General features: G+C 44.0%; 1 protein-coding gene across 4 annotated transcripts; it reads right to left on the bottom strand.

Annotated features, from left to right (window-relative positions):
- Positions 1–15,305: 15,305 nt before the first annotated feature.
- On the bottom strand, positions 15,306–36,406 carry TMBIM6 (transmembrane BAX inhibitor motif containing 6). Of its 4 annotated transcripts, none has more exons than XM_080811079.1 (10): positions 36,285–36,406; positions 25,225–25,312; positions 24,729–24,837; positions 21,460–21,580; positions 20,213–20,261; positions 20,007–20,104; positions 19,719–19,798; positions 19,317–19,417; positions 18,629–18,704; positions 15,306–17,298 (listed from the first exon to the last, which is right to left on the bottom strand). In XM_080811079.1, the coding sequence occupies exons 2-10, from the start codon at positions 25,278–25,280 to the stop codon at positions 17,275–17,277; spliced, it is 714 nt and encodes a 237-aa protein (XP_080667205.1). In that variant the 5' UTR covers positions 25,281–25,312; positions 36,285–36,406; the 3' UTR covers positions 15,306–17,274. The 4 variants fall into 4 exon arrangements, with proteins under 4 accessions (XP_080667205.1, XP_080667206.1, XP_080667207.1 ...); XM_080811080.1 differs by having other exon boundaries at positions 36,277–36,377; XM_080811081.1 differs by having other exon boundaries at positions 36,255–36,353.
- Between the last annotated feature and the right edge of the window lie 15,783 nt (positions 36,407–52,189).

Below are 52,189 nucleotides of genomic sequence, written 5' to 3'. Positions count from 1 at the left end.
TGTGTGCCCTCCATCTGAAGCAGTCCTGTGGAGGGGGTCACACAAGCGAGTTAAAGACACTCCTGGGAAACCAGTTTCTCTTTGTACATTGAGGAAGGGTTTGCCTAAAAGACTCCTTGGTCTTCACTATGACATGATACTGCCTATCTCGGTTGGCAACATCTGCTGGCAGGATTCAGGTGACCTCCCTGTTTTCTCCACGAACAATGGGTGTGATGTTTGTCTTACTGTTGTGTGTGACCCCTTGTGTGTGACCCCTTCTGCCGAATTTCCAAACAGAGGAAGCCAAAACTGCCAGGCGCCCCTCCTCCCCCTTCAAATGGCATCAAGGCATCAGCAAAAGACTGAAACGGTTTCAGGTTTCACATCACTGGGCACCCTGCCTTTTAAAGGAAATGCCCTAAAATGTTAACAGGTTTTCTCTGGGTTGCCAAGAGCTTTTATTACTAAATTTTCTACAAACAGTATGGTTTGTTTTCTTTATCAAAAAAGGTTTTAAAAAAGAAACAGTCATGCTCAGCAGCAAACTCTAGATATACACACCCATTCTTTAATTCTGTGTGAGTTAATTCAAACATGTAATTTTAAAAAAAAAAAACTTGTGAGGGGCGCCTGGGTGGCTCGGTGGGTTAAGCATCAGCTTAGGTCATGATCCCAGGTCCTGGGATCAAGCAGGGAGCCTGCTTCCCTTCCTCTCTCTCTCTGCCTGCCCTTCTGCCTACTTGTGATCTGTCAAATAAATAAATAAAATCTTTAAAAAATAAATAAATAAATAAATAAAATCTTAAAAAAAAAAACTTGTGAATGTCAAGTAAATACAGGTGAGCATTTCTATGATCTTGGGATGAAGATGAACTTTTAAAGATCTTTTTGGTAATTATTAAAGACATAGACATTATAAAAATGCATGTTTCTTTAAAAACTTTTTTTAAAAGTGCATTTGTTTCTTTTTTAAAAAAGTAATTGAAATTGAATAGAATGTTATAGAAGGAAGAAGCATCTCTTTCATACTCCAACTCCCAATCTCGCTCCCCAGATATAACCCAAGTTGATGGGTAACCTTTTCAAATCATGTTTTATTTTTTTAATTAATTAATTGATTTTTTAAAAGATTTTATTTATTTATTTGACAGAGACATAGCGAGAGAAGGAACATAAGCAGGGGGAGTGGTAGAGGGAGAAGCAGGTTCTCCGTTGAGCAAGGAACACGATGCGGGGCTCAATCCCAGGACCCTGGGATCATGACCTGAGCCAAAGGCAGACACTTAACGACTAAGCCACCCAGGCGCCCCTCAAATCATGTTTAAATGCACAAGTGTAGGGGCACCTGGGTGGCTCAGTGGGTAAAGCCTCTGCCTTCCGCTCAGGTCATAATCCCAGGGTCCTGGGATCGAGCCCTGCATCAGGCTCTCTGCTTGGCAGGGAGCCTGCTTCCCCCTCTCTCTCCGCCTGCCTCTCTGCCTACTTGTGGCCTCTGTCTGTCAAATAAATAAATAAAATCTTTAAAAAAATAAAAAAATAAATGCACGAGTGTACATACACACACACACACACACACACACACACAGAACATGTTTATGTTGACCTTTTATTAAACAATGAAGTTATTCTATAGTTACTGATCTGCTTCTTTTAGCATTTAATAATATATCTTGGGGATTTTTCCCAAGTCCATGAATCTCCATAACCGTACACGGTCTTCTATTGTATGGCTGTGCCACGCTCATTGTGCTGCCGTGGCAAGCTGTGCTGCAGTGAATATCGCATGTGTGTCTTTGGCCACTTGTGTATTTTCGCAAGATTTTTTTTACCAATGGAATTGCGAGGTCAGGGGGCCTGGGTGGCTCAGTCGGTTAAGCGTCTGCCTTTGGCTGTGGTCATGATCCTAGAGTCCCAGGATCAGCGCCGCATCAGGCTCCCTGCTTGGCGGGGTGTCTGCTTCTCCCTCTGCCCCTCCCCTGCTCATGCGCTCTCTCTCTCTCAAATAAATAAACAAAATCTTAAAAAAAAAAAAAAAAAAGGAATTGCTAGGTCATAGCATATGCTTAACTTAAATTTTTTGCAGATATTAACAAATTGCATTTCCCTAACAATGTATAAGTGAGACTATCTTCTACATCATTCAGTATTATTAAACTTTTTATTCTCAACTAATGTGGTCAGAGTAAGTTACCATGTAGAGTCTTGTGGCCTAATGTTAGGGACTTTGACTTATACTCAGAGTGAAATGGGAAGCCGTTAGAGAGGGATAAAGAATGAACTAGAGAGGGCAAGTATGGCAGCAGACCAGGAAGGGGGCCCCTTGGGTAACTCTGATGACAGATGGTGGCGACCTATTCCAGGTTGGGGACACTGTAGACACTAAAATTCGCTAATGTAATTGATGTGAAGAAAGGAGAAGAGCCAAGGGTAACTCCAAGGGTTTTAGACCAATTGGTAGGAAGAAGTTGCCATTAACCATTAAGGGGGAGAGTAAATAGAGCAGACTTGGGGGAGGGAAGATTAGGAGTTAAGTGTTGGCCACGTTAAATTTGAGATGTCTCTTGGACACCATCCAATGGAAAATGTGGAGTAAGCATTTGGTTATAGAAGTCCACAGTTTAGAAAAGAAGCCGGGGCTAGAGATATAAATTAGTAAGTCATCAACATATGGATGTTATTTAAAGCCAGGGGCTGGATGAGATCAACAAAGGAGTAAGAGGAGGAAAGGTCTGAGTCCTAAATCCTGGGATCCTTCGTGTCTTCAGAGGTCAGAGGAAATGAGGAGAGATCACAGAGGACACTGAAAAGACAGGACCAAGAGAATATGGGGTCCTGGGATATAAAAAAAAGAAAACGTTTCAAGAAAGATGAATCGGTAAGTTTTGCTGATGCATCTGTCAAGATGAGGATTGAAAATTGTTCCTTCAATTTAGTAATACAGAAGTCACTGGTGACCTTAGCGAGGGCCCTGGTGGAAATGAGAGCTGTCTGGAGTGGTTCAAGAAGAAAACGTGCAAGGATGGATCGGAGGGAGTATAGACGACTCCTCTAAGTAGTGGAGAGAGAGGGGGAGAGGAGAGTGGGGTCAAGAAATGCAATATTTACTATTTTTTTAGTCTTATTTTCAAACTATTTCAAACTTACATAAATGTTTCAAGGACAGCACAAAAACTTTCTTCTAACCCTCTTGAAAGCTGCCAGCTTGATGATCCCTCTCCCATACTTGACTGTAGATTTCCTACAAACAAGGGCATTCTCTTCTATACCCTCATACCATCGTCAAAATCAGGAATTAATTTATAATGACACCTCAGACCACATCCAAGTTTCACCAGTTGTCCAGAAAACGTCATTTATAGCCAGTTCAAAAGTCACACATTGCTTTTAGACATTTTTTAGTGTCCTTCAAACTGGAGCAATTTTTCAATCTGTCCTTGACTTTTTTTTTTTTTTTTTTTTTTTAAGAAAAGGAGGTGGTGGGACGCCTGGGTGGCTCAGTTGGTTAAGCAGCTGCCTTCGGCTCAGGTCATGATCCCAGCGTCCTGGGATCGAGTCCCACATCGGGCTCTCTGCTCAGTGGGAAGCCTGCTTCCTCCTCTCTCTCTGCCTGCCTCTCTGCCTACTTGTGATCTCTGTCTGTCAAATAAATACATAAAATCTCCTTAAAAAAAAAAAAAAAGAAAAGGAGGTGGTGTCGGGCAGAGGGCAGAGGGAGAGAGAGAATCCAAAGCAGGCTCTACACACAGCCTGACTTGGGGTTCAATCTCACAACCCTGAGATCATGCCCTGAGCAGAAATCAAGAGTCAGACACTTAACTGACTGAGCCACCCAGGTGCCCCCAAACTGTCCTTGACTTTTGAGACCTTGACATTTTAAAAAAATTTTTTATTTATGTATTTATTTGAGAGAGAAAGAGCATGAACAAGGAGAGGGGCAGAGGGAGAAGCAAACTCCCTGCTGAGTAGAGAGCCCAATGTGGGGCTCAATCCCAGCACCCTGGGATCATGACCTGAGCCAAAGGCAGAGGCTTAATGGACTGAGCCACCCAGACACCCTGAGAACTTGACATTTTTTAACTTTGCAGGCCATAATTTCCATTTATCTCATTATTAAGGTTGTTCATTTTCATTACTTAAGTTGGTGTATGCCAGATTTCTCCATTGTAGTTTTACTATTTTTCCCTGTATAATTAATAACATAATCGGAAAGTACTTTGACACTGTAAATGTTTCATTTTCATCAAACTTTCTATTTATGCATTTGTTTATGTCAGTATGAACTCATGACTTCCTATGTTATTCAACGGTTTGTAATCCATTACTATCATTATTTACTTTGGTGTCAAATTGTCCATGATTTGGCCAGTAGGAGCCCCTTCAATATGGCTTCCATCTCTTTGACAAACTCCCTTCATTCTTTGAGAATATACTTTCTGGCATAACTTGCTCAAGATTCATCTTGGACTTTCCCCCAACCCAACCCTGGAATCTGCTATTTCTCAAAGAGCCCTGGATCTTCTGGTGGAGAGTGATATTTAGAAACCAAGATCTGGAAGCTGGGTATGCTTATTGCTACTGGGGATTTGTTCCTTAGGATTCCTAGGCCATAAGAGAGGATTTCTTTTTTTTTTTTTTTCAAGATTTTATTTATTCATTTGAGAGAGAGAACACAAGCAGGAAGAGGAGCAGAGGCCGAGGGAGATGCAGACTCCCCACTGAGTGGAGAGTCCAAAGCAGGACTCGTTCTCACAACCCTGAGATCCTGACCTGAGCCAAAGTCAGATACTTAACCGACTGAACCGCCCAGGATTTCTTAAAGATAGAAGAAATTAAGGTATTTTCTTGTACTTACGGGAAAGAAAAAAATAGAGAAAATTTGATGATTCCAGGAGAGAGAAAAGGGAATTGTTGGGCCCTAGGGCATGTGGTGGCCCTAAATAGTTTCTACAGGTACAGGAGGGAGGAAGGCACGGAAGCAGCTGAGTATACAAGTGTCTGCTTAGAGAAGGACACTTGTGATTGCTTTCATTTTCTCAAGGAAATAATCAAGGTCATCAGCTAAGAGGGAAGGATGGGAAAGGGAAGTGTTGTAGATTTGAGAAGAGAGGAGCTAGTATGAGGAGTCATTTAGAAGGTCAAGGGTGAACACACTAGGGAATAGAGTGGGGGTATGAAGCAACATGAAGGGTTCACATGAGATGCGTAGGAATTTAAAGTGAGACTTACTTAAAAAAAAAAAAAAAGATTTTATTTATTTATTTTAGAGAGAGAGAGAATGGGGGTGGAGGGGCAGAGGAAGAGAAAGTCCCAAGCTGACTCCATGCTGAGCACAGAGCCCAACATGGGCCCAATCCCATGACCCCGAGATCACAATCTGAGTGGACGCGACTCTTGGATCCACCAAGAGTCGGATGCTCAACCAACTGTGCCACCCAGGCATCCCTTAAAGTGAGACTTATTAACACAAACGTGTTAGAGATTTTCTCCTGCCGTGGTAGGTGCAGAATAGACAGGTTTAGTCAGGGTTGGCCATTCACCAAATGACTACAGCATCAGGGAGAGAGAGAGGGAGGCCAGGGGATTGAAGGTACAGGCAAGGGAATGATTCTATCAGTTGGCCGTGGGCTTTACACTGATTAACGAGGGAAGAGAGAATGATAAAGGACAGGCATGACAGAGGTACGACCAGTAGATGGCAAGTGTGGCGGGACCAGAGGGCTTTTGCAGATAAGATACTGGAAGGAATGAGTTGGGAAGAGGTGAAGTGGGGATCAGAAGGTGGGGTGCATGAGACTGAGATGATGGGAGGTGTAGTGGGTTAAATTATGCCCCCCTAAGAAAAAAAAAAAGATGTTGAGGTCCTAACCCCCAATACCTCAGAATGTGACCTTACTTGGAAATTGAGACTCTACAGAGGTAATCCAGCTAAAACCAAGGCCCTACTTCCCGTATGACTGGGGTCTTATAAAAAGCGGAAAATTAGACATAAGGACAGACAGGCACATGGGGAGAGGCCACGTAACACAGGCAGAGATCATGGTGATGCATTTACAGGGCAAGGAATGCCAGTCTGTGATTGTCAGCAAACCATCAGAAGTCAGGGGAGAGGTCGGAAGCAAACGGACGCTCCCTCACGGTCCTCAAGAAGGAGCCAACCCTGGACTTCTAGCCTCCAGAACTGTGAGGCAGTCACCTTCTGTTGATCCAGCTGCCCGGTCAGTGGGAGTTGGTTCCAGAGGCCCTGGGACACTAACACAGAGAGGCTGCAGTTATCCAGTAATGACAAGAACCAGGGAATGGCCATGGGAGTGAGTAGTTCAGACAGCGTGAAGGGCAAGGTCATTGGAGAAGAGATCCTGGAACTATCTCTGTGGATGTTGACATTTCTTTTTTTTTTTTTTTTTTTTTTTTTTTTTTTTTTAAGATTTTATTTATTTATTTGACAGAGAGAGATCAGAAGTAGGCAGAGAGGCAGAGAGAGAGAGAGAGGAGGAAGCAGGCTCCCTGCTGAGCAGAGAGCCCGATGCGGGACTCGATCCCAGGATCCTGAGATCATGACCTGAGCCGAAGGCAGAGGCTTAACCCACTGAGCCACCCAGGCGCCCGGATGTTGACATTTCTAAGAACTAGGACAGGATTAGCATCAGAGGGAATGACCAAGAGGCAGGAGCCAAAAGCCTTCAAGAAATGAGAGGAAGTAACCCAGGGCTCGGTAGGTGAACGGGAAAGGGAGGTAGAGTGAGCAGTATAGTCTGTGAACAGGAGATTCAAAGCTGAGTGATTAGTGCAAGGGTGGGTTTTGCTGATGAGGGGGTTGAGGTGGCTGGTGAGGTCATCCACCACAGGCTCCGTCTTGAGCAAGAATAGTAAGAAATCAGAGCAAATGTCATGTGTGTCGTGTGCCAGGCACTGTTCTGAGTGCTTATCCATAGTAACTCAGTTTCCCTCACCACAATCTTTTATCCCCACTTTAATATGAGAGCGCGAGGCTCTGAGAGCTCAGGGAAGCTGTCTGAGCTCCAAGCCTATCTGCGGAGGAGCTGTGAGCTGAACAAGGCAGTGTGGCTCCAGAGGGTGCTTTCAGCAGCACAAACAAGAGGGAGGGGCCCCCAGGAGGGCACCGCAAGGAGCAGGATACAGTGGAGGGGTGAAGGGGCAGGGCTGGGGTTTCGGTGCAACCACAGGGCAGGGGAGAAGCAGAGAGTGGTAGTAAGAGTTGGAACCATGTGTGGTTGTGGTCTGAGAGCAGAAGAGGAGACTTTTACATCTGGGGCAGTTGGCTGAAATGAGGCAGAGGGAAAAGTCACTGGAGGGGACCGGAAGAGTGCTGAAGCGGGGAGGCGGGTGGTAGAAGGACATCCATGGGACACTGAAGTATCCCAAAGTGACATAGACATGGAGGGAGAGGACAACTGGAGGCAGATCTCTGATAACTACAGAGAAAGGTTCCTGAAGGAGAGTGGGTGGGCAGGGAAGAGTCTGGGCAGAGAGCCATTGGGGTCCATGGTGGCAGAAGCCATCAGGAAAGCGGGTTTCTGTCATTGACTCATGGGGAATCCAACAGGGTAGCCCTGGGCACCTTCTGTCAGTCAGGAGCACTCCAAGGAGTGAGTTTAAAATCCCTAATTTAAGTTTGCCACATATTTTCTTTGTTTGAGATTCTTTATCCTGGAAAAAAAAAAAAATCATTTCCTGCAAAACGGCTGGGAAATATATTGCCACCAAGTGGCGCCTCCATGGCTGTGCCTGTCAGAGAGGTTCGCAGGCCTGAACTGCCGCCTAGTGGAGAGAAGAGGATATGCAGGGTGCCCTCCCTCATTTGTCACCAATGCCCCAAATCAGTTGCTGGTCTCCCCACGCCCTCAGAGTTGCGCAAAGGACAGAGAATGTACTTGGACCTCCCCTCTCCTTCCTTCATTTCCTCACCTACCCGCGCTGTTGTTTACATAACGAACATTGGTTGGGCTCCTCGTGGGTGTGCAGCTCTGAGCTAGGCACCAGGGACCCAGAGGGACTGTGACATGCCCCTTCCCCCAGGACTCACAGTTCTAGTGGCTGATGCCAAACAGTCACTGGGTGATCACAGGAGGGTGTGGGGGGTGCTGTAATGTTGGGCACCCATGTGCTATGGAGGCCGTGGATGGGGCTCTAACCCAGTCTCCCTAGATGAGCTGATATCAGGACCCAGACCTGCAGGGTCGGTGTGACTGAGTCATGCCCAGAGACTGGGGATGAGAGTTCTGGGCAGAAAAATGTCCATGCCAAAGCCTAGCAGTGAGGGACCAAATGGAACATTCTAGCATACGGATGATTTATTATGGTTGGAGCACTGAAAGATGAGAGGATTTTTGAGTATACAATGAAGTGTGAACTTTTACCTGACAGCAAAGAGGTGCCATTGAAAAGTTCAGTGCTTGCTATCAGGAAGATCCATCTAGAAACAGTGTGTGGACACCCACGGCTAGGGGGGTGAGGCCAAGGAGGAGGCAGAAGCAATAACCCAGGAAAGATTCAGTAGGGCCTGAACCCAGACAGCATTTGTTGTGTTGGATCACCGTGGACTAGATTTCCATATGTTCCTTAAGTATGAGGTTCCCGGGGTTCTGTTGGGTTTGGTCATTCTTCCTAAAATGATGCCTTTGAGATCCATCCAGCTTGTTGCCTTTATCTATGGTTTATCCTGTTTTACTGCGGAGTAGTATTCTGCTGTATGGACGTACCACAGTTAGTTTATCCATTCACTGGGTGAAGGAGGTTTGGATTGTTCCAGATTTGGGTCATTACAAATGAAGCTTCTGTGAACGCTCAGGTACAGGTTTTTGTGTGAACACATATTTTTGTTTTTCTAGGATAAACATCCAGTAGTGCAGTTGTTGGGTTGTGTGGTTAATGGGTATTTCATTTTATGAGAAAGTGCCAGATGATTTTCCAGATGTATGAGGCCTCTACCACTACTTGGTCTTATCACCATTTCTTTAACATTTTAGTCATTCTAGTAGGTGTAGAGCAGCATTTCATCATTGCTTGAGTTTGCTTTTGCCTAATATCTAATTACATCTAATTATATTTAATGTCTTTTCATGTGTTTATTTAATTTATTTTTTAAAAGATTTTATTTATTTATTTGACAGAGAGAGATCACAAGTAGGCAGAGAGGCAGGCAGAGAGAGAGGAGGGGAAGCAGGCTCCTTGCTGAGCAGAGAGCCCGATGCGGGGCTCCATCCCAGGACCTTGAGATCATGACCTGAGCCGAAAACAGAGACTTCACCCACTGAGCCACCCAGGTGCCCCTTTTTATGTGTTTATTTGCCATTTGTATATTTTGTATCTTCTTGGATAAAGTGTCTGTTCAAAGAGCTGACTCACTTTTATGGTTTTAAAATGTGCCAAATCATCCACATCTCTATCTCTAACTTCCCTGCTGGACTTCAGATGGGGAAGCAAACGCTGCAAATGCCTCCCGCGTCTTCTCGGAAGTCCCCCACTGCTGCGATCTCAACATGTCCAAAGCCCAAACCACCATCCCATGGCAGGGGTCCTGGGCCTCCCCAGGGGAAGAGCTATCACTTCTAGTTCTTTACCTTGTGCTAAACACTGTTCCAGGTGCTCTCCATATTTTAATTAACTTAATCTTCACAATAATCCTCTGAGTAGTACTGAGTATTTTTTGTTTTGTTTTGTGTTTTTTTTTTAAGATTTTATTTATTTATCTGACACAGAGAGAGAGAGATCACAAGTAGGAAGAGAGGCAGGCAGAAAAAGGGGGAAGCAGGCTCTCTGCTGAGCAGGGAGCCCCATGTGGGGCTCTATCCCAGGACCCTGAGATCATGACCTGAGCCGACGGCAGAGGCTTAGCCCACTGAGCCATCCAGGCACCCCTAGTTTGTTTTAAGATTTTATTTATTTTGGGGCACCAGGGTGGCTCAGTCAGTTAAGTGTCTGATCCCAGGGTCTGATCTCAGGGTATGATCCCAGGGTCCTGGAATGGAGCCCTACATCAGTCTCTCTCTCCCTCTGCCACTCCCCCTGGTTGTGCTCTCTTGCTTGTTCTCTCCATCTCTCTCACAAATAAATAAATAAATATTTTATTTATTTATTGGAGTCGGGGAGGACCAAAGGGAGAGGGAAAGGAGGTACAGAGATGTTGAGTAACTCACCCAAGCTTGCATAGCTGGCATCTGGTGGTCGGTCTATCCAGATCCCAGAATCACCCTTGATTCTCCTGTCTTTCTCACTTCCCAGTGTCTGTTCCATCATCAAAACCCACACATTTGCCTTCTGAATATTTTACTTTCATCATCTTTCCTCCAATCCTTTTTTTTTAAAGATTTTATTTATTTATTGGACAGACAGAGATCACAAGTAAGCAGAGAGACAGGCAGAGAGAGAGAGAGAGGAGGAAGCAGGCTCCCCGCCGAGCAGAGAGCCCTATGCAGGGCTCGATTCCAGAACCCTGGGATCATGACCTGAGCCGAAGGCAGAGGCTTTAACCCACTGAGCCACCCAGGTGCCCCATCTTTCCTCCAATCCTTATAACTACTGCTCTGGTACCTCCATCTTTTCTCTTGTCTAGACCATCGTAAGTACCTTTAAAAAAAAAAACTTTTTATTGTATTTATTATAGAAGATTTCAACAATACAAAAAGTAGAGCCTAGTACAATGACTATGCCCATCACTACAACCACTCTAAACTCCTGACCATTCACTCCATCTGAACCACACACTTCCTGCTGCTGCTTAACATCATTATTTTTTTGTTGAGGATTTTATTTATTTATTTGACAGAGAGAGACACACCAAGAGAGAGAACACAAGCAGGGGGAGTGGGAGAGGGAGAGGCAGGCTTCCTGCTGAGTAGGGAGCCTGATGTGACCCTTGATCCCAGTGCCCTGGGATCATGACCTGAGCTGAAGGCAGTCGCTTAACGACTGAGCCACCCAGGCACCCATAACTGCATTATTTTGAAGCAGATCTCAGCATATTAATGTACCTATAAATATTTCAGTATTCGTCTCTAAAACAACTTTCAAATGACAAGCACAATAAGCAGAGGCATCAGGGTGGCTCAGTTGGTTGGGCGTCTGCCTTCGGCTCAGGTAGTGATCCCAGGGTCCCAGAATCGAGTCCTGCGTCAGGCTCCCAGCTCAACGGGGAGTCTGCTTCTCCCTCACCCTCTGCCTGCCACTCTCCCTTCTCATGCTCTCACTCTAATTAAAAAAAAAAAAATCACGTAACATTCTTCACATTATGCATTAGGTATTTCTTTCAATCATTAGCTAATCAGTAATTGTATTAGTTATCCACTGCTGTGTAACTGAGTGGTTTAAAACAATAATAAACACTTATTTTTATTAGCTGCTCACAGTTTCTGTGGGTTGGAAACCTGAGAGCAGATGAGGTAGCCGGTTCTGGATCAGTGTCTCCTGAGATGCCAGTCACCTGGAATTCCCGACGGGTCCGGGAGGATCTGTGTTCCATGCAGCTCATCGACACAGGCTGGGGAGTGGGTGCTGGCAGTTAGCAAGGGGCTCTGGTCCTCAGCACGACGGCTCTCCCAGGGCTTGAGTGGCCTCAGTACCTTGCCCGGTTTCCCCCAGAGCAAGCAAACCTGCAAGATCTTTCATGACCCAGCCTCATAAGTCACACATATCTACAACATTCCCTGGGTCACATATGCCAGCCGGCTTCATTGTGAGAGGGTAGGAATACCAGGAGGCTAGGATTTTAGGGGGTCGTCCTAGAGAACGGTAACCACAGGTTCAAATTGCCCCAGTTGTCTCTCTTTCTTATAGTTGGGTTTGTTTGACCCAGGATCCACATTTTGTTGATCTGTCTCATAAGTCTTAATCTCCAGATTCCTTTTCCTCTTGTTTTTTTCATTTTGTCTTTTGCCCTCCCCGCCCCTTTTTTTTTAAAGAAGCCAGGTTGTTTGTCCTTAGTTTTACGTTTACTGGATTTTGCTGCTTACATCCCCATGATGTCATTTAACACGGTCCTTTGATTCATGTCTTTCCTGTAAACTAGAACTTAGATCTAGAACTTAGTACGATTCTGATTCTTTTTTCTTTTCTTTCTTTCTTTCTTTTTTTTTTTTTTTTTGCAAGAAAGCTTCAAAGGTAATGTTGTTGAGCTTCAGCACGGAGCACATGACGTCCGGTTGTCTCTCTTAATATGATGTGGCTGTTGGCATGGCCTAGCTTCATTATTTCATTAGAGGTTTACAAAATAGTGATAAATTAACCCTATAATTCCATCATCTATTAGCTGGAATATTGCTGCAGATAAAAACTTTCACTTTTTGATTACCTTGAAGCACAGTTAGTACAGAAAAGATACATGCTTGTTGCTTTCCCTTTATTAACAAGTACCAGCAACCTTCAAAGTCGACCAATAAGATATTTTTTAAAAATCATCATGAACTTACAGATTTAAAACACTTAATTTCAGGGGCACCTGGGTGGCTCAGTGGGTTAAAGCCTCAGCCTTTGGCTCAGGACATGGTCTCAGGGTCCTGGGATCAAGCCCTGCCTGCCTCTCTGCCTACTTGTGATCTGTCTGTCAAATAAATAAATAAAATCTTTAAAAAAAAACATTTAATCTCAATCCATCGCACTTGTAATTCGTACTGATGCTCAGATGATCGCATGTCAGCCAGGAGGCGCCTCTTCAAATCAGCCCCTCCGTCCCTGAGTTCATCAGCCTCCTCTGACTTGTTCACTCTCTGCCATCGTCTGGGCAGAGTGTCTTTACCTTCCAGCGGCACCCCGCCCTGTCCATGCTCTAGTCACCTGAGATGTAAAGCTGCAAATCCCACCACTCCCTTCCTCAAAGTCCTAACACCCTGACTCTATTGCCCCCAGGACAAAGTCCATTCCTAAGCACAGAATAGCCGATCCTAGGGAGCCTGGGTGGCTGGGACGGGTGACTGTCTGCCTTCGGCGCAGGTCCTCATCTCCAGGTCCGAAGGTCATGGTCTCCAGGTCCAGAGGAGCCTGCTTCTCCCTCTGCCTCTGCCTCTCCCCCTGCTTGTGCTCTCAAATGAATAAAATCTTAAAAAAAAAAAATAGCCAGCTCTTTTACTGTCTCCCCATTTCCCCCTCTTTCCCACTTCCTCCCAGTCTCCTTAAACTTTAAAACCCAGCAGAACCTAGTTTTGTTGCTCCGGCATCTGCCTTCACCTCATCGCCTGTCTCACTTTAACGCAGTTTCAGAGATTTGGCCTTCTCGGTTGTCATCCCTGAAACGCTTTTTTTTTTTTTTTTTTTATATTTTATTTATTTACTCAGGAGAGAGGGAGAGAGAAAGGCAGAGGCAGAGGGGGAAGCAGGCTCCCCGCGGAGCAGGGAGCCTGATGCAGGACTCAAACTCAGGAAGCTGGGACCATGACCTGAGTGGAAGACAGACGCTTCATTGACTCAGCCACACAGGCGCCCTCTCCGAAATACTTTCCCCTGAACCGCCAGGCAAGGGTGTCTCCCACGTCTCATGGCCACTGTGCCTAGACCCGTACAAGCACCGAACATCTCCACACAGCTCTCCTGCGCTGCTCAGCTGTTAAAGACTAGAAAGCAGTCATGCCTTATCCATCTTTACCCTCAATGTGGAGTACGTCGTCTGGTGCCTAGTGGATGCCCCCATCTGATCACCTGCTTAGGCAGCTAGATCCCCAGCCAGGATGATAGTCGGGATGGAAAGGATGACACCGGTCAGGAGGCACTAACACGATGTAGCATCATCTACACAGAACAACAGTGAACAGGAGCTTTGGCCAGTGTGCCAGGGTTTTTTGGACACAGATTTGCTGCCACCTGCTGGCATGACTTGGGAAGTTATTGATCATGTGTAGTAAATACCCCCCCTTTTTAAAAAAAATTAACACATAATGTATTATTAGCCCCAGGGGTACAGGTCTGTGAATCGCCAGGTTTACACACTTCACAGCACTCACCATAGCACATACCTTCCCCAATGTCCATAACCCCACCACCCTCTCCCTACCCACCCCCCCAACCAGGCAACCCTGTTTGTTTTCTGAAATTGTCTCTTATGGTTTGTCTCTCCTGATCCCATCTTGTTTCATTTATTCCTTTCCTACCCTCCAAACCCCCTACGTTGCCTCTCAACTTCCTCATACCAGGGAGATCATATAGTAATTGTCTTTCTCTGATTGACATTTCTCTAATCACAATACCCTCTAGTTCCATCCACGTCATCCCCAATGGCAAGATTTCATTTCTTTTGATGGCTGCATAGTATTCCATTGTGTATATATACCACATCTTCTTTATCCATTCATCTGTTGATGGACATCTAGGCTCTTTCCGTAGTTTGGCTATCATGGACATTGCTGCTATAAACATTCAGGTACACGTGCCCCTTTGGATCACTACATTTGTATCTTTAGGGTAAATACCCAATAGTGCAATTGCTGGGTCGTAGGGTGACTCTATTTTTCAACTTTTTGAGGAACCTCCATGCTGTTTTCCAGAGCAATACCCCACCTTCTTAAGCTATCGGGAGTATTAACACAGAAAGCACCTTGCCGGGCCTGATTTATTGTAAGCACTACCTTGTGCCTGGTAGGTGAAGGCAACTTCCCCCAAACAAAAGGGCTTTAGTCTGAGAGACTGGACTTTTTCAGTCAGGAAGAGAAAAAAGGTTGAGAGGAGAGCGTAAGGTATGCTTTCTCAGTTGGGGAGAGTGGCTAACATTAGCTGGGATGGAGGTATGTGGAATCCAAGAGGTCAACTGGGAGCAACCTGAACCAGTCAGGGTAACAGTCAAACCCTAAGAGGAAGCTCTGCGTCTGCAAGAACACAGCAACTGGGGGGCAAGCAAGCCAGAACGTAGTAACCTGATTGTAATAGTGGTTTATGATCTCATAAGCTGTGAAGACAAGGATTTCTGTATTTTTCACTGATGATTCCTACCACCTAGACTAGAGCCTGGCCCCAGCAGGTGACCAAAAAGACTTGCAGAACCAGTAGATCACCATGCCTTTCCTATTATACACCCCAAATTCCAGAGCCTGGCTATCCACCGGAACAATGGCACACGCCACTACCACAAAGCGCCTGAAGGCTGGGGACAGAGTAAGGCCCACTGGGCTCTACAGTGACTGCACAGAGGAAATTCTCAACATTTATGGCAAGCTGGAGTGGGAGGCCTTCTGTGGTCCCTGTTTCTTTCTAGTCACCAGTCTGCTAAGTCTAGATCAGAAACTCAATCCTGTTCCACTCCCAGGCCCTACTTAAAAGGCAAGTCAGAATGTCCCCATGCCCTGTTCAGCTGTGGCCTTGAACACACACACACACACACCAGGAAAGGTTAAGGAATTTTCTTTATTTTTTACAAATTAAGACTATGTAGATTTCATATATTTCTGAATCAAAAACACCTTTGTCTTCACAGTATGAGTTAGAGAATGCAGCCTGAGCTGAAAACCAAGGAACTAGAAAAGAAAGTGATAATTACAGTGATTACTGTATTAAAAACCTGTTAGGCATTTTCTTTAAAAGTCATTTTTTAGATCTGGTCATTCTTGGCACTGTTTCTAAAGAAAAACTCCTTTATCCCAAGCAAAAAAGCACAAGAGGTGGAGTCTGGCTTCAAGAGATGCAACTCAGATTCTCAGGCCTTGCAGAGAATCAACAAATGTATGGAGAGTGCTACTGGGCATTTAATGGGAAGTCCCTTTATTAAAAGTTCTCAAGTCAGAGGCTGGAGGCAGCAGCTAGGTCAGAGGGCAGCATCCTCTGCAGATGCCAGCCATTCCTGGCAGCACGGCTCCCCAGAAATACACACACCCTGGGGACAAACTGCTTCACAGGACAGCACGATGACATGGTGCACTGCGAACCAGTAGCCACTCAACCTGCGTGCTGCTTGTGAACGGGGAGAAACAAAAATGGTATCCTACTGGCAATGAGCTTTTGATGGCTCAGTCCCGTTCCACAGACGCCCTGTGAACAGCCAGAAACATAAACTGCTCTCCAGGCTACCTAACCTTCTGTGCCAGGGGCCTGTGGCAGCTCCCTGGGAAAGCTCCAGGGATCCCCATTAGTACTGGCCTCCCACACAATGACCAAGCTGTAGGGAATCATTCGTTTTGCAGGTTTGGTCACCCGTCCCTGGATGGAAGGCTATGGATTCTGGGAACAGGTGCAAACACCAAAAACTAAAGTGCATCTGTAAAAGGAACTTTTATCTACTGCCCAGTATCTCTGGCCTGACACTACTGGCGTCCAGGCAGAAGACAGAAATGCGCCGGACTGCTCTGAATGCAGCCTCCCAAGTCATCACAACCCAGTTCTGCAGCTCTCAACAAAGAACCATTCAGCTAGCAGCATCTCCTCCTACTTCCCCCACTGCCCCAAACAGGTCAACTAGGTTTGTCAGGCAGAATTAGTTTAAATTACCCCCAGGCTCAACCATTCCCCTTCCCTATCCTTCCTGTCCTGGGATCTTCAATCAAGGCCAGGTGGGAGAGGCTGCGCAACAACTCAGGTGATAAAAAATAAAGACGGGAAGTTCAGGAATTTTATGCTCTGTCTTGCCATACACAGCCAGCCTTTTCGTAAATACCTGACAACAATCAGTCTTTCCTTTGTGCTGAAATCCTCCCGCCCCGGGGATGGAAAAACCTACAGATTCCCTGAGGGTCAGACCAGGGACAGGGAAAGGGAACACATCAATCCACATTCCTTTTGGGACAGCAAGACAGAAAGGTGTGTTTGCCAGACCCGCCGCGGCTTGGGCAGCTCAGACGAAGCAAAGCATCCGCCAGAAGAGGCTCTTCATTTTCTTCACGGGGGTCAACAGCAGCTCAGATGTAATGAGCCTGAGGAACAAGGTCTCCAACAGGACCGCCCAGTCCCACAGGAACTGTGCACAAACCAAACGATGCTGAGGAAAGAGCCAAAGCGGCTCGACCAAAAGTTCAGGTGCACCTGGTGAAGCTTGGGTAGAAAGCGAACTCCTGGAGTTTACTCTGCTGTGGGTCCCACTCCTCATCACGGTGACCGGCTGCCCAAGCAGAGGGAGAAGGGAGAAGGGATGGGCTGGACAGACAAGGGAGTGGGGAAGAACCCCAGGAATATGAAGCCAAACTCCAAACTATATTTTGCTAATCAGTTTTTTGATCAAAAAATTCAAAATAGAGAAAACCACAAAGTACAAAAGCTTTTCTGATGCTTTTCATTATCACAGAACACACCACCTGCAATGTGTGCGAAGAGGAAATGAGGGGTGGAGGGAGAGGAGGTCAAAATGGGAAAGGCTGCATGGTCATTTCACTTCTTCTCTTTCTTCTTGTCCTAGAAATGGAGAAAAGTTACCCAATTAATTTTTGGCATCTGACATTCAACCTAGAACACTTTGAGTGAGCCAACACCTGGCTGCCTTTGGTTAGGGAAAGGAAGGGAACAGGACAATAAAAAGGAAGGAGAAATACTCCCTCGGTGTGGTAGGAACTGAATCTTAACCACCTTCCACTGATGGTCCCTCAAGTTGTTGACAGACCTGATGGGAATAAAAATTAAGCAGGTGCTTCCACTTCCACCCCAAGAGCACTCTTGGTTTACTCATAACCACCACAGCTCCAATCCCAACCCATGAAGGCTCTAGACTGGCAGTCCACCCTAGAATAACTACATAAGAGGCCGAGACCAACTTTCCATTAGCCCGGGAAGTGTAAATCCCGAGCACAAACCAAACCCAGAAATAATCCAGCCCAGTGAACTCTTCATCCCATCCTAGCAGACGCCAAGTTGATTGCTTTGGCTGAAACCTGCTTGGAGCCCCGTCTAGTCGTGGTACAGGTGAGACCGAGAGCCACCAATCGCACCTCCTCACCGGCTTCCACTGCCACCACACTATCTCCTGTTCCCTAAGGTCTGTGAAAAACCCTCATGGTTTCATTTGTTGACCTACTGCTGGAGTAGACTATGTGTGACACTCACTAACCATACACAGAATATTCTCTGGAAACAAGACCAACAAACGGATAAAACCAATCTACTTCTGACACATATTTATAAAAGCCAGTATTAAACAAATCCCCTAGAATATCTTTTCCTGAATCATAACTATCTTCACAGCCTTTAAATTCTTCATATACTAGATTGTTCCTTGCTGCCACTTAAGCCCCTTTCCCTTTTGATACTAATCTTAGGATTTTTTTTTTTTAAATACATTATTTGACAGACAGAGATCAGACAGAGAGCAGAGAGCCCAATGTGGGGCTTGATCCCAGGACCGTGAGATCATGACCCGAGCCGAAGGCAGAGGCTTAGCCCACTGAGCCACCCAGGCACCCGTTTTTTGTTTTTTGTTTTTTTTTTTTTTAAGTAATCTCTACACCCAACGTGGGGCTTGAATTTACAACCCTGAGATTAAAAGTCACATGGTCCACCAACTGACCCAGCCAGGCAGCCCTTGTTGTTTGTTTTTTTTTTTAAAGATTTTTTTTCTTTTACTTGTTCCCTTCTCATCACGGACTAACAGACTTCTGGTTCACCTCTTACTTGGCAGCCTACCTTACGGTTAACCTAGACCTACACACTATGTCAGTTTTCAAACCTGAAGTCTACACAGATGCTAAGTTCAGGTGCCATTCTCTCATCCTCAGGGAGCAGGTGGACTAACCTTCTCATTCATAGCCAGGATCATCATGAGTTTTCTGAAGAGAGTAATGAAATCTAAGAAGAGGTCAACGCAGTGCCTGAAATAGAAGAACCAGATTACCAACCAGCTCATCCCACCTTCCTTTTCCACAGTCCACGGAGCAGCAGAGCATAAAAACTCCCCTTCCCACCCTATGAAAGAGCTTCGCCAATACTCCAACACCCACTAAGTAAAACTCTGAGGTCCAAGATCCTTTTGAAATCAATAAAGCCATCAGCCCAGGTAAAAGCAAAGCTGAGCTTTAGACTCTGCAGGAGCCCGGACTACCATTAACTAGTTAGGAGACTCCGAGAAGATTGCATTTTTTAAAAGTTACATATGAAAAAGAATGTGTATCTTTCATTATTAAAGGTTTAAAGAACATACAAATATAGAGTAAAAAGGGAAAGATCCTTTCCCTCTCTCATGCCTAGAGATAACCACTATTAAAAATAAGGATAATTAAATGCGTCTTCAATTTTAAAAAGAGCTGATGTCTTTCAAGAATTGAGGGGACTACGCTATTTGGTGCACACTTCCAAAACCATGGGCATCTTACCATATACGCTCCCGAAGGCTGGCCATGAAGTTCAGCCAGCGCCACCCAGTCCACTCTTACCCCTCCCGATAGCCACAGAAAGGGAGGCAGTAAAGACCAGTTTTCACTCACCAGATATAATCCTTATCTCCATTTTCAGCCTTTTCAATAATGAGTTGAGTATCAAAAAGGACAAAGCCACACATGACCACCAGCCCCACATACAGGTTTGCCTAACAAGAGAAGAATGAGATGAGGTTACCATGTGGAAGACACCACAGAGGGGAAAAACCCAGCTGTGCCTCTTTTTGGCTCTTAGTTGTCTGAAAGTATGACAAATGCTAACCCTACTGGCATTAACGTTCTTGGAAACAGAAGCCTATGGTAAAGACCACATTGCTTCCCTAGGCAAAACTCTGCACTGCCAACAAAAGTGAGCATTCTGGAAGATTCTTAGCCACCCTGCTTTAGGGTGAAGCAAGTATAAGATGTGCCAGGCAAACGGCTGCTAGAACGTTATATGCCAAGTCTCACCTGGAAAAGCCAAATGGATCCAAAGAAAAGGTTCCCCAGGGAAGACAAGAGCATCAGGCTCATGGCTGACATCAAGACACCTGTAAGAGATGACAAAAAGCCATCCTGAGAAAAACAAAAGTGAGGGAAGACAATCCCATTAAAGCCTTTCCTTACTTACCAACCCTCCTCCGACAAATTAAAGCTTTCAATTTCAAACCAACAATCACAAGAAGGTGGAAGGTAGGGAAAGAGTCTTACCGAGAATTCTGGCTAAAGCAGAGACTCTGATTTCCAATCCACACTTACCTCCCAGAAAGAGGTAGCTCCGGCGCCTGGCATAGAGGGCGCTCAGGGTGAAGCAGGTGAAGATCATTGCTGTGCCCATGAAGGCGGTGGGAAGAATGCTGTGAGAGGAAAACACCATTAGACTGAGGGCTACAGGTCTGCAAACCTATATGGAAGAGGCATATTTGCAACGATAAAGAGACATAAGATGCTACTAGAACAATTACCTGGGGTTGATGGCAATGCATAGCTCCAGAGCAGGGCCCAGACCAACTCCTAGAAAACAAAAGCCCCAGAACACGGTATTACTGTCAACTCCTGAAAAGGACCCTCGTCCAAAAGCTGACCATCAAATGCACAGGCATGCCCACGCTCCTAAAAAACCAAAACATGTACACTGAAATAACTAAATCTCCACTCCTCTATCTGCCTTGTTTTCCAGGAACATACACTTGACTGAGTTATTTGTTTACAGACAGAGCTACAAAACTGTTCTCTGAACTGAAAATTATGCATGGCCCAGGATGAAAACACATTAGGGAAAAGGAAGCAGGCATGTCAAACATTTTTGAGCAAAGCTGTAAGGCTGCATACTCCGAAGAGGAATGATGTGAGACCATAATGTGGGCCAGATCAGGAATTAGAACAGAAGGATCAACAGCAAACCAGTGCCTTGTGGCCAGCAACCAACAGTCATGCAGGACTGACTCCCTTTGTAGAAAAGGCCCGACTGGTTTTGCAGGTGGACGCTTGCCAAGAGGAGGGTGCAGTGGCAACCTGTTCCAGCCCCGACATTTCCTCTACTCTTGCTACTCTCTCCTTCTGCTAATTCCACCCCTTAAAGCCTTCAAAAACTAGCTTTCCCTATTTAAAAAATCTTAATCTCCAAATCCCTTCCTTTCTATTTCAACACTACATAGATGAGACACACTCAAAACAAGTTGTACTAAGTGAAATGCTGCTCTGCAAGTATTTTCACTCTATAGCTTGAGTCCTGTTTTCCTTAACGATAATTCTTTTCCTGAGAATCAGCAAAGTGCTCTGCTGGATGGATCTCAATGTATGGCTTTAATTAACTGCCCGCAAAGTTGAGAATAAATGGTCACAGGGTGATAGCTGCAGTGTGAGTCCAACTAAGTTAAGAGTTTCAGGCCTAGTCCCACATCGACCATTAACAAGTTATGCTACCTAAGCTCTTGAACCTCATTCATTCAAGAACATAAATGCTTATTTTTGGATACAAACGGAGAAGTCACAGTCACTAGTCCTAAAGAGCAAATACTCTGGGTGGGAAAGATGCACCTCTATGAAGTGAGAAAGCAATACCAGGCAAAATACACTCAAATACAAGACTGATTAGCACGGTGTGCCAGCTGGGGTGAATCAGAATACATACAAATCTGGGGCCCTAGGCTAAAGAGATGCTAGATACAGTACCCCCTCCCACCCCAAGTTAGCCCAATTTCTAACATACCTGTAAGGAAAGCAAATCCAGCAAGAAGTCCCAGTCTTTTTTGCTCGGTTTCATGGCTATGAGGCGTTGTCATCAGCCAGATCATCAACCCCAGAGAGCCCAAGGCAGAGAGCAGGCCAGCCTGTCAAATCCAGAGTTAATAATGAAGTACTTGAAAATACCAAATTTATTCTGCAGATCTTACTGGGATCAAATATTCATCTGAACTTCCTAATATTTCCTTCTAACCTGGAGGTAGTGGAAAGGCAGAGGGGGCTAAGGAGAAACTAGAAGCCATGTAGGACAGGGCTGGGACGACCGTGGTGGATGCTAGAGGCTTTTTTTTTTTTTAAAGATTTTATTTATTTATTTATCTGACAGAGATCACAAGTAGGCAGAGAGGCAGGCAGAGAGAGAGAGGGAAGCAGGATCCCTGCTGAGCAGAGAGCTTGATGCAGGACTCGAACCCAGGACCCTGAAATCATGACCTGAGCCAAAGGCAGCGGCTTAACCCACTGAGCCACCCAGGCACCCCTAGAGGCTCTTCCGACCCAGTTAGTCCATCAGCCACAACTTCCCAAGTCGAACTACAAGTCCTGCCCAAGAAAAAGATCAATCAAAGTGACAAGTGTTTGAAGCACTTTCTAATCTGTAGGACAAGTAGAAATGATCCCTTTTTGACCACTTTAAAACACACACTCAAATATATATACCCATACTGAGAAAAATGACTGAGAGGGTGCTAGAGACTGAATGCTTATGTTCCCCCCAAATTCATGGTTAAATTTTAACCCCCAATGTGCTGGTATTTCGAGGTGTGTGTGGGGCGGAGGGGAGGATCTTTGGAAGGTGATAGGTCATGAGAGTGCAGCCTTTATTAGTGTCCTTAACAACAGAGATCCCAGAGCTCCCCTGCCCCTTCTGTGAAGACACAGTGAGAAGACAGTCATTTACACGAGAAGCAGGACCTCCCCACACAACGTATCTGCTGGTGCCATGACCTTGGACATCCAGCCTCCCAAACTGTGATAAACATTTGCTGTTTAAGCTACTCAGCCTAGGTGTTCTGTTAAAGCAGCCTCAATGGACTGAGGCAGAGTAAGAATCAAAATGTTAAGTTATGTCCGTGTGTTTTTCTTTCTTTCTCATCACTAGTCTGTTTTCTAAATGCTCTACAATGAACGTGCATTAGTTTTCTAAGAGAAAAAAACTTTTTTTTTTTTTATGATTTTGTTTGTTTATTTGTCAGAATGCAAGACAGAGCACAAGCCGAGGGAATGGCAGAGGGAGAGGGAGAAGCAGGCTCCCTGCCGAGCAGGAAGCCTGATGCAGGGCTTGATCCCAGGACTCTGGGATCACAACCCGAGCTGAAGGCAGACACTCAATGACTGAGTCACCCAGGTGCCCCAGGAAAAATATTCTTTAAAAAAAAAAAAAAGAAGAAGAAGAAGAAGGAGGAGGAAGTGGGAAAAGCTATAGGCAATTAGAAAGAGAAGAAAATCATGAAGGAGGTATGTACACACTGAAGTTCCTTCCTTCCTTTAAAAGCACAGCTGGTCCTCATTTCTCACAGTTATGATCTATAAAGTTACTGTGAATAATGAATTAATAATACTGAACAACTGCTCCTGAGAAAAATAAAGGGTTAGATTCTCACGTACCTCTGCTTACATTTTCTTCAACTGAAAAATACATGTTTTATGTGTGTTTATGTTTAAGGACACTTTATTTGATATATATTGTTAGTTCACCAACCTGTAACTCATGACCAACACACCATAAACTCAAGCCTGAACAAAGCTTACCTAACAAACATATTTTCTCCATAAGACACATCACAGTCTCAATGTACTTTTTTTTTGCACTCAGGAACACTAGACAGCACTCTAGCACTATGCCTGGGGTCCATTTTAAATAAAGACATCAGCACCAAAATCACAAAAATGCAAAAAATGTAGTACTACATAGACCATGAAAAAGACCCTTGTTTATACTACAAGAGCTTGAAGCAGGGCAGTGTGGCGCCTTGTTCAACCTCAGCTGGAACACGGCTGTATGCAACTCCAAGTTTTTGCCGTTCTGCTTAGGACTGCGAATGTCTGCAAAAGCACCATGGGGTACTGACTTTAGGGTTACAAATATTTTTAGCAAGTAGGTAAATTCATAAATATAGAATCCATGAATGATGATGATAACTGCATTTTACTACATTGCTTAGAAACAAAACAAAACGAAACCAAAACACACACACACAACCCCCCCCCCCCCCGGCAAAACAAAGAACACCCACAACCAGAAACCAAAATGGCCACTCTTGCCTAGAAATTGGAGTATGTTTTAGTCTAAACTCCAGGGATCAAAGTCTTATTCACTAAGTATCTAGAGTAATTTTTCATACAACCACTGCCAGGAGATGCCTGAGCATAGGGACAGTTCTCAGTAGTTGCAAATGCCAACACAGACACACTCTCTGTACTTACACTAAAAAGGACATTTGGAAAGGCCAAGTCGTGGTTAGTGAGAACTTCAAACTTTCTGATTATTCATCAACTGTCCTTTTTATTCCTACTGGCCAAACTGAAGGTCTCTTTCAACACAGGAAGGAAGTTGTTGAAGGTTTTCATGCAACTATGCAGATGGAAGTGCATCAGCAAATAAAATTAAGTCAAATCCTTGAAGGTCTCAACCCTGCCTCTCCTGATAATCGTACAATCAGTGGTCTGTATCTAAGAACCCCATAGTCACAAGCAAATAGAGAAGGGAGGAAAAGATAAAAAGGCTACTGTGCAAGGGTGCCTGGGTGGCTCAGTGGGTTGGGCCTCTGCCTTCAGCTCAGGTCGTGATCCCAGGGTCCTGGGATCGAGCCCGCATTGGGCTCTCTGCTCAGCAGGGAGCCTGATTCCTCCTCTCTCTGCCTGCCTCTCTGCCTACTTGTAATCTCTGTCTGTCAAATAAAATAAATAAAATTTTCAAAAAAAAAAAAAAAGGCTACTGTGCAAACCCCAGCACACACACCATGCCACAACTTAGAGGGCTGGGGTCTTACGTATCGCCTGCACACCATTCAGTGTCCAGGTTAGGACATTGTTTTCAGCACCTAGAGAGGGCATATCTACCAGAAAATTTAAATGGCTCTGCATGTCCATAGTTATTAGCTGGCTCTGGCTGAGTTCAGATCACAAACTATAGAAAAGGATTAGGGAGAGGTACAGGCTTGCACCAGCCCACTGCGCTAGTTTCTACATACTAAATTTATGCCACAGCAACACAATGAGAGAAAGTGCTCTTACCTGAAGGAAGTGAGTGACCACGTGGACATAGGCCCCCGCGGCCGCCACGAACATACAGAGGGCAAAACTGGCATAGACCTTCTTCAGGTGCTGCTGTGTCGAAGGGGTTCTGGGAAAGAACGTTAGTAACAGCCATTATTATAGGACCAATTTCATTTCTAAGCTAATAATCATTTCCCTCTCTTCTTCCCAGAGAATATGTGTAGGTTATAATTCAAAAAAAAAAAATGCCTTGAAAATAGATGAATTGAGAATCTTAAATACTGGGTAGGAGCCAAAGGTCCCAAATTATGAATAATCAGTACCCAAACTAGAATATCTAAATGGTTTCTCATTGACCACAGGCAGCCTTTAGAATCTAGGTGCTTTTATTAGATCCTCTGGATTCTAATAAAGTTAATATGGTAGTTAATACATATAAAAGTTAATGAACTAGGAAAAGGAACAAGATATGAAAGGAAATATAATAAACTACAGTCAAGATCATAACACTTACATGTGGGAAAATTTTAAGAGCGCATCAAAGTTGATCTTCCGATCAAATATGTTCATGATGCCAGAGTCTGTGGAACACAGCCTCTGCTCTGTAGAATTAAGGATAAAAAGAAGGTTATTTTACAGATACAAGGACATACAAAATAACATAAACAACTTTCTCATGAAAAACAGCAACATCCAAGTTCGGAAAATGAAAGTTACCTAAAATCCCACTGTTCTGGCACAGCCATTTTCATTTTTATGCATTTCCTTCTAGGATACATTTGCAATTATACTCAACCATTTTAAAGGACACAGAAGAAATGAAGCCACCTTCTTCTCACAAACTATTTTCTTACTACCATTTGATTTCTATTCTTTCAGAAAGTAACTGTCCCTTTAATAGATAGTTTCTTCCCTTGAGAAATTACCAGTTAGGAGTTAGTTAAAGGAACCCAGTCACTAGAATGTAAGGTGATAAATTTTTTTTATTCTATTTTTTGACAGGAGGGAGAGGCTGAGGAAGAGGGAGAATGAGAATCTGCAGCCACCACCCTGAGATCATAACCTGAGCCAAAATTAAGACTGGAACTTAATTAAGCACCCCTACAACATAAAACAATTTTATGTCACTGTATCAAAATGCTACTGAATTCTCTCAGCAAAGACAAAGAACCTTAAAAGGGGATGGAGCGGGGAGGGAGGAAAGAAGGAGCTGGGCCTGGTACTAGGTCCTGAATTTATTTTTTTTTAAATTTTTAATAGATTTTATTTATTTGACAGAGAGATAGAATGAGCAGGGGGAGCAGCAGAGAGAGTGGGAGAAACAGGCCCCCTGCCGAGCAAGCACCCCCCCCCCCACCGCCCCCACCAACGTGGGGATCCCAGAACCCTGGGATCATGACGAAGGCAGGCACTTAACCGCTTAACTGACTGAACCACCCAAGTGCGCCAGGTCTTGAATTTTAAATACATGCATGTAGAAACTTTCCATCCAATGCACATTAAAACTGAACTGAAAGGGATTTACAATTTAAAAAAAAAGAAAGTTTCTCTGTGAAAAAGGAATCTGTGCACAAATGAATTTTTTTAAGATAATTTCATAAACTTTACTACAGAAGAGTTGGAATAGTACAAAGAATTCCTAGAAACTCTTTACCCAAATTTTCTGTTAATATTTCACCACAGCTGCTTTATCCCCTCTCTATGTAGCAGTATATAGAGACTAAAATATTTTTCTCCCAACCATGCAGGCACCCCTAAATACTTGTGTATACAACTGAAAACCATAATCAAAACCGGGCAATTAACACTGACACAATACTATTATCTGATATACACACCCTATTCAGATCTTGCCCACTGTCCCAATATGTCACAGAAAGGACTTTTTTTCTTAAAGATTTTATTTATATTTATTTGACAGACAGAAATCACAAGTAGGCAGAGAGGCAGGCAGAGAAAGAGGGGGAAGGCAGGCTCCCCGCTGAGCAGAGAGCCCGATGCAGGGCTTGATCCCAGGACCCTGAGATCACGACACGAGCCAAAGGCAGAGGCCTCAACCCACTGAGCCACCCAGGCGCCCAGAAAGGACGTTTTTAACTGAACTATACCCAGGTTACATGTCATCAATATCATCAAGTTGAGCTCTTAAATTTTGTTCCCTCCTCTATTGCACATGCAATCCTTAAAAAAAAACAAAACAAAACAAACAAAAAAAAAACCCACACTCAAATCTACAGATTAAAAAAAAAACCCCAAAAACCTAATCAAGAATTTTCATCCTTCCTAAATATCAATCTTCCGCAATCACCCAGATTCTTATTAGACCCATAATGCCTATTCATTTCAAATTGACCAAAAACAGGAACGGGGTGGTATCAAAACACAAAGCTAAGTAGTTTGAAAGACCAGCCAACTAGTCAACGCCTATCCTAATGAGCACCTAGCCCAATACTCAGCAAAACTAATCTGCGCAATAAAAGTTATAATCCCAAACTGACTCCTGAGAAATCCTGCGCCAGTGGAAAGATGCCATTCTTTTCTTTCACACACATCATTACCATTTTTTTCCTGAGGCTCACTCTCTCACAAATGCAACAATTACAATGGCTAGCTTGCTCTCTCTTGATTTCCTCTTTCCTTTCCCGCTAATATCCTACTCACCTCAATTTCTTTTGTTAGTTCTGTTCTTAAGGATGGATACAGTGAGAAGCTGCAGAATGTAAGCTGCTCACCCCTCTAAGTCACGGGGCTCCCGGCCCTCCTGATCTAGATGGTGCAATTATTGCAGTCTGTTGCAGGACCGACCACAGTCTTTCATAACCATGATGAACTCACATCCTCTAGAGAGCACACTTACAGGATGGCAGAATCCAGCACCTGGAAAGTGTCTTTGTTCAAGGCTTTCATTAACACCCTTAATGACATCCCTAGACAGAACTTGCAACAGTTCTGAAGCAACCTTCAGAGCCAAGTTTCTCAGTATTCGCAACAACAACACTGAAGCACCTCTTGCTTCTAATTTCAAGAGTTTAAAAAAAAAAGGACTGGGGAGGGGGGTGATGAATGGGCTTAGCAGTGTAAATCCTCAAATACCCAGGGGGATTGTTAGTCAGAAAGGGGCAACACCCTGTAACCAGACCCCACTGTGTGGAAACAGCGGGAGGAGATAATGGCAGAAAGTCCTCTTTCCCAGTTTGGTCTCTGGCATTTCCCAGGGGGTACTGACTGCCTCTTAAAACTGCTGATGGAGGGGCGCCTGAGTGGCTCAGTGGGTTAAAGCCTCTGCCTTCGGCTCGGTCATGATCTCAGGGTCCTGGGATCAAGCCCCACGTAGGGTTCTCTGCTCAGCAAGGAGCCTGTTTCCTCCTCTCTCTCTGCCTACTTGTGATCTCTGTCAAATAAATAAATAAAATCTTAGGGGCACCTGGGTGGCTCAGTGGGTTAAGGCCTCTGCCTTCAGCTCAGGTCATGATCTCAGGGTCCTGGGATCGAGCCCCGCATTGGGCTCTCTGCTCGGCGGGGAGCCTTCTTCCTCCTCTCTCTCTCCTTCTTTGCCTACTTGTGATCTATCTGTCAAATAAATGAATAAAATCTTAAAAAAAAAATGCTTCCTCTTTAAATAAATAAAATCTTAAAAAAAAACCAAAAACAAAACTGCTGATGGAAAAACCGTAACTATCAAAGGTTGTGAGGACAGGAGGGAGTATCAAATAGCAATTTCTCCATGATTTAATATTGCCTTTTGGTGTAAAATAAGTAAAAAATAAACCAAACAAAACCAGTTTTCTAACACCAGTACTTATTCTAAAATTTAAGTGCAACACGTAAGAATCAAATTTTCTAGATTCAAAGGCACACAGCAGTTTTTTTTTGAGAGAGCATGGGTGTAAACACACAAGTGGTGGGGGCGGGGCACAGAGGGAGAGAAGATACTAAGCAGACTTCAAGCTCAGTGTGGAGCCCGATGCAGGGATCAATCCCACGACACTGAACATTATGACCTGAGCCAAAATCAAGAGTTGGATGCTTAACCGAATGAGCCCCCCAGAAGTCCCAAGGCATATAACAATTTTAATGATAGCTTTATAGGGGAAAAACACAATAAAGTATACATTTATTAAATGACATGATATGTACAGGACACAAGTTATTTCAGAACTGTTAAAACATGAGAAGGTGGGCCCTGGGTGGCTCAGAGGGGTGGGCCTCTGCCTTCAGCTCAGGTCATGATCTCAGGGTCCTGGGATGGAGTCCCGCATAGGGCTCTCCGTTTGGCAGGGCGCCTGCTTCCTTCTCTCTGTCTCTCTGCCTACTTCTGATCCCTCTGTCAAATAAATAAAAACTTAAAAAAAAAAAAAAAAAACTTGAGAAGGAAAAAGTTAGGTCTTAGAATCAAGGAAATGGGATAGTTCACTCTATGTTCCAAACAGACAGGAACTACTGTACAGATAAGTAAAGAGTCAAAAGGGTTCTTAAAGTTTTGCCAAAGGGATTAAGCTAATCAAGTTTCTATCTTAGCCTCAACTGCTCATACTGGGAAGCTGCAGAGAAAAGATCTCTACATTTCAATGGTCAACGGGCAAACTCAGCTCAACAAGATAACTGCATTCCCCAAAACAGCAGCTCCCAGTTTCAGTCAGGTCACGATCCCAGGGTGGGGTCCTGGGACCAAGGCCCCTTAGCGGGGAGCCTGCTTCTCCTTTTGCCTACTGCTCCTCCTGCTTCTGTGCACACGCTCGCGCGCTCTCTCTCTCTCTCCCCCTGCCACTCCCCCTTCTTGTGCTCTCTCTTGCTCTCTGGCAAATAAATAAAATCTTTTGAAAAAAATGGACATTAAAATGACAAGTTTTATGCTATGTATATTTTACCACAATAAAGGAAAAAAGTGTATTACAAGTTGCTCAGAAGTTATTCAATACAGCAGTTCCCCTAACACACACCAGTCCATTAAGAAATCCACACCAGCACCAGCCTGTCTCACCCTAGACACCAACTAATACAAAAATCTAGAAATTGCATCCTCCCTCCCTCCCACCGCACCCCCAGTTCTACACTCAAATGTAAAAACAGGGGGGTGGGATTATTTAAAATACAATGCAGAGAGTGCCCCCTAGACTCATGAGAAATTTGTCTGCATCGCATTTGAGAAGTAAATGTTAAGATGTTAATCACAATCAAATTCCTTTAATTTGGTTCAGAACTTCATTTAATGCGTTCATCCTTAGGAGAGCAGGAATACCAAACTTGACAGTTAATCTCATCAACTAACATCTACATCTTAGGTCTTGTTAAATCTCTTATTTTGTTCTAGGTTATCTTCCTTACCCTTGTCCTGAAATCAGTAATTATCATCAAGGGCCAAGCCTTGAAAACAACAACAAAAAAATTCTCTATAATCTTATTTCAATATCTATTAAGTACAGTCCATATGAAACATGGCCAAGTGGCCAAAAGCTATGCAAGACAGAAACAATCACAATTTTTTAAAAAAGATTTTATTTATTTATTTGAAGAGAGACAGAGAGAGAGAGAGAGAGTGAGAGACAGCACGAGAGGGGAGAAGGTCAGAGGGAGAAGCAGACTCCCCATGAAGCTGAGAGCCTGAAGCGGAACCCGATCCCGGCACTCCGGGATCATGACCTGAGCCGAAGGCAGTGGCCTAACCAACTGAGCCACCCAGGCGCCCACAATTTTTTTTTTAAGACTTGATTTATTTATTTGACAGAGAGATAGAGAGCATAAGTAGGCAGAGCAGCAAGCAGAGGGAAAGGGAGAAGCAGGCTCTCCGGTGAGCAGGGAGCCTGATGTAGGGCTGGATCCCAGGACCCTGGGATCATAACCTGAGGTGGAGGCAGCCGCTTAATCAACTGAGCCACCCAGGTGCCCCAAAACAATCACAATTTTTTAAAAAACCCTTACCTTTGAAAGATAAAAGCCTGCTGATTATTGGGCAGCAGGCTGCCTTAATGTACACAATTTAAAAACAAAAGCAGAAAGTCAGGGGCACCTGGGTAGTTCAATTCGTACAGCCTCCAACTCTTAATCTCAGGGTCATGAGTTCAAGCCTCATTATTAGGTGTGGAGCCTACGTTAAAAAATGTATTTTTTTTTTTAGAAATACAGCAAGTCAGGGGCACCTGGGTGGCTCAGTGGGTTAAAGCCTCTGCCTTCAGCTCAGGTCATGATCCCAGGGTCCTGGGATTGAGCCCTGTATGAAGCTCTCTGCTCAGCGGGGAGCCTGCTTCCCTTCCTCTCTCTCTGCCTGCCTCTCTGCCAAATAAATAAGTAAAATCTTTAAAAAAAAAAAAAAAAAAGGAAAGAAATACAGCAAGTCAAAGAAATATTATTCACACATTTAATTAAACATTTAGTTTGTGAATTATATGGTTCCTCCTTCCTGTCATAATTCAACCATTCGGAGTCCTCTTCCCACATATCCAGAAGGAACGAACTGATACTTGAGAGAAGAAAAACCCCATATGGTTATTAAAAAGCTGGGGGGGGGGTGGGAGAGGCAGCAGAATTGTATTTTTTTTGGAAGTTCTTCCTACTGAAAAGCTTTCAGACTCTGTATAACCGAGTATCTAGAATAGTAGGTAAGAGCTTGGCTTGCTGCACTTGAATCCTAACTGGTATTTCCTTAGCTGTGTGACCCACACCAAGTTTCTGGCACTTGAACCTCACTGTGCTTTAGTTTCCTCATTTGCATAGAGTAATATAAAATAATCTCTACTTCATAGGTTTGAGGTTGATAATACAAATAAAGTGCTTAGAACAGTGCTTCATACAGGGGTGCCTGGGTGGCTCAGCCAGTTAAGCATCTGACTCTTGACTTAGGCTCAGGTCATGATCCCAGGGTCGCAGGATCAAGCCCTGTGTCAGGCATAGAATCTGCTTAAGATTCTCTCTGCCCCTACCTCTCCCTCTGCTTCTGCCTATGCCCTTCTTCCCCCCCACCTACTATCTCATGCATACGTGCTCCCTCTCTTAAAAAAAAAAAAAAATAAAAAGTGCTTCATATATAAGACTGGCTCCATATGTTAACTATTGTTGTTACCAGTGTAAATACTCATTACTCTCGTGTCTTCAGTGCTTTATTTTCCCCTAGTTTTATAAAACACTTATTGTAGGTCTAATTTTCATATACCCTATAAATTAATTTTTTAAAATATTATTCGACCACTAACTCACAGCTAACTATATCCTGAAGACTTAATATTTACCCAAATAAATAAAATTAAGTTGGGGGAGAGGGAAGAGTCTAAGAAACTTATAAACTAGAATTTAAAGGAATTTGATAAATCTTTTTACTGGCTAGTTACTTTTGTTTAAATGCCATGTCTCTCCTTGGGCACATTTATACTGCACCTCCTGTCCCACAGGGGCACAAGGTGTTTTGAGACACCCTAATAACCACTAAGTGAGAATCCGTTGTGAAAGAGAATTTGATGAAGTAAATGGTCATTAGCTTGATGCTTTTCTTGTCATCCCTAAAGGTAGGTCAGTTTGGTTTCAGAAGTCCAAAGAACTGTTTTGACAGGCCTGGGCTCTGGTGGTCCTAGATTTGAACCCTAGATGTCCCAGCCCCTCCCTTAACTTGGGCCCAAACTCCTGGGCTAGCTAGGTGAGCTAGCTAACACTGGATCCCGTCTCTCTAGGGTGCTGCCTCAGAACCAAGCCAGTAACTCGAGATGGAATGCCTACAGCCTTCAATAAATTATTGGTTTTTTAAAGATTTTATTTGACACAGAGAGACACAACGAGAGAGGGAATACAAGCAGGGTGAGTGGGAGAAGAAAGCTTCCCGCTGAGCAAGAGCCCCAATGTGGCACTCGATCCCAAGGACCCTGGGATCATGACCTGAGCTGAAGGCAGATGCTTAACAACTGAGCCACCCAAGGGCCCCAATAAATTACTTTTTTTTTTTTTTAAAGATTTTATTTATTTATTTGACAGACAGAGATCACAAGTAGGCAGAGAGGCAGGCAGAGAGAGAGGAGGAAGCAGGCTCCCTGCTGAGCAGAGAGCCCGATGCGGGGCTCGATCCCAGGACCCTGAGATCATGACCTGAGCCGAAGGCAGAGGCTTTAACCCACTGAGCCACCCAGGCGCCCCAATAAATTACTTTTTTATACTGAGCTTTGACACTACTGAATTTCTCTGTAACAAGTGTCTGACAGATTGAATCATAAAGAGGCCCCAGTGTCCTAAATATCCTCATTTTCCAGTGTAAACCAGTAATCCCTCCCCAATAACAACATATTTAGCCCAAATGAGAGCAAGCATAGATAAGGATAAAGAGCACATCCGTTCAATTCTCACCCCTGAAGATCTTTTTAAGTGTTCTGGAATCCAGTTAATTGTGCCAGAACCTTGAGAGCAGAGCTTGCATCTGATTCAGCTTTCTATCCCCCCATATTTAAGCACAACCAGGAGTCACCAAAGCAAATGCAGACCCCATTACCTAATCAGGAGTGTTGCAACCTCAAATCAACACTTCCCAGCTGGCTCAAAGGGGAACCTATCTTGAGGAGTAACTTGAGTGGCCCTAAAAGCCAATCTCTAGTCTTTCTCTCCGTGGTTTGAACACTGTCTTTGGAAATCAAAAATATGTTTAATACCAAAGTACTTCATGAAACTTGGTTAGAAACTCTGTCGCGGGAGGGGGAGCACCTGGGTGGCGGAGTTAGTTTAAGTGCCTGCCTTCAGCTCAGGTCGTAATCTCAGGGTAGTGGGATTGAGTCCCACATCTGGCTCCCTGCTCTGCAGGGAGTCTGCTTCTCCCTCTCCCTGTGCTCACTCTCTCAAATAATAAATATATCTTAAGAAAAGAACTCTGGGGGAACAAAACAGGGTGAAGTGGAAGACACTACTGACATATTCTACAGTCAAGTCAAAGGGGCAAAGGAAAATTTAGCGGACAGAACATTAAGAGAATATTCAGTATTCTCCCAAAGGAGACTAATACCCTTGGGTAGTTTATGAAATAAAGTGAAACTTCAGGTCAGCAGCAGTACCTTCTATAATATGACATTTCTATAAAACTTAACAACTTTTAAAGTGCTTTTATATACACTATCTCCTTTGATCATCACACCAATCCATAAAGAAAGGGCAAAAATGACTAGTCTCACTTTAAAAAGAAAGTTCCAAAAGGCAGCGTTAATAGTGGCAGGAGCACTGGCTTTGGAGTCACAAATCTTACCATTTTCTACCACGTAACTTTGGGAAAATCGTTTCACCTAAGGTCATCTGGGCTTTCTTATCTGTATGATAAGGATGATTAAATAACACCAGCTCTACCAAACTTACTGAATGCCAGTTAAAAAAAAAAAAAATTTGTGGGCCACAGATAAAAAGTACAGCATAGGGGAACACAGCCAACGATATTTAACAGCCCCATATGGTGGGATGGTAGCTACCCCTGTGGTGAGCACAGCATAATGTACAGACTTGTTGAATCACTGTGTCCTTCACCTGAAGTAATGGAACATTGTGGGTCAACTATACCTCAGTTTAAAAAAAAAAAAAAAAAAAGAGGAAGAAAGAAAAGCTGTGTGAAATCACTGTAAAGTGCTAAAAAGACATTAGTATCGACTTACCAACACCATGAAGTTAAACAGTAGAGCCAGAACCACATTAGGGGCCTTATGACCTCTAACACCTGGAGCTCTCCCTACTATTATATCCTATGTAAGTTTTCATGAAGGCAGTTCCAGCCACAGGCCAAGAGAAATTTTAAAAATATTAACACATGCTGATTCCTATTACACTTCTCTATATTTTTCAGCACTTCTATGATAAGCATGAACTATATGCATAACCAGGAAAAAAACAGAAATGCTGACTAATATCTAATTTCACCTTTCTTATTCTTAGAAGAGTAAGACTTCAGTCACATCAATAGCAGGGAAGGGAGAAGGGTTCCTGGGTGGCTCAGTCATTAAGTGTCTGCCTTCAGCTCAGGTCATGATCCCAGCGTCCTGGGATCAAGCCCCACACTGGGCTCCCTGCTCAGGGAGACGGCTGCCTTCTTCCTCTGCCGCCCCCCTCCCCTTGTGTTCCCTCTCTCACTGTCTCTCTCTCTCTGGCAAATAAATAAATAAAATCTAAAAAAAAAAAAAAAAAAGGTAGGGAAGGGAGAGAGGAAGAAAAGAGGGTTCACTAAGCCATGTTTCCACAACAAGATGAATAATGGAAGAAGGAAACTCTGAATACAAATTACAGAGAGTGTTTCTCAAAAATTTCACCACTCTGTCCCCACTGGAAGAAAATGGTAGAAAATCTAAGTTATCAACATATTCTTGAAGACAAAACAAGAAATACTGGACAACAGAAATAAACCACCAAAGAGAGTAAACCTAGTAATAATTACAGAAATAAGTGTTATCTGCAGAAGCCACAAGAACTCGGTTATGCAACAGGAATAATCTTGCTTCAACTGAATTCTTAAACTACACATTCAACCAAAAGATAAACTAAACCTACATATCAATAAATAACTAGAAAAGTCTATTCGCCATTAACTTTCAGCCTTAAAATCTTTGTATTTCAGGCACAGTCAGCTGTACTACTGAGTTACATATTCAAAAGTTAACTATTGCTAGAACAGTCTCAAGTTCAAAGAGGTTTTTGTTATTGTTGTTCGGTCAATGAAAGGCTGAGGGGTTAGGCAATGGGCTGGCACTGAGTTAACAATTCCACACTTGATATATACACAAAAATATCAAAGCCTACTTACTACCTTAACTCCAACAAGTAGTTCCAAGAAAAAACCGCCCAACGACGCCCTTCCTGCGCTCACTCTGAGAAAGAACGCCCACAAGGCTCGGGACCAAGCAAAGCCAAGGCCACCTCACCTGTCCAAAGGTAATCAATCAGACCGGAATGGGGCTGGAAAGCCAGGAAGGATCTTCTCACCTCCCGCCTCTGCTTTCGGCTTCCAAGTAACTAAGGAGCTTTGCGTGTCACAGAGGAGTGTGACATCACCCGCCTGGCCGTGACAGGGCAGCCTCCTGACCAGGCCCTTTGTCCCGGCCCTCGCGGCTCACCCACAAGGGGCCCAGCCAGAGGACCCACAGCAGAGAAACAACCAGTCGGGTGAAGCAGGGGTGACCACAAACGCGTGAGGTTTCGCTTTCATTAGCCTCGGAAGGAAGGGGTGGGGGATGTGGCCTGAATTCAAGTAGTCGAGGCTGGGCCAAAGGGCCTATGCGCCTACTCCTGGCGGGGGGAGGGGGGGGAGAAAAGGAACGCAAAGTGGGAGGAAGGAAGAGGGACTAACAAGGACCCTTGGCTAGCACTCGCGCGCACAAAGGGAGCCTCGACGTCCCCCAAAACCCAGCAGACGCGCCCCAACCCCTCCCCCGCTCCGGAATGGTTGCGCATGCGCGGTACTAGTTCCCGAGCTTCTCCCCTACCCGCGCAGTCCAGTCGCGGAGCAGGCCCCATTCCCCGAAGGTGCAGTCTGTCCGAAAACCAACACTATTCCCACTCTTGCTCAGACAATAATCGCCAACCCCCTGTCCATTTCTCCCGGCTTACGCAGCCCCAGCTTCAGACGTACGTCCTTACCAGCCTCCTAAAAGCCTACACAGCTCTTCTCACACCGGATGTGCTCCTGACTCTCCCAGAGTCCGCTCTAGACTCTTTACCCAAGCGTCTGCCCCTGGAGGGAAGCTCCGCCCCTGCGTTCCGCTTAAGGCCAGTCCTCATTGGCCCCTGGCCGCACCTCTGCCTTCCCATTGGATTTACGTGAGTAAACAACGGCTGCTTACTTCAGGACCATTAGCTGATGCCCTTGTCGATCAAGACTCGGGCCACCAACCGGCGTCGTGGTAAAAGGTCTCCGCCTCTTCCTCCGTAGTTAGGTAGGACCGTGGTCTCAAGCCGCCCCTAGTGGAGAAAGTGAAGAAGGGACAGGCCCCACCCAAGATACCTGGCGTGTCACCGAGCCCCCGCGACGCGTGACAGGATAGCGCAACAAAGTCCCGGGATTCTAGTTTTAGCCTTCTCATGGAAAGTTAAAGGGGGAAAGAGATTCGGATAACGCGTAAAAAAGGCCGATCTACCTGGAATCTAGCGGGCCTTAGGCTTCAGAGCACTTTTGAGTCTCTGCGAATCGTCCAGGAATGCGAGGAGCACGTAGCAGTCCCAGTCCTGCACCGGAAGCACCGACGCCCTCTAGCCCAAGAGGTGGTCTTGGGGCCGCGTGCGGGGCTGTCGGGCTTCCAGGGTCACCTTGCCTGCTTGGTGGAGAAGGCAATAACTTCATAGTCACTCCGGCCTGTGGACTGGGATGGATGAGAGAGGCAACGAGGGCGGCAACCCGGCAGAGCTGCCCAGGCCGCCCGGGGAAGAAACTAAACCAAGGGAGATCAAAGGGCTGAGCTCCCCAAGAGCTTGTAGGGGGCAAGAAGCACCACGGTGCGAGAACTTAACGTAAGGAGGTGTGAAGCCGATTTAAAAAAAAAAAATGTTCCTACACTATCAATGTTTTAAATTACTTTTTTACTATTTTATCTAATATCCCTATAAAAATAGTACAAAATTGACATATGAAGAGGCAAAGAGTATGTAGACCAAAAAAATGTAGAAAAAGAGAGCTTATTGTGGTTGCCAGATAGTTAAAAATATTTTCTGGGTTTTGTTTCCTTTTTTTTTTTTCTGAATTGTGTGGTGTTTTTTTGTTTTGTCAGCATCTTAAAATGGGCAATGCTTCTTTTTCTCATTATAAATAAATATTGACTATTATATAACTTCATATTCTATTTCTTTTTTTTTTTTTTTTTACGATTTTATTTATTTGTAAGAGAGCACAAGCAGCGGGAGCAGCAGGCTCCCCGCTGAGCAGGAAGCCTGATGTGGGACTCAATTCCAGAACTCTCAATCATCACCTGAGCCAAAGGCAGACGCTTAACCAACAGAGCCCCTCAGGCATCCCTCATATTCTATTTCCTAAATACAGCCCCACAATTGCATATTTTTTTTTTTTAAAGATTTTATTTATTTGACAGACCGAGATCACAAGCAGGCAGAGAGGCAGGCAGAGAGGAAGGGAAGCAGGCTCCCCGCCGAGCAGAGAGCCCGACGCGGGGCTCGATCCAGGACCCCGGGACCACGACCCGAGCCGAAGGCAGAGGCCCCAACCCACTGAGCCACCCAGGCGCCCCCCACAATTGCATATTTTTTAGGTTGCACAGAATACAGATTTACCCCTGCCTCTCATTTTATAGATGAGGAAACAGGCCTCTGACTGAAAAAGTTTTGGCAAAGTAAGGGAAGAAACGTAGATTAAGCATTGCATGAGTGGAGATGAGATCAGAATCTATCCTTCTAGAAGGATTAGAACAGTTATCCTTTCAGTAAAGAATACAAATGTGCAGGATATGATTCTCGGTACCCAAACTTGGGTATGCAATAAATATAATTTTACTTTCTACGGTACAACCTAATATTTACTCTGAATCTCATTCCATCAGAGTGGGTGAAAATATATTATTGTCTTCCTTAGGGTTTCTCTCCCCACCCCACCCTAATGTCTGCCACATTTCTTGGGCTAAAGTGCTTGGGAACGGGGCCTACCTGCTTCCTGGTGGTCAGTCCACACAAGTTGCGGCGGAGTTTTTTACCTTTGTACTAGTGCAGCAGCTCTATTCCATGCCGTAGTTAAGGCACAAGAAAACTTTTGTCATGCTAGTGTTGAATTCTCTGCCTAGAAGAATTAAGTTGCTAAGGGATTGGTCTGTTCAGTATTGACCAATAGAGGTTACTCATCCACTGGTGACAGATTATTCATTCCCTTCCGGCTCAGGGTCTCTCGTGAAGTTGCAGTCAGATGTCAGCAGGGACTGTAGTCATCCAAAGGCTTGAGTGGGGCTGGAAGAATTTCTTCCAAGGTAGCCCACTCCTGTAACTGACAATTAGGTCCTAGCTGTTAACTTGAAGGCTGAGTTTCTCTGCACGTGGGCTCCTCCTTAGGGCTGCTTAAAGGTCCTTATAGCAAGAGAAGTGGTTTCTTCTCTTCCAGAGTGAGAAATCCCAGTAATGAGAATTAGATGGAAACTCTCTTTAAAACTTAGCCTCAGAAATCACATAGCAATCACTTCCTTATAATAACACCCTATTCCCAGGCTCTTGCCCTGGATCCTGTGCCCCAGAGGGCCTCAGTTTTGGAGGGCCTTCCTGTAAATATCTAGGTGTCCCTTATGTGCCTGGGACCAGCCAGAGCTGCAGTGCTATTAAGAGGAAACCAGACCAGTCCCTGAAAGAGCCCTGTCCCCAGTTCCTCTCCTTTATGGCATTCTCTAATCCCATGTTGCCTGAGAAACTCTGAAACTCATGTTTATGGGGTCATCCCAAGGCCCTGAGACCAGGTCTCAATTTTAACAGGGCGTCCTGATGAGCCAACTACTCTTTCTGGCCAGTACAGTATTCCTTTTGGGGAATCAGGTGAGATTGTCTCTGGGATGGTGCTGATAACCCTATCTGTAGTCACGTGGAAGATGAGGTCAGGCCTCTGGGCTACGAACAGAGTTTCCCCAGCCCTTGGACTGGAGTCGTATGTATGGGTCCCTGCCTTGACCCTCTCTTTTCAGTGTTCTGACTGTGGAGCTACTGGTGGTCCATAGTGCCAGCAGACAGTAAAGAGGCAGCCAGCATCTTTTCTCTTGTACATCACCACATACCATTGCCCCACTGTCTAATCCACTACTTGCACCCAGGGCAGTAACTCCATTCCCTCCAAAGGCCCTGGGACACATATCAGGCAATCAGCTGGGAGCAGCCCCACCTTCTCCTCCAATATAATTTTGGGGTGCTTTTGAGACTGTCACTTCACAACACCAATAGGCCCTTTCCAACTGATGTCCTCTTTTGTTTCAAAATGATGTAGTGATAAAATGCCCTTCCCATGTCAGTCTTAAGTCATGCCATATGAGGCATGCACAAATGGCCTCAGCCCTCTTGCTGCACCGGTGGATCTCCCCCCACATATTCCCTGTTGCTGGTGGTGTATGGAAGATAGGGATGCGGTCAACATTGAAAGAAATCAGTGTGGGAATGCTATGATTATAGAATACAAGAGAAGACATGGTTGGAATAGGTGTTGGTCTATGTTTCTGGCATAAAATTCTGAATGAAAATTTACCGTGACCATACAAAAAATTATTGTTCAAAATTTCCTCATATTCTGGGTAAGACTTCCATTTGTGGTCATCATCAACAGAGCACAGTAATAATTTTTGAGAAAGTCAAGGGCAACATGATAAATGATATGGTGTCATATAGCCAGGAGTAAATAGATAGTGTAGAAGAACTACAGAGACAAGAATATATTTATTGGTTCAATATAAAAAGTTTCCAAAGAGCCATGACATCGTATTTACAGTATTACTATATCTTCTCCTGGTAGGAGATAGAACACTAGCCGGGAATGACATATTTGACAATAACATGAAGAACATGGTGGGGGGTAGGAAATAGGTGAAGGGGGGATTAAGGGGTATAAGCCCATATTCCCAATCATCAAGCTATACTGCCTGTCATTGTAAAATTGACATGTATTGTTAATATACTTTTGTGAAGTTGTGTGTGTGTGTGTTAATTTAATAAAACCTTTGAAAGAAAATGACAGTTTTACCTGACTTGCAGCGCTAGGGATGTATAAGATGGTGGAGAGGAAGGTGGGAAGATAGCAATAGGTTCTACATTCCAAAATTTGGGGAGGAGAATGTGATGGAGTTAAAGAGAGGGAAAGCAGCCTGAATTCCTCAGCCTAGGGCAAGGATGAAGAGGAGAACAGGAAGAGGGGGCAATCTGGGAATGACTTGAGGCCCTTGGTCTAAATTCAACCTTAGGGGAACCACTGTGGTTTCCCAGCAAGTAGAGATAAACATGGCTTCCCTGAAGTCATTTTTTTCTGTATCTCACACCTCTCCTTGTCTACTTTTACAGCCTCGATACCTCCTTCTGATCTCAAATGCACCGACCTTGTTCTGCCCAGTCGTTCTGAGAATAAGCAGCTCACAGGAATAAAAGACATTAAAATCCACACCATCACTTATAAGTGTGTGCGAGCATTTAATATTCTGTTTAAAATTCAGGAGGAGGCTTTTCACTTCCCAGATCTCATTTGCATATCCATTGACGCCTGAAGGACAGGAATGAAGAAAACTGAGTTTTCTTTCTTCCAACCTCAGCATTATGGGCAATTATTACTGAAGACTGGTAGGAGAAAAGAAATACCTAAAAATATAGCTTGCAGTATTTTTTTTAAAGATTTTATTTATTTATTTGACAGACAGAGATTACAAGTAGGCAAGAGAGGCAGGCAGGGAGAGAGAGGAGGAAACAGGCTCTCTGCGGAGCAGAGAGCCCAATGTGGGGCTCAATCCCAGGACTCTGGGATCATGACCTGAGCCAAAAGCAGAGGCTTTAACCCACTGAGCCACCCAGGCGCCCCTAGCTTGCAATATTTTTTAATATTGATTCAGCCCCTTCTAACTTTGGAAAGCAGTGATAATAAAAGATTATTAGAAGAATGCTTTACTCTTTTCAAAGTAATTTTCAGTGTTTCACTTTGCATAATAGTAAGAAGATAATGTAGACATGATTAATCCCATTTTACAATGAGGAAACTGGAACCCAGATTAAATCAGTTTCCTTAAAGACCTATCACAGATGCTTCATTTTTGGAAATAATTAGCTCTTTCCATATCACTGTGGGCCTCCCGCCTGAGCTTCAGGTCAGTTACTTGAGTATTTCCCACCCCTCCAATGTCCACATTTTTCTCTTCTCTTGCTGTTTCCAAGCTGCAAATCCTCTGCCAGCCTCTCCATCTGCTTGTCTTGGTCTTCCTCCTGTCACGTAGCACAGATAGTAAAGGTACTACACTTGTATAACAATTGTTCACTGCATTAACTCCTGTGTTGCTATTCACAACTGATGATCAAACCTTTTCTTCATCCTTAAGGCATTGATATACTTTTTTTTCTTGGCCTTATTGTGATGGTGTTCAAGTAGGTCCTGATATTCTTTAAGACTCTTCCCTTCAAGAGGTGAAGTCTAATTCTCCTCCCCTTTGGTGTGGGCTGGATAGAAGGACTTGCTTCTAACAAATACAATAAAGTAGAAAAGATGATGGCCAGAAAGACTAAATCATGAAAAACACCGTGACATCCTCTCTGCTCTCAGATCACTCATGGCCAGCTGCCATGTCAGGAGGAGACTCAAGCAGCTTGGTGGGATGGCCCAGGTGGTGAGGAACTAAGGCCTTTTGCTGACAAGCTAGCAAGGAACGGAGGCATCGTGCTGACAGCCCTGGGAGGGAGGCTTCTTCAAAGTAGTCCAGACTGCTAAGAACTAGATCCCCAGGCAGGAGTTTTATTGCAACCTCGTGAGAAAGGCTAAGCCAGAAGCACCCAGCTAAGCCTCTCCCAGATGCCTGACTCTCCGAAACTATAAGATCATAAAGTTTTTGTTTGGTTCAAGCCTCAAAGGTTTGGGTAGTTTGTTCAGCAGAAATATATAACTAAGAGTCTTACTCCGTCCTCCCCTGATTCCAGCTGACAATGTGACAAAACTTTGAGGGCCTCGGAGCTTGAGCACAGGAGGGTATTAACCATGAGCGTACAGGGGGAACTAGAATCCATGGAAGAACGAGACACAGGATCCGATTCGTGTTTTAACACCATCATTCTAGCTGATTTGTGGCAAATGGATTGTAAGAGAATGAGAGTGGCACCCAAGAAAGGAGAGTCAGGCTATCAAAACAGAACAAGTGACAGAGAATGAGGGCTTGGATGGGAGTCAACTAGTGAAAATGAAGACAGAGTGAAGCAAATGGATACTTTTCACTGTATGAAGAAGTTTTTGTTTCGTGTATGGGGAGGGGAGGGGAAGGAAAAACAACCTGGCTTCTGTCCAAAATCATTTTCTTCGAGGCCCCAATCCCTTCTAACTGCCAAAAACAAAAATCAAATGGGCTTTTTCTAATCCTTCTCCTTGAAACTACCACTTTCTTTGGCTTCGCTGCCACAGCACTACTTGACTCTCCTTCTCCTTCGCTGCTTCCTTTCTGTCCTTACGTCTGCTTCCTCCATATCTATCAGCAGCACGTTCTCTCCTTTACTCAGGTTAAACTTAGAGGTATTCTCAACTCTTCTCTCTCTCTCCTTTCTTCAGCAAATACGTGTCAAGTACCTAATATGCACGAGATTCCATGTTAAATACTAGAGATGTGCTTGTTCAAAGGTACAGCCCCTACCTCCATGGAGTTTTCACGCTAGTGGGAAAGAGACGTCAAACCAAAACTCACATAAGTGAATATATACAAGGAGTGTAGGGGTTTCTTTCCAGTCCAACTGCCTCTGCTTTAATTTTTTTCTTAGGTAAAATTGATACATAACAAATTGCATATATTTGAAGCTTCAAATTTCATGAGTTTTGATATGAAACCATCATCATTTTTTTAAAGATTTTTTATTTCTTTGAGAGAGAGTGAGAGCCAGAGAGCTCACAGAGGGAGAGGAAGAAGCAGACTCACCGGTGAGCAAAGAGCCCGATGTGGGGCTCAATTCCGGGACCCTGAGATCATGACCTGAACCAAACACAGACACTTAACTGACCAAGCCACAGGTGCCCCGAAACCATCATCATAATCAAGATAATGGACATATCCAATATCCCCCCCACCAAACTCTTTCATGCTCCTTCATAATCTTTCCTGCCTTTATCCTCCCTTATCCCTAGGCAGCCACTGATCTGGTTTCTATCATTGTAGATTAGTTTGAATTTTCTAGAATTTTATATGTGTATTCATACTGTATGGTCAAACGGTTTGGCCTCTTTTAATCAACATAATTTTTTGAGATTCAACCATCATTATAGTATTGTAGTATCTATTCTAAGAACTAAGAACATTCATGTATGAATCTTTGTGTGCCCGTGTGTTTCCTTTTCTCTGGGGTAAATATCTAAAATTAGAATGACTGCATCACATGGTAAGTGTATGTTTAACTTTTTAAGAAATGCTAACCTGTCTTCCAAAGTGGTTTTACCATTTTATGCTCCCACCAGTAGTATGTGAGATGTCAGTTTTCTCCACATAATCACCAACACTCAGATCAGACTTTTTAATTTTAGGTGTATAGTGGTATCTTATTGTGGTCTTAATTTGCATTTCCCTAATGACTAATGATATTGAATGTTTTTTCATGTGTTTATTTGTCATCCATATATCTTCTTTGGTGAGTGATCTATTCAATTTTTTTGCCCATTTTTAAATTTTTTTAATTTTTTTAAAAGATTTTATTTATTTATTTGACAGAGAGAGATCACAAGTAGGCAGAGAGGCAGGCAGAGAGAGAGGAGGGGAAGCAGGCTCCTTGCTGAGCAGAGAGCCCGATGCGGGGCTTGATCTCAGGACCCTGAGATCATGACCTGAGCTAAAGGCAGAGGCTTAACCCACTGAGCCACCCAGGTGCCCCTTGCCCATTTTTTTAAATTGGGCTGTTTATTTTCTTGTTATTGATTTTTGAGACTTATTTATATATTCTAGATACAAGTCCTTTGTTAGATATGTGATTTGCAATATTTTCTCCTGGCTTGTGGCTTGTTTTTCTCTTAAGAGTGCCTTTCAGAGGTACCTAGCTGCCTCACTGAGTAGAGGATGCAACTTTCATCTCAGGGTTGTGAGTTCAAGCCCCACATTGCTCATGGAGCCTACTTAAAATACAACAACAACAACAAAACAAAAACTCAATGCCTTTCAAAGAGCATTGGTTTTTAATTTTAATGAAGCCCAATATGTCAATTTATTCTTTTACAGATTGTATTTTGGAATCATAGCTAATAATTGCCTCACCCACATCACAGAAAAGGGTGAACTATAGCCTGAAGGAGCAGATTAAAGAGAACAAGACCAAAGATTAAACCGACCTCTAGGGTAGGCATTGTGCAAGGTAGGTGGGGAAGGAAGGAAAGACCCAGTTGCAGACTTTGGGTGGATTTCAGAGTAGTAGAGTGCTGGATATGGTTAGTTCACATTCGTCATATATTCCCATCTCCTCCTGGTATGCTTTCCTGCACTGCAGAGGCTGAAAAGCTAAGGATTATATTTCTCAGAAGGCCTCACAGGCAGTCAGATGTATTTGGGTGAGATTTAGAAGGCAGAAGTGAAACAAAGGGCATTGTACTGCAACTTTGGCTATTTCTCCCGCAGACAAGTTCATGGAGATGTGATATATTTGTACAGCAGTGATTCAGTGATGTCTCCTGCTTTGTAAATATTGGGAGGTGGTTGCATCAGAGTGTAGCAGCAGCAACATCCTGATCATCACTTCCAGATCTCTGGATCACACTTGTAGCCACTTGTTCTTAGACCCAGTCATCGGCGGAGACCTCCAGATACACCACGCTCCCTGACTGTGGCAGAGGGAGCAGCTTCCTTGGCAGAGTTTCAGCCTGCAGTGGGCTCCTCTAGAATTTCCAATTGATTTTGTAAGCACTGTGTCCTAGTGTCCTCAAAATACTCGGAGGAATTTTTGTCTCCTGCATTGAACCCTGAGTGATACAAGCAGACAGATTGTATCTGGGAGGAATGGTAAAGAATAAAGGGACAGCCGTTGTGTGGGAAGAATGTGATAATATATGAAGCCATTCATCTGTTCAATGAGCATGTGACAGACATGAAGTGGGTGGTATTGTTAGGTACTAGGAATATCTACCTGCCCTGAAGGAGCTTACACAATTTGATGATTTCATGGGATGATGACTGAAATACGTTGGGACACTATGTGCTCATGGACATGTTCTCACTTAAACTTGGGAAGTCATGAAAGAAGTGACCTGTAAGCTTTATTTTAATGGATGAGAGGAATTAGCCAGCAAAGAGGGAGGGAAAGCATTCTATGTGTAAAAGGGTGAATTATGAAGAAAAACTTTTAAATGTGTTCACATCCCCCTTACCCACCCTCCACATCTTCCCAGGAAAGAGAAGGAGAAAGGAAATGTGTGTTTCTCAAGGCTTGAGAGGAGGAGGCTAGAGATAATGTAGGAAATTCCTCAGTGGGGAGGGTGCAGGTAGAAGCAGGAGTTTAAAAGTGTTTCGAGTAAGGAGATGAAAGCATTTGACCTTAAAGAGATTCTGGTTGTCCCTAGAGATTAAGGATAAGACATCCGCATGCTGGCCTCAACTTTTCAGTCTTCTTTATTCCCTCACCTCTCACAAGAGAATCAGAATGGCAGGGGATTCCAAGGTCGAGGTCACGTTCAGCGCCAGGGTCACCACTTACTAGCATATGGCTTTGAACATATTATTTAACTTCATTTAGTCTGTTTGTTTATCTCTGTAATGAGGATAATGATAATAGCCCCCTCCTACAATGTTGTAAAGATAAAATCAGATAATGGATGTGAAAAAATTTTGTAAATTACAAAGCACTGTAAAAATATTAGTCACTATTATATAATAGGTATAACTAAGTCTTCCTGATTCTGTCTCAAGTATATCTCTGTTATAGATTGAAATGTGTCCTTCCTAAATTCATATGTTGAAGCCTCACCCCCATGGTGACTGTATTTGGTGATAGGGCCCTTAAGGAGGCAATTAGGGTTGAAGGAGGTCATAAGGGTGGGGCCTAATGCAATAAGACTGGCATCCTACTAAGAAGAGACGCTACAACCCTCTTTCTCCAAGTCTGAACAGAGGTTGAGACCATATGAGCACCTAGCAAGGAGGTGGCCATCTACAAGTCAGAAGAGAGGTCTAACCAGAAACCAACACCAATGGCACCTTGATCTTGGACTTCTAGCCTCCAGGACTGTGGGAAAATAAGTTTCTGTTGTTTAAGACAACAAGTCTACAGTATTTTGTTATGGCAACCCAAGCAGGCTAATTAATGTAATCTTTACCCATTGGGGAGGGTATGTGCTATGGTGAATGCTGTGAAGTGTGTACACCTGGCGATTCACAGACCTGTACCCCTGGAGCTAATAATACATTATATGTTAATTTAAAAATTTTTTTAAATGTAATCTTTACCTACAACTATTTCTCTTCATTCCCCCGCCCTTATTTGGTTCAGGCCTTTCTCTTTTCCATATCATCTCTGTAAACCTTTCTGTATTCTCAATTCTTATAAAGGAACCTTTCCAAAGGGCGTATAGTGGAAAACCATCTAGGATACAGAACTATCCACCACATAGGACAAACTCCTCACCGGAGCACAAGTGTCCTCTTGAACTTGATCTGACATGCCTCTCTAGCTTTGTCTCCTGTCCTCCTGCTACACACACACATCCTATGCTTCAGCCTCACTGAAATCCTTACCATTGCTCAGACATCCATGCACTTTGATAATTCATGAAATTTTGGCCTATAATTTTTCCTCCTTCCTGAAATGTCCCTTCCCGTCCTGATCACCACTCCTTCCTTCACCTTCTCATCACACTGTCTCAGCTTTCCCTCTGGCACATCTATTTCTCTTTCAGCCCTGGCTCAAGTGTCCTCTGCTCTCTGAAGTCCCCCTTTTATAGGCCCACCCTCAGTTCTCTTGGGAACATTTGGCACACCCCTCTTTTTCAACACTTATCACATTGTTTTGTAAATATGTTGAGACTCTTTGCTAGGAGATTGTGAGCACCTGAAAGAAAGAAACCTAGTCATCATTGAATCTCCTGTCATGCTCATGAAACAAAGGAGGTACTGGATACATATGTTTCAAATAAACAAACAAAAAAATCCCACAGTCCAGACAAGACACAGACACAAAATTAAACAACAGAGAGCCGGAGAGGAACCAAGAGTTATGTATCTGGTATCCTACATAGCACCTAACACAGTGTCTTGCATGCAGTAAACTCTCAGTAAATGTTGATCTAAATAAAAAGTAAAAGTTGTAAATGAAAAGTTGTAAATGAAAAGAAAATAAGAGTCATGATCATTTAAATCTGGGAGAACTCCAGGATGGAACTTAAAAGCTGGTATCCACCACCGATTCCGTCTGATGCCTTCACACTCAGTCCATATTCCTTCTCCTCTCTACCACCTTGTCTCCCCTGCCTGTCAGCTCTTTTGAAGTCAGGGTGTCTCTTGTTCATCTTTGCATCCTGCATTCTTTCTCTACTTACTAGTATCTAGCCAGTCACTTTGCACAAGACAGACATCCAGTAGATATTGGATGCATTTTTGTTAATAACCAAAGATTATGCTGAGTATGGGTGAGATTTGAAGAGGCTGCATAGAAGAAAGCAAGAAATCCAAAGCAGGGACCCAGCCGGGTTATATTCATTCTCTATTACTACTTTAACAAATTACCACAAACTTAGTGGCCTAAAACAACACAGATTTACTATGTTACAGTTCTAGCGGTTAGATGTCTGAGAACAGGTCTTCTAGGGGTAAAATTGAAGTATTAACAGGACTGTGTTCCTTCCAGAGGCTCTAGGGAAGAATCTATTTCTTTGCCTTTCCCAGTTTCTAAAGGCTGCTGCATTCCTTGGCTTACAGCCCTGCATCCCTCCAACTTCTGCTTCTGTTGCCATGTCTCCTCTCATTCTGACCCTCTGCCTCTCTCTTAGAAGGGCCCTGGGGATTACATTGAGTGCACTCAGATAACCCGCAATAATCTTCCCATCTCAAGATCCTTAATTGAATCACATTTGCAAAGTCCCTTTTGCCATGTAAAATAACATTCACAGGTTCTGGAGATTAGGGCAAGGGCATTTTGGGGAGCCATTATTATGCTTAGCACAGAGAGCTAAGCTGAAGACAGAAGAATGAACAACTGATTTTGGGGGTGGACATTTCCAGCCGGAGCAAAAGTTTCATAAAATATTAGAGCCAGGTAAGATAAGAAAAATAGATTTGAAAGGGCAATGAGGTAGAGACAATACAGACCTTTGAGTACCAGATTAAGTTTTGGCTTTATCTTTTTTTTTTTAACAAGATCATGGGGTGATCTTATTGCACATTAAAGTTTGATAACCATTGTAATGGATAAAATTTTCAGGTTTCTGCTTTTCTGTTTGTTTGTTTTATTAACATATAATGTATTGTTTGCCCCAGGGGTACAGGTCTGTGAATCATCAGATTTACACATTTCACAGCACTCACCATAGCACATACCCTCCCCAATGTCCATAACCCAACCACCCTATCCCCCACCCCCCAGCAACCCTCAGTTTATTTTCTGAGATTAAGAGTCTTTTATGGTTTGTCTCCCTCCCAATCCCTTCTTGTTTCATTTTTTCCCTCCCTACCCCCCATGACCCTGCCCTGCCTCTCAAATTTCTCATATCAGAGAGATCATATGATAATTGTCTTTCCCTGATTGACTTATTTCACTTAGCGTAATACCCTCTAGTTCCATCCATGTCCTTGCAAATGGCAAGAGTTCATTTTTTGATGGCTGAGTAATATTCCTTTGTAGATATATATACCACATCTTTTTATCTACTCATCTGTTGATGGACATCTAGGTTCTTTCCATAGTTTGGCTATTGTGGACATTGCTGCTATAAACATTCGGATGCACATGCCCCTTCGGATCACTACATTTGTATCTTTAGGGTAAGTACCAAGTAGTGCAATTGCTGGGTTGTAGGGTAGCTCTATTTTCAACTTTTTGAGGAACCTCCATACTGTTTTCCAGAGTGGCTGCACCAGCTTGCATTCCCACCAACAGTGTAGGAGGGTTCCCCTTTCTCTGCATCCTCTCCAACATCTGTTGTTTCCTGACTGTTAATTTTAGCCATTCTGACTAGTATGAGGTGGTATCTCATTGTGGTTTTGATTTGTATTTCCCTGATTTGGCTTTATCTTTTATAAAGTTAGAAACTTTGAAGTTGTGTGACCAAGAGTTAACAGTGAAAGCAGTCTAGCAGACTCCAGAAGTCCCTAAAGTATGTACATTTGATGGTCAAGCAAAACCAAAAATAAAAGGCTGGGGACCAAAAGACTACACAAGGGTAAATACTCTGCTGTTTACTACCCTACTGAGTCTCTTCTTTCTGTTGGATGTTCTTTGAACAACTGCTAAAGTGATTGATGAATTATTTCCTCTTTTGAATTCTCAGTTTTCTGTTTAGTACAAGTCTTCAGTATATTATAACTCTTCTGCTTTAAGAAAGTCTATTACAGCAGTTGGGAAAGCATGTGTTTGGAGTGGAGGGGGAGGAAAAGATGGGATAAGATATGACTTGACTAATTTGTCCAACTGTTTGGAAGGAGCTGAACTTCACAGGAGAGTTTCAGTGGTCTGACAAGACAGGAAAACTCCTCCACTTTTGGGTTGTAAGCAATAGAAACAATGCAGACTGACTTGCGAAGGAGAATTTACCAGCTTTAAACAGCATCCAATGATGATGATTTCCAAACTGATACTACCACCCTGGATCGCCAGATTCATTTATATCCAATTGCCACATGACTACTTCTACTTGGATGTCCAGTCATCAAATCAAACTCATCACAGCCAACACCCTGTTTTTAATCTTCCCTTTCTGGCTTTCCCTCAACAAACCTACTCCTCTCTCCATTTTGGTTAGTGAAAACTCCACCTTCCCAGTTGCTCAGGTCAAATAAAACCTTTGAATGTGGAGGGTGAATAAAAGATAATTCCAAAGTGCCAAACAATTCTATCGGTTCTACTTTGACCATTTCTGGGGCTCCTGCCTGGTTCAGCGAGTAGAGCATGTGACTCTTGATCTCAGCGTTGTGAGTTCACACCCCAAAGTGGGCATGGAGCTTATGTAAATAAGTAAGTAAGTAAGTAAATAAATAAATAAATAAATAAGTTTAGAGATAACTATGTTTGTATCTATAGACAAAACGTGGCAAGAAAAAAAGTTAAGGAAAAAAAAAAGAATCTGAGCATTGCTCTCCACCTGTACAGCTACCGTGGTTCAAACCACCACCATCTTTCCACCTGTATTGTCTCACACTGGCCTCCTAGCTGTTCCTCTAACACATGACACATAGTAATGGACTTGCCATCCTCTCTGTCTGGATCATTCTTCCCTCAGATATCCACCTGGCTTACTCCCTTACTTTCTTCAGATCTTTATCTAAATCCAAATGTGATCTTATTACTGAGGCCTTCTCTGACCATCTTATTGAAAATGCTAACCTCTCTTCCACCTCTGTCCCTTTTTAGTTTTATTTTTATTAACACTGATCATTAATGTTTGATTGTAAGTGTAAATTCCGAAAGGGCAAGGTATACGCCTTTTTTGTTTACAAATGTATCTTCAAAGCTGAAAACAGTATCTGACATATAATAAGCTTTTCAGCAAAAATTTGTTGAAAAAGTAAGGCAAAAGTCAAGGTGATAACTTCAGGAGTAGTTAGATTCAGGTTTTCAGCTTGTTGCTAGGACTCTGTCCCTGTCTCTAAGCTTTACTTCCCCCAGCAGGCTTGAGGTGTGATGTGTGATGGCATGATGGCTACCAGCAGCTCCAGATTTACATTCTAACAATCCAGCAGCCCTAATGGAAACAGAGTGTCTCTTTTCTGGGTTTGGGTCAAGTGCTGATCCCTAAAACATTCTCTGAGGGTAGGGAAAGAAAATACTGTGACTGGCAGGGCCTAGGTCATAGGGCCCCATGGAAAGGGGGTGAAGTTCAGCTCCATTTGGACTGAGAACAGAGGACTGGTAGTTCCCTAAGAGGAAATGGGGCGCTATTACTTGAAGAAAAGGGATGGAAGCTAGGCTAGTAGAAACAACAGATGCTCATCACATCAGCAGACCTAGCCCAGAAGAGCACTCTTCTTCTTTTTTTTTAATTTTTTTTATTTTTTTATTTTATTTTAATAAAAAAGAGCACTCTTCTTCTGCACCTCCATTTTCACAAACAGCCTGATTAACCTCTGAACTTTGGTTAGATTCTCTCCTCCTACATGCCGTCTCACCTGTCTCTGTCACTTAAGGTCTTCCTCACCTCTCAGTGCCCAATTCAAATGAGTCCCTTCTAACTCTTAACAGATGTGGTCTCTCTTCCTCTCCTGAGCATCCTAGTTGTTTCTACTTCTCTTTTGGCTAGCTAGCTTTACTCACCGTGCCCTATATTTTACATATTTGTATGTTTTACGAGCTCCTTGTGGAAAGGGCCGGATCCATTTCCCGGATGTCCAAGCCAGAGCCTCACACCTTCAGCATCCACGGTGATTCCATTCGCACTGGAGCCGCCAGGGCGCGCTAGGCGCCAGGCGCGAGGCCGCCGGGGGCGGGAGGCGCTGTGATTGGCAGGTACGGTCGTCAATCAGGAGCGGGGGGGCGGGGCGGAGTGCTCGGGAGGCCTGTAGGCGGGAGGCGGGCCCTGCATGAATGGGGCGCGCGGCGCGCGGGCTGCAGTCAGCGCTGGGGGGGAAGCCCGAGTCTCGGCCGGGAGTGGGTGGGAGGAAGCGAAGGGGTGGTGGGGGGGAGGGAAGGGAAAGAGCGCGAGGGGGCGGGGAGGGGCAGCGCGGGAGCTGCGAGCC

Source organism: Martes martes (assembly GCF_963455335.1).
Source record: "Martes martes genome assembly, chromosome: 8".
NCBI classification, from domain to species: Eukaryota; Metazoa; Chordata; class Mammalia; order Carnivora; family Mustelidae; genus Martes; species Martes martes.
Note: the sequence above shows the minus strand (reverse complement) of the source record. Positions and strands in the feature narration are given on the sequence as shown.

Bases quoted from the DNA above. Each gene is read 5' to 3' on its own strand.
- TMBIM6 (XM_080811079.1), bottom strand. From the start codon at position 25,280: ATGAACATATTTGATCGGAAGATCAACTTTGATGCGCTCTTAAAATTT. The intron at 21,581-24,728 runs GTAAGAGCACTT...TGGATTTGACAG, and splicing joins TGGTCACTCACTTCCTTCAG to GCTGGCCTGCTCTCTGCCTT. The intron at 20,262-21,459 runs GTATGTTAGAAA...TTTGTTTTCTAG, and splicing joins TGGATTTGCTTTCCTTACAG to GAGTTGGTCTGGGCCCTGCT.